The 61,876-nt window shown below is 34.4% G+C and overlaps 2 protein-coding genes and 1 long non-coding RNA gene across 3 annotated transcripts; 1 reads left to right on the forward strand and 2 right to left on the reverse strand.

Moving 5' to 3' along the window:
* Positions 1 to 490: 490 nt before the first annotated feature.
* On the reverse strand, positions 491 to 2,415 carry LOC117123516 (CCAAT/enhancer-binding protein beta-like). Its single transcript, XM_033269468.1, has one exon. The coding sequence runs from the start codon at positions 2,184 to 2,186 to the stop codon at positions 1,419 to 1,421; it is 768 nt and encodes a 255-aa protein (XP_033125359.1). The 5' UTR covers positions 2,187 to 2,415; the 3' UTR covers positions 491 to 1,418.
* A 7,977-nt stretch (positions 2,416 to 10,392) lies between these two features.
* On the forward strand, positions 10,393 to 57,107 carry LOC117123513 (neural-cadherin-like). The gene is made up of 33 exons (XM_033269464.1): positions 10,393 to 11,662; positions 22,578 to 22,766; positions 24,736 to 24,970; positions 25,064 to 25,271; positions 27,916 to 28,027; positions 28,440 to 28,832; positions 29,659 to 29,897; positions 30,725 to 30,992; positions 32,198 to 32,379; positions 32,616 to 32,932; positions 33,161 to 33,371; positions 34,397 to 34,592; positions 36,228 to 36,371; positions 36,997 to 37,301; positions 38,137 to 38,443; positions 39,274 to 39,525; positions 39,952 to 40,205; positions 41,135 to 41,370; positions 42,149 to 42,285; positions 42,593 to 42,859; positions 43,676 to 43,867; positions 45,127 to 45,257; positions 46,086 to 46,484; positions 46,924 to 47,192; positions 47,731 to 48,076; positions 48,695 to 48,816; positions 49,025 to 49,344; positions 49,873 to 50,051; positions 50,391 to 50,658; positions 51,740 to 51,914; positions 52,999 to 53,204; positions 54,313 to 54,555; positions 55,348 to 57,107. Exons 1-33 carry the CDS (start codon positions 10,879 to 10,881, stop codon positions 55,587 to 55,589), a joined length of 8,328 nt encoding a protein of 2,775 aa, XP_033125355.1. The 5' UTR covers positions 10,393 to 10,878; the 3' UTR covers positions 55,590 to 57,107.
* Positions 57,108 to 58,119: 1,012 nt separating this feature from the next.
* On the reverse strand, positions 58,120 to 59,283 carry LOC117123520. Its single transcript, XR_004447860.1, has 2 exons — positions 59,063 to 59,283; positions 58,120 to 58,536 (listed from the first exon to the last, which is right to left on the reverse strand). It is a non-coding gene; the product is annotated as an uncharacterized LOC117123520 (long non-coding RNA).
* Positions 59,284 to 61,876: the final 2,593 nt, after the last annotated feature.

Below are 61,876 nucleotides of genomic sequence, written 5' to 3' on the forward strand. Positions count from 1 at the left end.
CTGTAATAATGTGATACACTTTTTATGTTTTAATATATAATGTTTTTAATGAAGTTGGCCTTCAGTGTTTTAATATGGTGTTTTTTACATTGTACTTTATATTTTCTCTTTGTATTTCATATGTATGCTATGAAATGTACACTCAAAATATTTTCTGCAAGGTTAATAAAGTTGTTATATATATATATATATATATATAAATTATATACACCATGTAATAAACTGAAATGAAAGCCTGAAAACTGAATGATTTAATGTGTTTCTTATGGACATGTGTGTGTGTAATTTTTGTTTCTGTAGCTTTTCTTAAATAACAGTTGATCATATCGTGTCCATGCGTCATCCATTTAATTCATGTAGGCTTCTCATTGCAAAGTACCAGCGATGACTACATGCGTCAAACTCGTTAATACTAATCACACACACCCACACCTGCTGACACCACTACTGCAGAACTACAAATCACAAAGCCGACATAAAACAGCACAAGTGTGTATCATAAAATATTCAGTTTTATTTCATATAACTTGTAATAAACTGATCTAATATGGTAAATGTACAAACATTCCCTTTAATAATATAATCACCACAAATTTTAATTCTTCAAAACTACACAGCCCATTTATTAAGTCCTACATGTACATCTACATTATATATCGAGTACTCATTAACCGCTTAGAGCAAATGTACGCAGTTTCGTCTCTACTATAAATAACGTGGGCCCACTGCTTTAAAAACATATGTGAACAGTGTCTTGGATAAGAACGTAAATCTTGGTCACTCACTACAAAAATACTTGTTACATGCTTAGCATGCTTGCCCCAAAAAAAAGGCCTTTAAAAAATATCCACAACGCAAATTGCATTTCTAAAATTTTCTCATTGACGGATATCGTTCATATATTGCAATCAAAAAGTGTTTTACATCTATATCCACACAACCACAAGGCAAATATTTCTTTTTTTCTTAATACAAATGCGTCTTTTTATGACACTTAACATGTTACACAATAAAAAAAGTGGTGTATTACGTTTAGAATACAAGTTACTAATTAACATCTTTAAATATAATCAATGGTTTTTGTAATTAATAATTTTGTACTATATTCAATATATCTATAATTTTTAGTATTTTTAGCCAAGTATATGCCTATATTAATATATACATGACACACAATGAACATAATACTTTTAACAAAAAGTTTACAGGTCTAGTAGACATGTATCTGGTCAGGTTACAGTATGCAGACTCATATGAAGCTAATAATATAAAAAGAAAACTGCAAAAATACATCATCTCTATGTCCCATACTGAGTACAGTACAAGCAAGTAATTGTTCCATTTAGTTTAGGCCTAGGCCTATATAACAATATGTACACAATGACACTGGAATGGTGGCAAGTCACATAACCCCTTTCTCAACAGCTTTTGAGTTCGTGGGGGACTTGTTTACCAACGTTCGTAAAAAGCTGTTTTAATACGGACAGCTCTTTGGTAAGAAGTTCAACCTTTTTGTTTAAGCGATCATTTTCGTCAGTAAGTTGTTTCACCTTATCTTGAAGTTGCACAGCCTTCTTCTTGCTTTTTTCTCGACTTTTCCGTACAGCAACGTTGTTCTTCTCCCGTTTTTGTAAATACTCATGTGTTCCTTTCTCAGGCACTTGCCTTTGTCGTTTCGCTGATTTACTTAGGGTCTTGCTTGCTGGTGTGGCTTTGCAAGACGAAGTTGTACTCGTCGGCGATGATGCTTGTGAGACGTAAGGTGACTGGATGTTGTCGTTTCCAGTCAGCCCCATCGACGGCTGATGTAAATTGTTGTAAAAGTTTTGCTGGGGCATTGTCTCAGATTGATTATTCGGACTTGAAACAGAAGATTCACACGAGTAACTCACGTCAACAGGTTCTTGTTTAACAGTACTTGGCAATATGGTTGAATATGTGCTTTGCATCTGCTGGCCTACGAATAGGTTGTCCAAATTACCTAACGTTGGAAAGCTCTCAACTTGTCTACCAACAACAGTAGTGGGAAGAACACTCGGCTCGTTTTGACTTGAATTCAAAAATGCAGAAAAATCAATTGAGTCTTCGTCACCTTCTAGTCCACCAAAATTGTCCGGAAAAAAGGCTGATTCAGAAAAATCTAACTTGTCACCAAAGTCACTCTCATAGAAGCCCATTGATTCCATGGCCACTCCGACCCCTGAACATATTTAGGTGACAAGATATATGTAGAAATTCGTTGATCGTACTCAATGTACAAACACAAAATGCGAGGATATCAACAAATGCTTAACAAAGTTCAATCTATTAATGTACGTTTGTCTTACGACACGAACGAAATATTCATTTAACAGGCTCTTCTTTGGCGTATCTCGTTTGATAGAGTGAAGAGATTCCCAATCGCAAAGGGCTTTTCTGTCTTCCAGTGAGTTCAATCTTATGACCTACGGCCTTCTCACGATATTAGTAAAATAATTATCCTTCCGCAGAGAATGAATATTGGATTTCAATATTTAAACCTTCAACAATATTAAACTATTAAGGGAGTAAAAGTTACAATAAAATATCTTATTTATTTTTATCAAATAATATTTTAAATATTTTTGTGATTTATTTAATAAAATTCAGAACAATTCTGAGCATGGCGTAGGAGACGTACAAGTGTGTGTTATTCGACAGGTACAAATAACTGTGATGTCATTGAAACCAGTTCTAATTGGCTTAGCAACAACGTGTATTTATTCGCGGCAAAGGGGGTTTTCCAATGGGTTTCACTTGTGGTATTGCGCAATCCATCTCCAACGTAATTCCCGTGTTGAAAATGCACTGGCTAAAACTGGTTCATCATTTTACACGGTAGACTGCCCAGGTTTCTATCGATGGTCTGCACTATTTTCTCCTTCAATTTTATTTGTTTTTCATTTAATTTAAAATTTCGATTTTGCTTTATAAATCAAGATAGCCGTATTGTTAAATTTTATATAAATCATCGAAGATTAAATACAGTGTTCGAATAAAGGACTTGGACTAATAAAAGGTATTAAAAAAATCAGATTTAATTGGCGCTGAAAGATCATTGGTGTTGGAATAGGCCTAACACTAATAAAGCCTAATGGTATGTAGCCCTAGACCTATGTTTTAAAGCTTAAAAAATCTTTAAAATGAACACTTATTTGCTTCTGGAGTGGCCAGCATGGAGGGGGAACGTCAGGGAGTAAAACCACAATTCGTCAGGGAGAAAACAAAATAATATATGCCTTTTATACATTAGTAGACTTTTAAATCGATTAAATAAAGCCAAAATTGTCGTAGTTGTCGCTTCCAAAAAGGATACCTGGCGTGTAAACACCAAGGAGAGCCCACGAAAGTCTAGAAGAAGACTTATTTCCAGTGGGGTCATTCTGGTGGTGATTGGGCAGTACACCGGGAGACAATCCCCTACTATTTTCCGAAGAGTGTAGGCCTACTGCGTTCTTTAACGGCACATGGGCCATATGCACAGGGACCAACGGATTAAACGTCTCATCCGAATTAAGACGGTGCGCTATTGTAACTTGTATTTCAGCTCTCCAGCTGAAACATACTTTTTTTTCTTGTGTTCTAATGCGTCTTTGGCTATACATGCGTAAACGGGTAAAATAGCTTAATATGAGGATTTTCGTCCCTATTGTATCATAGTAAGTGATGGCACAAAGACATTTTACCACCCGACGATGGGATGGATGTGTGGGGGGAGGGGGTGAATAGGGAAGGAAACTAGAGCAAGCCAGTGTCATTCAATAAAGCGGGGATGAAGTAGACGATCGGGAGAGGGAAACCCCGGGTCCAAGGGTAAGCACCAATAGAGGCTTAAAATGCCGTAAAATATATGATGATTTAATATTTTTAGTAGGCCTAACTTTGTGTAAAAAAAAAAAACCTTTATACTGTATTGATGCACTCATTGTAGATTGAAACAAAACTGAATTCCGTGCATTTTTTAAAACAAATTTCAGAATAGGAGCCTCGCTAGCTTCTTCACTTTCGTTTTTGAAACTCAATAGGTACTGTATATAGAAATAATTATGCAGGTCATTGACTGCTGTTGTCTTTGACATTGACAACGCAGCAATCTTCTCACATCGAAACAAAAATGAAACGAAACTACCATAGTGGAAATTGGCCTCACATTTTCAAAAAATTAAAATAAAATAATAGGCCTACTTTACGGTAGCGGTAGGCCTAGATATATATCTTTTCGAATAAACGCCCCGGAAAGGGCAGCGCCAGGAATTCTCCGACGAGGGTCTAGGTCCCTTACAAGGCCACCCCCCCCCCATCTTCCACCCCCGGTTGGGGAAAATTGTGTTGTTGGTATTCCTTAAGCGTGTTTTAAAAATTTATTTTGTTTCTTTGAAATTCATGTACCAGTACAGTGTTTGTACTGTACATGTAAGAAAATAAAAACCTATATGTTATATTGAAAAGAAGCTCATGGACTTCTTTTCGAGGCAAATTAAAGGGGGGGGGGGGATTTAATTCGAGATGGCCTTTAATTCGAGATGGCTTCTTCTCGAGACGCCCTGAGTTCTATTCGATGTTTTACGGAATATAAATACACTACTGTATATAGGCCTATAAATAAGAATTCAAACAGTAGGCCCTATCTGCCTCAAAACTAATGTTATCGTACGAGAACTTTCTACTATCCGGGACAGCATTTAGTAATAATTGCAATATGATACGCATTATGTTATTGCAACTTGCTGATAAATTGAACATTTGTAAATTACAATCAAAGATATGTAATGTTTACAATGATGTAGAGCATACACATTACATTTCTGATAATGATTATAGAGGGCAGACTTATAGGAACTCTAAACTCGAGACAATTTCGTCATCGAACACGGAGAATCGGCGAGATACTGTAGGACTATTTATGACAAAATATCATCATCTTCACCACCGTCGTCGTCCTCATCATTCATGTTATTGTTATCAATGATTTTGTTTCCTCTTATTTGTTACATTTTTCTCTCATTTTTTATCGTCTTTGAAAATAGCTTTTATATTATTTGATTGGTGGAGGATTCAATTTGCGGTAAAAGTTAAATCAAATAGATCGAAACGTTGAATCTCAAATGTTTCTGTCTCTTTTCGGAGTTACTGTCTTTTTGTTTTATTTTAAAGTTAGTGTTGTTTTTATTTTAGGGAGCTACGGTACTACTTATAGTAGGCACTGCGCTTCTTCTGTTCATTAATTTCAATTAGGCTACGTCAGAACCTTGAATGGTTCTTAGCACAAGAGCAATACGCTATCCGGCTTAGTATATCTATGAAGGTCACCGTCTCTTTATTTCAACCTAAGAATAAAATGTAAAGTCATGGTTTGGATTCATTTCATTGGAACGAATTTAGAATTGAGAGAATTACTACAAGGGACATATTTTGTTCAATTTACAACCAGAAGTGTGTTATATAGAATTGTCCGAGACATATTTAGGCCTGTTTAGGGCCTCTGTAAGTCTTTCCAGTGTTAAACACCATATTTATTTAGCCACATGCTCAAATGGGCAATAATCGCCAATAGCCAATGTCCCACAAGACAAACAAAATATACACAAAAAGATGCTTTTGAACAAGTTGGGGCATCGACACCGGTAGTTCTTATTATAAGCAGGGACGTGTTTTAACTCATATTGTTTTTACTTCGATTTCTGTTCAGATGAATGTAAGCTATTTGAGGTCCACACAAAAGTCGGAAGATTGCATTTTATTCTAATAATTACATTTTAAAGAATATTTGTGCCAGAACGTAAAAGATGATGTGCATTAGCCGCCTACTCTGACAACCCCGCCCGGGTAGTCGTTCTAACATGGAGGTTCATGTTCACCGCCCGGTTGCCCAGGGACGTATCAGGAAAGAAAGTCGGGCGAACAGATGCATGCTCAGTGTACACAGGCCTATACACATGATCCCCGGCCTAATGCCTAATTTGTTATAATTTTTAACTAACAAATTTTTCCTGTTTCGATTAATATTGTCCTTCATTTTGATTAGGCCTATTAAGAATATTTACTGTAAGTAATATTATGTGAATAATATATTAGTGGTGTTTACATTTGCACCCGTCCGTCACCATTACACTGTAAAAACATCGTGAAGGATTTAAACACAAATCTCCACGCAATGTTTGTCCCGTCTTTGGTAACACGTTTAAAATCTAAACGTGTTTTGTCATTATTAATGTATTTAGGTTTCTGACGTGTTTAGCATTAAATGTGCATCATGATGTCAAATACCTAAGCACATTTAATGCTAAACACGTTAGAAACCTAAACACATTAGGCAGTGCCCTAAACACGTTTAGCTTTTAAACGTGTCACCAAAAACGGTACAATATTGCGTGGAGCAGCTTTGTGTTTAAATGCTTTCACACTGTTTCAACAGTGTATACAGGATAGATCAACGTCACGTCAAGTGGGATATGGGGTCGTAGTGTTTTCATCGCTGCCCTGTTCCTATCAATTGTTTCACCACTGTACTCGAGAATCTTAATGTCGAGTTTTTAGGCCAAAATCGAAATGGCTCTATTCCATAGCTATTACAGTAATAGTTTACTATTATATAGTTTACTATAATGCCTCCTGGCTCTACAGAGTATGAAGAGGGGTCGATGGAGCACCACAATTGATCATGAAGTGTAAGTCAATCATAACACTCAGGCTGGATGCATCTCGGAACACAAGGACGTCGCCCACAGAAACTGGATTCCCAGGAAAAAATGTTTATAGATTTTTATAGGCGGAGGGGAGGGGCAGGGGGTACCCCCCTTGGGAAAAAAACCTTTTCAGGACCCATGATTTGTTACAATGGGAAAATTAAAAGTCGGGAAAGCTCATTTCCCGCCATCTAGAAAACATTTTCCTACCAGGGGAGCACCCCCAACACAGTGCCGTATTAACCATTAGGCAAATAAGGCACAAGCCTTGTGGGCCAGGCAAAAATGATGGGCCATCAAAAGTTGGACTGCAATATTATTTACACTCTATTTTCCGGTATTAGGCCAGAAAACTCGGAGACATTCTACTGTTAGAGTTGTGGCATAGTAACGCTTCTCTCCGACACGAAAGATTTTGTAATCACGGTAGCTGGGGTTTTTACATTTCGTAATTATTACCATGGGGTCCATTCAATTAACATTTTTGGGCCATTTCCAAAATGTGCATTGAGGCCAGACGATGCTTAATCCGGCACTGCCCCAACACCCCTTTCTTTTTGGGGTTAATCGATTCACGGAAAAAAAAGAATACGTATGCAACTACTCAATTGTTTTCTGTATGTATACTGGTACACATAATAGGCCTAGGCCTATTTACTGTAATAAGAATGATAAAGTTTACCTGGCCGTTTTCAAGTGGGGAAACCTTAAGAATGTTGAAGAACTTAATCATTAAAAGACACCTCAGAAGTCGGGAAAGCTCATTTCCCGTCATCTAGGAATCAAAATCAAAATCACTTTTTGGGGTTTCTTTGGAAACATTTTGATCCCCACCCCTCTAAGTGCAGTCCTTATTTCGCATACTACGGTAGTATTCCGAGCGCCTCTGAACTGGATTATGTAGCAAACGCATACTGAGCCCTCTATAGTTAAACCACTTACCAAGCGAAACAAGAGGACTCGATATAGATACTGTAGTAGGCATTTCTCTACATGTACATAAAGACATTCCAAATTCACGTAAAATAATTATTTGTAGGTTCTGCAAATGCGCTGATATTATCATACGTACATGTCCCATTGAATCTCTAATTTATGATTAGGCCCTATCGCTGCTTTGTGTGTTTGCGGATTTATGACGTTCTATATTTTCTCACTATACTTTTGAGAAATGATTTTGTGCAAATATTGACAAGCTGTTAACGAACCAACACCTTCAATTAATGATATAAGATAGAGAAAATTCGATATTGTGGTCACGTGACTAAACGTCGATTCTGTTGTCCGTAACTCTAGACGCAGAAACCTATTATAAGTATAGACATGGTTTAATACCCCTCACCAATGGTTTAAGCCACGCAAACAATCCGATTCGTCATTGCATAATGGTGATGATGGTAATGATGATGATGATGATGATGATGATGATGATGATAATGATGATGATGATGATGATGATGATGATGATGATGATGACTATGGTGGTGGTGATGATGATGATGATGATGATGATGATGATGAAGATGACGACGAATGATGATGGTGATGATGATGTAGCTGCTGTTGCTGACGATGATGCTGCTGCTGCTGGTGATGATAATGATTATGATAGGGATGACGATGATAATAATGATGGTGGGTGATGACGATGATGTCTGATTTCAATTTCAATTTTATTTGATCTCAACTGGCGACACCATCCCTGAATTTTACATGTTGAATGGTCATTATTTAAAAACACAGAAATACAAAAACTTTGAAACATCATAGGATTGTAGAAATTGATAAAATTATGTATTAGGTCAACATTTTAATTCGACGATGATGATGATGGTGATGACGACTACAACGATGATGATAATTATGATGATGATAATGATGGATGATGATAATGATGCATGATTGCGTGCATATTGACGGCGACAATGTTTGTCCTCCTCTAATGTAGGCCTATATCAAATCATTGAACATAAAGAAATTATAAAAATACGATCAATCTTAATAATTCGTTAATTAAATAATAGTTAGTCGAAAATCGTAGTTAGACACACAACCAAGGTCTGATTATGATATAATTAAATCAACATATTGTAATAGACATTCAGATGCATTATACATAGGCCTAATGAGTTTTGCGTTTCGCGATGTTATTGTTTTATTTACGCAAAAGCCAGTAATTAGCCCTCCACTGCCCGTCCCGTTAGCGATTTTTTTCTCGTAAACAATTGCATGAAACTCCACTCGGGCCGTTTCGGATTGACTCGACTCGAGTTCAAATCTTGCCGATTTATGGGATGTACGTCTGTAACAAATGTGAGCTTATTGTATGTTTAAATGTATAATACAACAACAACAACAACAACAGCCAGTACGCCCTTATATAAAGTGTATTACCAGTAGTGGATAGATCATCAAAGGCTAGAAAAAAGGCTGGGCCTAACTACAGGCTAAGTTTGGTCCTAATAGCCCCTCCCTAGACTAAGAGGCCCCTAGCTAGGGTCCTAGACCTCACACCAACAGTCACACTTTACATGACATTGATTATAATTTTGAAAAAAAATTAGAAAACAAATTTGGAACATGAAATTAAAAATGGGACAGAAAAATATTATTAAATAATAATAAATTAAATATATTCTGGCATTAATTAATTAATGAACTTGGCCTAAGCCTTGTAATGTAATTATATTAAATAATAATAAAAATAACAATGCAATAATAATGATAATAATAATGATGATGATAATAATGATAATGATAATAATAATAATAATAATAATAATAAATAATAATAATTATAATAATAATAATAATAATAACAATAACAATAATAATAATAATAATAATAATAATAATAATAATAATAATAATAATAATAATAATAATAATAATAATAATAATAATAATAATAATAAATCATTTCGACATTAATTAACTTGGCCTTGTAATCAAGAACCTACAATACAATACAATACTATTTACTAGGCCTATACAAAATAATAACTAGGCCTCATTCATTCATGGTGCTAAAGGTTGAACTGTATAATTATTTCTCATATAATTTTTGTTGTAATTCTTTGTTTAAATGGTACCCGTTTTTGTTTCACCGGAACAGGAACAATATTCATTGGCATTGATGACGCGTAATCTAGGCATTTCTACGTCATATTCCATATACGGGGTTGCCCCTCCTTAAAATTTTAATATTCCGCTGACAGTCTGCGAACATTTTTTTGTAAAAACCTTATCTACAGTTTACAAATTGGTTTGTTGTATCGATTGATGCCGGTTGTCTGTTATGGAAACCTATCTGAATTTTTATCTAGATCAGAATGATTCAGATATTTTTAATGCTTTGATGACAAAAGCGTTATTGTTACGCAAAGCACCACCCCTAACGATAAGTCATCGGGCCTTGCATGATTGGCAGAACACACGCCTAAGACACGCTATTCCATTTATAATGGTTCCTCCCCATTAATTATATATTTTTTTCTCAATATTTATATCAAAATAAGGTATCTATGATAAAACTATAATTTGGGAGAAAATTAAAATAATTTTATTTTTCTAATTCCTGTAATATATTGCTCAATATTAATATATTTGTTATATTAGATATCAATAACATACAGTATATGTCAGAGGGTAGTAGCAGAAGGTATACTGTGTCATCCACGGTTAAAAAGCTCACAGACGGTTTATTTGAAGTTTGGGGATAAAGGTAGAACAATTCATAGCTGTTCATTTTGGAAAATATTTGCGATGGATGGTTTGTGATTTTCATCTATAATCACTTTGGATCGTAAGATTAATTAATATTTTTGTCTTTATATAATTTTGAACGAGATTGGAGCTCCTCCCACAGAATCGACGAGGGTGTAATTTTTTATCTGATAAAACCGAAGTGTTATTAGGCTGCACTGTTTACATTAGGCTACTCGCCTCGTCAAATAGACAGGAAGACCCTCATCACCTACCTGAGTGAGGAGAACAATCAGGAAGTAAATTCAACTTGAATACACCACAATTCAATAGACATTAACAGAAATATGGTGGAGTAAAATATTGTACGGATAAACTGTTTGATCGCTGTTACTTAACATACATCTTCATTCGGTAAGAAGAGAACAGCGAATTGAGAAGTGGAAGTTGCTGAGAACGAGGAAAAAAGATGGCGGCTTATATTTTGAATGGAAGAGCGTATCGTGTACTGTCGTTGTGTCTTTTAAATGGATTTATATCTTTAGCACTGGGCCTACCAACACAAAATCTGTTTGTTGATAGGAACTTTAAGGATAATACAAACAATTTAGAATATATGAGTACAGAACTCTACTCGTCAAAATTTAATTTTTCTAAAGAAGCCTACAGTGGGTATATCCTAGAAAATTCAAAAGTAGGGAGTAGTGTATTGGGTTTGGAGGACTTGATATTACCATTTACCTGGGAGGCAAGAGATGCTGGCGATCTTACCCTTTCTGGTGATGGACACCAACATTTCATTTTATCGAATACACTCAGTGAAACTGGTATGAAAATAAATTTCCTCACAACAGCAATTTTAGACAGTGAATCAAAAAGTAGTTATCAATTTACCCTGAGAGCACCAAAACTGGGAGCATCAACCGTGGTTCACATTGTCAGAGTAACAAAGTCTGATGATTCATTAATATTTAGGCCGTACCTTGATGATATGATTGTACCGGAATCTAAATCACGTAGACGCAGGGATATATTACCTGGTGTTACTGCGACTGTAAATGAGGATGCGCCTATTGGTTATGTGGTTTATAAATTCAATGAATCCTCATCGCATCGATTTATGATGACCGATAACAACCCAAGATTTGAAGTTGATTATAACGATGGTGAAGTCCGCGTCAGTAGTGCCCTCGATTACGAAATGGTGAACACCGAGACTATTACTATAGTTACATGGGATAGTCAGCAATCAAGTAAGTTGCATTTATTAATACAGTTTATTTAAAACTTTATTTTTTTATGAATTTTATTCTAGGCAATGGCTATTCCACCAATTTTAAATACATTTTTCATTCTGATTGACTGTTTTCATTTAATTTTTTTTTTGTCTTTTCATTGTTTTATCAATTTCAATTTCTCCTATTGTCTTACATTTCTGTATCAATTCAATCGATGCTTACTTTGATTGCAAATAAAGATACTTTGAATTTTAAAATTAGTTTTTGTCCTAACTCATCCATATAACATTCATGCGCGGTATTATTAATAATTATTGCCTATATTCTATTTTTTTTAAAGTTAAATAATTCATATTTTTTATGTAAACAATCTTCCAATGAATCTTAAATTTTCTGCAATGAATTTTATAATGTGTTAGTTAAAAAGGATGTAATAAAATCTAAATAAATAATATACCCTGTCAATGGTTGTGAGTTGTTTGATGTTTAATGATTTACAACCCATGTAGGCAAAGTGCGGCCCTCTGGCTGCATGTGGCCTGACAGATAATTTTTGTGGCCTGCAAGAATGAATTCAAAACCCTATTGAAACCAAACCATGTTTGGCTAAACACTTGTTTTTTTACAGCCCGAAAGTGACCATCTGTAAAAACTAACATTAAAACTGATAATAAAGTGGTATAAAAGCGGTACAGGTTTTGGAAGCACACTAGAAACATCATTTAGGTGGGGCCCTACAGTAGGTGTTTAATCAAAAATTTACTTCAGGCCCTCCAACACCTTTTCATGCCCACCTCTAATTTAAAAAGATTTATTTATTTATTCAGAGCTTCACTTTTATATCAGTAGCACTCTTCCAAAAGGAAGGTGCGTCCAAGAAAAATAAAACCAAATTATACAAAATAGCAAAACTTAAGAAAATGAAATTTGCAAAATAGCAATTTAACACAAATTAAACAGAAACATTCAGATATAAAATTAAACCCCACCCACTCCTCACCCCGCCACATACAAGATAAGGAATTGACCCAAGACCCATTGACGTAACAATTTGTTCCCTTTCAAAACCTATAGAAAGTCTATTAAAATAACAATGACCTTCGTAGTGGTTCGTAGCTACGTTCCAAACGGTACCTACGAGCAGGCTACGAGTGGTTACGCGCAGATACGAAGCGATATTTCACGACTGTACTGTACATTCAATCCATGTGAATGTCAAAATGTTTATTGTAGAATGCTGGGAACCTACTTTACACAACTACTTTGTATTAAGTAAGTATTTTATTATTTGTAACATGACTAACTGGAACCTTATATTAAGCCTTTCAAATATTTTATACATTTCATATAACATTTTAGATCAGAAGTCTACTATAGGCCTATGTAACTGAAAGCTGTGTGACAAATTCAGTTAATACTGTATCTGATAGGGGAGGAAAGCAGAAACTGTTCTTCCTCCCTTACTATAATTATAAACTAACATGATATGATATTATAGCCTTATAGGCATCTAATGTGTCAAACAAAGATAACATTTTTACTAAGAAGGAAATATATAATTTTATATATTCTAAGAAGTCTGTGTCATGGATCTGGATTAGGCTGACTTCCAATAAGGAAACTTGAAAGAGAGCGATCAAACTTTACTGTTGGATGTCCTTGTTGAAAAATTGTTTACGTGAGCTTTGTTTTTTTTAAAGGCTTATTCTCAATCTCTTTAAATCTATTTAAATCTATATATTTAAATCTGAACATTGTGGATTCAGTTAAAATGCTTGGAGATGAGCTGTAACTTGGCTATTAAGATGCTTGCCTTCTAATACCAGATACATTACAACCAAAAAGCAAGTCTACCAGTAGCTATACCAAAATAATAATATTTTTTTACCTTAATTATTCTAATTACAGACCAAAGCTGCTAAAGACCATGGAAACCCTGGCCCCAAAATTGGTCTTTAATTGGAGGGAGACCTGTATTTTGAAATAAAGAAACCCAAATTGTAATTTAGTGGTTGATACTTTTTTTTAAATTTTTGATAAATCTTACCTGCATGATCTAATAAACCTAGATGATATGATATGAAGTCCTACTTACTTAAAGGCCATTTATAATTATTATTAGATTGCGGAAGTTGAAAAGTGTTTTAAAATAGAGTAAATGGGGTTGACTTTCTCAAATCCATCCATTTTAAAATTGTTATCAAGCATTTAATTAAAATCACAATTTTCAGGGATTGGAAAACCCAGAATAGGTTTAAACAGAATGTTCTCCTCCTCACCTGTGTGAAACCCATTCATGTTAAGTAAAGGGTGAAATTATGAAGGCTTTGCAATACAGCTGGCAGCCATATGCTAATAAGAAACCGAAACACAAACAAAGGAAACGGTTGGGTTTTACTAGCTAATGCTTTGTGTGGGTTTTTGGCCTAGCAGCAGAGGCAAATGTTTCCTAACAAGACATACATTCATTATTCCTACCCGGATCATGTTTATTGTTATACCCACAGGTACTGTGTATTATTACAAACGAAATTCTAAACGACTTGGAATTGGCAAGTCAAATTTTGGGTTTGTTCGTCAGACATGTTGGTGCACATTATATCCGAGTATCAAGAAAATCTGAGATGGTACCCAGCCATGATTTTCTGAAAATTTGTTGAGTTGGCACGGAATGACCCTATTATTAGGCTTTATTATACACAGGCTGATCAGATGTTGCACCTAGTGGTATGGTACTTTTTAAACTGCTCAGAGGTCTCTGCTTCCTACCCATAGCATGTATGCTCCACACACAGAATTGCATATTGCAATATTTTCATTTTCAGTTGTACTTTCACTTCTTGTTGTACCATGGAGCAAAACCAATTTCTACGTCTGTGATAAACGTTAAAGTTTATCTAGATTAATGTCTCCTCTTATTGTTAAAACCTTACCTCCTATGTCTGGCAATAAACCAATTGATAATATGATAAACTATCAATAAACAAACAAGTTATACAAGTTATTAAGTTCTACTTTATAATGTCTTTCATAAACAGTTGACAGATAATGAGTTTATAGAACGTAACCAGTAGTAACATATATGTTGAAGCTTGCGGTACACCACGTAGGTAGTTCTGAAAAGAACTGTAGTTCTTTTCAGAACTACTTAAGCGGTGTACCGCAAGCTTCAACATATGTTATTACTTCGCCATGCAGACCTTCAAACAGTAACTAGTAGTGTCATAAACATTGCAATTTAGTTGTGTTTCTATGAATAAAAGTGAACAGAAGTGTTTATTATTTTATTATTATTACTACTATTTTATTATTATTATTTTGATTATTTTATTACTTTATTGTTTTTCGCTCTTTATTTTGTAATTCATTGTAAAGCGCTAGTGACAACTTTGGTTTAACCGGCACTATATAAATTTTAAAACCTATTCATCTATCTAAGTGTTATATTGACAGTGACATGAAGATCTGAAATTTCACTCCGACCGACCTTTTGGTTCTACACCTAGAATTTATGTGCCAGTCCATTGTTTACATCCCAACACCAAAGTTAGGTCACGTGACGACCCATCTTCGAATCCCTCTATTTATCAACACTATAATCATAACAAATTACTACTTTTCTGTAATTTTTTTTTACTGAATGCCTACATAATTTTATTCTTTTTTTGCAAGATATTAAGAAATATTGAATATCATCATAATTACATTATTTTTTTTTTAAATTTTTGCCAAGAAAACAAATATATCACATTAATCAACATATTTTTGCTATACTGTAAAGTTGATACTGTAGCAAGTACTATCCTACTAAACTACAGGTAGTATTGCATTGTCTGCTGATGATAGTACAGTTGTAAGAATAAAGAGAAGATTATGGATTAATGCCCGAGGACATGAATTAATATGCATGAACTGTAAAACAAATTAACATTATGATAAGTTATGTGCACAGATAAACTATACAAATAGATATTACTAAATACTAGATTATGTTAAGCTAAACAAATAAATAAAATGTATTGCGTGTACATAATAATACTGGTACATTTTATTGCTATACCAACTGTGTTCAGTTTATTGCACTTTTATCATTTTGTTACTATTATTTTATTGTGCAGTAAATCCACTCTTTATTATTTACTTTTGTATTTGTTCACAACCCCTAGAGAAGTGCCTTTTGAAAATATATGTTTTCCCATGTTGATTACAAGGTTGTTTATTATCAAGAAAATCCTGATAGTGCACACACAAATTAAAATTGTGTTACTGTACATTTATAATAAAAGTGAATACTGTTTGATTAAACATTGTTCAATGTTGCAGTATTTGCATTGCTTTAACTGCATTTTTTTTTTCAAACCATATTCTCCTGATTACAGGAAAACATTTTTTCATTACCTGTAAATGGCTGCTTTATAGCAGTTTTGTAGTATTCAAGCATTCTATTAAATGTTCATAGATTTTTACTGCTTTTGCATCACAAAACTGCTTTGTAATTTATGTAGCATTTAATATCCTAATTTTGATACGTTTTTTTTTGTATCTACTAATTTGTAGCTCATTCATATTTAAATCCTAATTTTCATAGATTACCAATTTTTTCTGATGGTTGCTTCATCATAGCACATTCATGTACATGGTATTCAAATGCTCTAATTTAATGTCCTATTCTATCATTGAATGATCTACCTGTTCCAGTTGCTTCCAAGCACATTTTTATGTACTGTACATATTCATGTTTGTTCATTTGGGCCACCAGCCTATTGAGAATACAGTATAATGACCTAAATATACATAAACATTATGTCCTAGTTTACATATTAAACTACAGTACTTCATTGCCCATTCCCGTAATATGCTCCAATTGAATTGAACCAACTACAGCATTATTGATTGGAATAAGCCATGTCAATGTGCACTGTATACTTTGTATAAGGTAATTCTACTGTACATGTAGTGAGATAACACTTCATATTGGTTTCCTATAGGTGTTTAACATATTTTAATTGCCAGGGAAGCAGTAAATATACAACAATTGTCATTCATCATTGTGAGCTTGATAAATAATATTTTTTAGTGTACATAGTCATATAATTTTCCTTCTACAACTAAATGGTGGTACTAAAGGTTATATTTCATAAAAAGAAATCAAAAAATAATTTTGAACTGACAAAAAAATATTATTTTGGGATTTTTTTTTCCATATTTCTTTTTAGCCCCCGATGAGGAGCTCTATGTGTACCCTGCTGATTGATTAATAGGTCTTCTTTATATAGGCTGCTGTTGGGGCCAATATACACTACTGCCTCTGTTTTTGTTTTACTAGTCTGTTAAAGCAACAATTTTTAACCTGTTGACTTGCCATCATGTACAGTAGTGACTTAGTAATTTTTATTTTGTTTTCTATTTTGGTCATCTTCATTCTTGAAAGTGATATTAGTTAGTAAAACACTACTTTTTTTTTTTCATGTTTATTGAACGCTTTCTCTTGAGCAATTCTTTGCTTCAATCTACATAGCAAATTACTGGCAGTAACCTGTGGTGGACCAGCGTCCCACCCAGGGGATCATCACACTCATCCGCTTCACCCTACATAAACTGGGGTTTTACTTTACTTTTACTTTTGTGTACTACAATCTGCTGATAGGCTTGTCTCCGATAATTTGCCCTAAACCCTTTTCAAAGCAGGAGGGCATTTATTTTGTAATTTACAGTACTTTGAGCTAAAATTTAATGTGGATTCATTACTGTGCTTGAACTACTGTTCTTTACACCCTTATTCTAAACCAATACTTGTTTAGGTAATTGTGTTTCAATTGTATTAGTAGTTTCCATATTTTGGTCATTGAAAGTGCACAGAAAACAATTTCAGTAATTATGTAAACTAATGTAATTTGTGAAAATCGTAGTTAAACAAACAGCGCAAAGTTTGTCGTCAGTCCCAACCTTGGTCTGAGTATGCTTTGCGTGTGTTCGCAACAAGCACGATCATGGCAGAAGGATTGGAAATTAAGTCTGGTAAAACTTCCAAACTGTCTTTTGAAATTCAAAATACAAAATAAAAATTTTAATATAATCATATAAGCCTAAATATAGGAGAATAAATTGTAAATTCACATGACAATTTTGAAAGATTTAATATTAAAAAGAAACAAAAGATTTAAATCCTTCATCCATTTTTATTGAATATACAGTAATTTATCAATAGTGAGAGAAAACATTACTAGGAGGTAGAAGGTTACATTTTAATCCTTTGAATCCAGTATTTTAATTTAACACATAACCTACAAAATCTGTTTTTAAATTTGATTTTGATGTTATTAGCAAATGGATTAGTACTGTATAGTATGTTTTTATAATCCAAAAGGAAAGTGTAATGTTTCTTTACAGAGGATTTACTTTTAATTCCCGAAAATCCTTGTTTATCATATATTGTGCAATTGTTATAATCTGAGAAAAAATATATCAATTTATTTTAGTAATTTCTCTTAAATGAAATGTTATTTATGTACACTACATTTGTTGTGTGAATGTTCTGCGGGTGAAACTTGTTCATTGTGCAATTCCTTTCGCAGTTTTGAATTTTTAAGTTTCGTTTTGTTTCGTTTCAATGTATTTTTCCATTCCCATTACATAGATTGACTACAAAACAGTATAATTACAATAAATGGAAGGAGACATATTGGTCATCGGCGCTTAAGCTTGGACCACCATTGAAAAAAGTGAAAGCTATGAAAATTGATAATTTACAAATTAAAAATTTGGAAGAGGAAATAAAAAGTAAAAGGAGAAATGGTTGGGAGATATATTCAAAATTAGATGTCCAGAATTTACATTAAGAAGTTAGAATAAATTGAGTTGGTCTCATATATAACTTAAAGTATTATAGAGATATTGTTGTGTCATATAAATATATTTAAGTAATAAAAAGTACAGAGGTATAAAAAAAAAACTTGTTACCACCCCACCAAAAAAAAGTGAAATCCAGAGGTTACTTGCCGTACATCGAGACTAGTGTTATTTTGAGATTACGTTTAAAGCTGGAAATTAGGATTTTAATCGTCATCATATCATAAAATATAATTTATAATGATCATAATAGAAAACTCAAAAATATCAGTAAGTTAAGTTCCAATGGAGACTTAATATTAAATAGGTTCCTGATTTATAGAACCTTTTTACTAGAAATCCTTAAATTTATCACCAGCCAATTTAATTGTGTATGAAATTCAGTTCTAAATGGTACAGTATTTATTATGTTAATTGCTGAGGAAAATGTTTTATTTCAAATTTTGGTGTACTAACATCATGTTTAAATATCAACGTAACTCATTTGCTAGTTATGGATTTAATTGCACTATGTTAGACCATCTACTGTATATCTCATATTTTGATTGATGACAATAGATTTGTCGTTGCTAAAAAAACAGTGCTAGAAAATATTTTCAAACAAAGATGATTTTATATTCTGTGATTTTCTAATCAAGTGTTCGTGATTCATTGTACTTGAGAATCTTATCCGTGCCATATGCATGGAATGGTACTTCGCTGAATAATTTAAAAACAATTGATTTGTCCTGTGAACCGTTGCTTAATTGAATTCAGTATGGAATGAGCCATTCTATTACTACACCTAGAAGAACTCTGTTACATAAATTCACCAACGAAGCTTCTGAACCAGTCGAATTGCTGTTTGAAAAACTGACTCGTTTCATCACCAAAGCAATTATAGAAAATTAACATACTGTGTAACCAATGCATACATAATCAAGACTAGTCTTGTGTGACTGTCTACAAAAATATCACTAATAGTAATTTTGATTTTATATATAAATTATATGAGTTTTTGTATAATAATTGTCTACTTGTTTAATATAAAGGGATACCAGTATTTTCAAAATTTTAGTAACTGTCAGCATTTTTATAGTCACTTACTAAATTAAAATCAATAGCACTTTAAAAAAAATAGAGGTGGAGGAACAAACATTACAGTAAATAAATATACAGGGCCCAGAAAAGTATCAATTTTTGTTAATATTTTAATAGTTAAAGTAGACAATATAGAATGAAGTTAGTGTTTTCACCTATGGTACATAAAAATTATAATTTTGTTACTGTATTTTTATGTGTTTGCTAAAATAATTATCTAACATATGAAGTAGGAGAATTAAATTTAAAATCATACCTTATGTAGAACCACTGTAGTTTATAGTTAATTGGTTATTTATTATTTTTCTGAGTTGTGAGTGATACTGTATGGCATGCCTCATGGCAACAGTGGTCCTACAACCTTTATTGCCACTCCATGGGGCACAAAAACTATTGTTTTCTACTGTATATTTTGCCAAAATAAATAAAGTACTATATTGTGCAATTCTTAACAGTTGGTTAGTACATTGACTAATCTTTAATCGTGGTGTATTCATGCTTGCTTAATGCAATAAATGTTCAGAAACATGCATGGTTATAATTTATATTCTTACTAAGATAGTTGGAATTTGTAATTGTCCATTTATCTACTAAGTTCTTATACAGGCTTAGTTTGTTTGTTTGTTTTTTGTGTTCCTGAAGAATTGTAAATTGCATTACCAGAGCTCAGAATGCTTGTTCTCGCCAGAAGTGGAAACCATTTCCTCTTCCGTGGCGGTCTTCATAAAAGTAAAACCTCGAAACTGGTCAAAAGATTAAACTTAGGAAATGATTTTCCTCTTCGCTGGTTTCATTTTTAATATACAGTATGTTGTTCAATTGAAAGCAAATATAATGAAATACAAAGCAATTCAAATGTATTAACGTTTATTTTTAGTTTATAAGATACTTTTCTTTTTGTTATTTAGCTGTCAGTCTTTTATAAGATATTTGTTTACCTACAGTTTAAGTGATATACAGTCAAAATGAATATTTTAAGATACAGTAGAATAGATCCCTAACATTTTGTTGGTTTTGACTGTGTTGGGTTTCAAATCAAAATTAGGAATGATTTTCCTCTTCACTGGCTTTATTTACAATCTATGTTGTTCAATTGAAAGCAAATATAATGAAATACAAAGCAATTCAAAGTAAGGTTTAATTTGAGTTCATCAAATACTTTCCTTTTTGTTATTTAGTTGTCAATCTTTTACAAGATATTTTTTTTACCTACAGTTCAACGTACAGTAAAGCAAATACAGTTAAAATGAATACTTTAAGATACAGCAGATCCCTAACATTTTGTTTGTTTTTGACTATTTTATGCTTTGGCCTTGTTTTTGTCAGTAGTTATTGGGCTACTGTACATCTTTTTTAATTTAATTGTATATCTTTAGCGGTATGCTGTAAACTTCAATTTCTATGAAAGCCTGGTTACAGTAGTTTTGTCCTTGTCTTTCAGTTGTAATTGGCCTTCAGTTTATTAGCTTATTGTGTGTCTCTCTCTAGTGCTAATGTGGTTAGTTGTTTAATTCTAGACTGTAACCTTTTGTTCATCAGCTAAGCATTCCATTTGCATGACTATTTCTACCTCAAGTACACACCAAGACATTTTTAGCTTAATCTTTAAGAATAGGAGTATTATATGTCTCAACCAGTGGCAGTTAACTGGTGTTGTATTGCGACAAGTTTTTTTTGTAAAGAATGAGGTGTGAGTAAGAAAATACTCCATGGTTTGCTTTTTATCGCTCATTTAACTACATTGAAATGATAAAATTAAATGATGGTGATACAGTACATTACTCAGTGGAATGGTAAACATGTTTAAGACTTGAATATAGAGTTTCTTAAACAGGCATAGCCACTAGATGGCTCTTAGAAATTGTATACATGACCATTCATTCTAAAAATGTAAATAAAATTTTGACTAGTTATATTAGTGATAAATTTATTAATACATTGACTTAACCACTGATATAAATACTTAGCCTGGCTTGAAATGTTACAGTGTACCATTTTAATTACAGGACCAATGATAGTACATTATGTCATCGTTTGTGCATTTTGGCCTTTTAACCCATATGAATATTTGGATAATTATAAAACATTATAGCATGCTTCATATAAGGCCAAGTAAAAAAAATTACTAGTTTCTCGTCTTCTCGCGCATTCATTTTTTTCTGCCTCACCTGATGTGTTAATTGTATTTTTCTTTTATTTTATGAAATGTACGATAATCTGGCTAACAGACATCAGTAAAATTCCTCTCTTGATCGTTCGTGGTTGGGGATACATGGTATGATTCATGTCTAATACTTCTTTTATTCGCTAGGGAGAAAGTAGTAGCTGTTTCCTATCGACCATCTTGGATTTGCCATCTCAGAGTTAAAAGAAAAAGGGGAAAAAAGTGCCCTCATTCTCCTTTTTTCAAAATATTTAGACAAGAAACTAATTTTCTTTTTACTTGGCCTAACAAGGAGTGAAAAATTTACGAATTTATAACTTAAAACTAAAAATAAATTGTACCATAACTGATTATACATGTATATGTGACAAATCATCACTAAAATAAATTAGAATTATGATAGTGTCCATATATTACCGATTTAATCATTTATTAATAGCAAGTAATATTGAAACAGTTATCTCTTGTGATCTGTTCCTGTGTACTGTACAGTACATTTACTGAAGTGATGCTAATTTATTTATTATTAATGATAAGTATTACACTGTATCTAGTTACATTTTAATAATATTTTATGTTTTACTGCTACAAATTTTGATGATAAAAACAGAATGAATGAATGAAATGTCTTTAAACATGGATCAATGTACCTACTTCATTTTTCTCAGAATCCTATTTAAAATATGTTGAGTAACCATTTGTGAATAAAGAGATTTGAAATCTTAGCTTAATTTTGCTGATGACTACTTAATTGTAGGTTATCACTCATTCTTTTTCCATTAGTTATTGATGCCAGTAATTATTATAAATTATCTCTATTTTCTTCTTTAATCTTAGTGACATCCAATACAACATCACTGACTATAACTATATTAGATGTGGATGAACCACCAGTTTGGATGATGGAATATATTCCGTACATTGCTGTTGTCAAGCCAAATGTAGCCAATGGTGTTTTTGTTTACCAACTCTACGCCGAAGACCCAGATGATGCCAATATTGAAATCTCCTACGAATTCTTCATTGGTGAGTTTGCAAATTGTCTTAACATGTTGTCATGAATATTCATGATTAAATGATAGTTTCAATTAAACTGACACTTTAGGGGACATGTGCATGCCCCACAAATATGTTGCACTGTCATTTTGTGGGATTTTAGTAAAAGTTAAAGGTTATTCATTTATATTGCGCAAAACAATATCCAAGGGTTGGAACTTAGTGAAAACACATGATTCTAATATTTAATCTTACGATCGAACTTAGTAAAGTTTGCTTGGTTTCTGTTTTGTATTTCTATTGTTTTAGCAACAACAAGTACTTTATGGTAAAAATAGTAATTATACAGATTTTATGTCGTAGCAAAATACATGTTTTCCTTCCTTGTTATCTTTGATGTATAACAGTATGCCATTTACTTTCTTTCATTTGTGTTTCTGTAACTTAACACATATTTATTACTCATTTCTTTCATTTAAAAAAAAATACTCACAAGGTAAGAAACCCACAATCTCATACGACAGAAATCTAAATGTCCTCATGCTATTAGTTATGTGCCTGGGCCTGGTATAGGTCTTAATAGATGACTGGTCTTCTGTAGCCATCTTCGGACATGGAAAAGCTTAAATATCCTAATCCTAGCTTAAATGAGATACAAAAGTATCAAGTAACTGTACCTATGATGCAACAATTTGTGATACAGTTGTTTAATAAATTATCATATGTTTTCATATTCGTAGCTGGAACTTTTATTATAGTATTTCCTTTTATTGTGGTCCTAAAATTTTGTAAATTTAAATGGCTAATGCATGTCAAACTGTTCCATGTCCGTGACTTTTATTCTGTTTAAATGTAGTTGGGATCTGTTGTAATTTAACCAGTAAGGTTAACGATATGAATACTGATGGCTCACAAAAAATGCACCATTAATTACATACTGTGGACTGAAGCACATAGAAATTGTAGACTGAAGCGCATGAAAATTGTACATGATATAGAGGCACTCCCATGAGATCACAGGCAGGCGCCATTTATTGACAGTAAAATAGATCTCTTAAGGAATAGAGAATATGAACGAGATATTTAAGCTGATGTTAAATATAAAAATATGCAAATACATCTAAAATAATGTAACCAATTTGGGACACTTTTTCAGCTTGATTGTACTACATGTGATTAAAAAATTCAGAAATATAATAATTTAAAAGAATGGAATGTGTAATGTTTTCTTAATGACATTGCCGATAAGTTCATTGAAAAATAATCCCATAGCCCAGATTGTATTCTCATAATTTTTTTTTATGTGTTTAAGATTTGGTTTATATTAGAATTATCACATCTGTGATATATCATATTCTACAAGGTGTGTCTTACTCCGGAAATGATGAGGATGTGGTATCCTAATGGTATGAGTCATGATATTTTGGAGTGGTAAAGGATTGAACCTACAACCCTGAGTCTTGGCATTATGGTTCACCTTAATTAATTAACCCTTTTAATTGCAGGGCCCTTGGTCAATTCCTGTCAAAACTCCACTCACAATATAAGACTTAGCTCCTCCTGTAGTACATTACTGATCTAAAGCATCTTGTATATATTTATAATTTAATTATTTGTGTTTGTATTCATATCCTGATTATAATAACAATTGATCTCAAATAAGATGTTAGTCCAGGCTAAACAAGTAATTAAACTAATAATATTTATTTGTCATATCTTGCCTTGTTTTGTCCAAGGTCTGGAACACTCCCCAGATAGAATAAAAATTTCTTGAGATATTAATATTCCTTTTAACAGTGATGGACAGAGCGGCATTGAATGTCAGTAATGAAATTCTTTTGAGTCTTGGTAAACTTATGATTCCTTTAGGCAGTCTGGAAAAATTGCTGGTATGGTGTATCATCATTTTAGTGTGATAAGGAGGTTGGATTCACTGTATTTCCATTTTTCTTACCTTACAGTATGTATAGTAATTGTTTAATGTCTCTTCTATTGATAGATACTGCAGGAGACATCTTTCGAGTAGATGAAACAACTGGAGAGGTGTTTACCAACTTTGGACCAGGGCAGAGTCTTGTTGGCATCACTGAGGTGATGTTGACTGTATCGGCCAATGAGAAAGACACAAACATGAGTTCTTATACCGATATTGTGATCAAGGTCGGAACTTATCCGCCACAGTTTACTCGAGAAATCTATTATGTTGATGTCACTGAAGGATCAAGTCCAAGAACGTAAGTTGAAATGTTTTGATTTAATTTTCAAGCTTTTTCTTTTTTTATCCAGATTATTCCACCTACTTACTTTTGCCTTGTTACTCTCTGTAGATTACTAGTTGTCAAAGCAAAGTCATTTGAACGCATGGGAATTGTAGCCTACTCAATTGCTGAAGACACATCGGGCATTAGCCATTCAATTAACAGTGAGGGAGTGATCACAATGAATTCTGTAGTAGACAGGGAGGTTCGCGATGGTTACGTACTCACAATCCGTGCTGATGATATTGGCAGTGAAATTGGCAGCGGGTATTGCAAGGTATTTCCTTTTGTATTATATACCATTCATAAAACATAAACAATTTCCTGGAGCTGAAGCTTCACAAGTTTCCTAAAACAGTCCCAGCATTTTAAGTGTGGGAAGCCTAAGGGGTCATCCATTATTTTCATCATTTTCACGAGAGTACAAAACATACTCTTTTTGCTAACCCCTCTCCCCCCCCCCTCCCTATGAAAGAGTACATGATAAATGATGATTTTCTTCCACTGTTTTAAAGCTGTCTCTTATACACATCTAGATGTGTATAAGAGACAGATATAGAGGCACTCCCATGAGATCACAGGCCTTAATAAATTTTTCATTCTGTTGTGTGTGCTTTTTTTTCCCCTCCTTTTGATCTTTTTGTTTAAATTAAAAATATCTTTGATATTTTGTCCTAAAGTACAATACTCCCTGCTGACTGGAACAACACTATCCTTAATTGAAAAATCTCAAACAATCTGCTACCAAAACTTGTAAAATACCACGTATGCAGCTGATTGCTTAGTTTGGTTACCATGACAATAGACTGACAACACTTGATGCCACAATCAGTCTACTGATATAAGAACATGAGCCCAATCCTTGCCCAATACATTGCCAAAATAGTGGTAGGCATAGGTTCCATTTTTAACACAGCAAACTTGTGTATATTAATAATAATTTATTAAAAAAATATAAACAACAATTAATAAACTTTCATTTTGTTTAAATTTATTATTTCCACATAGACAAAATAATTGAATATTTAGACAAAGTTGAAAGCAAATTCATGAAAAAATGACGCAGAAGAAAGAAATAACATGGCTAACCTTTCACCTAGATTGGTGGTGCGTGATTTGTTGAGGTTTTTTTTGGATGAGGGCCAATTCACTGCCTATGCTCAAGATCTTAGGATTGTTTGTGATTGATGATTGTGGAGTGATGGTGTGGTATTTTAGAACAAGAGAACACGTAAAACTTACGTTATCGTTAGTGTCTGTGGAACACAAAAAAAATAAATTGTGTTTTAAAATGAAAAAAAATTAAAATAGAGTGAGTGGATGTAGGCTCATTGAATTTAAAAGGTAAGAATTAGGCCTAGTGAAGTAGGAGAAAGGAGAAAAAAAAGGTAGACTTTGCCTAGCACAGCACAGTGAAACACATGGTCCCATTGCTCAGTGCTGTCAAGCTGTGGTTTAGGCTGCTGGCCTAGGCCTACAGTTTATTCAAATTTGCGGAGCTAGAGTGCATTTCCCATATATTTCGAAATTGTTTATAAGTACACAATGCTTATCAACACATCGTTAATCAGGGATGCAAGATGACGCTGTGTATAAACAATTGATAAACTTAACATTTAATCATGAATTGCTAGGTACAAAAAAGTAGGCTAACATTTCCAAATCGTCATTTTTGTACTTTTTGAAAAGCGTACGCACTTCAACCTCCTCCCCCCGCGTACGTTTTGTACGCTCGTGAAAATGATAATAATGGATGACCCCTAAAATAGTTGGGATAAACTACATTTCTGTTAAGCTTTGATATAGACAGTGGCTTATCCAAATGACATGGGAAGGAGAACTGGTGGGGTGCAAAGGTTAAGTGAGGAGATTTAGCTCTCTAAATAAGTTTAACTACTTGAGTGTAATTTTTTTTGTGAAGCATATTTCTTGTGCTCCGGTATTCAAACGTCGTCCACTGTGGCCTACCAAGATTTTGATCAGACCCACGAAACATTGATAAAAATAAATAATTTTCCAGCCGATTTTCATTTTTTGCAGAAAAAAGTTTTCTGTTAACAGACACAACCAACTGGCTTTTTTTCTGAGTGTAGCTTGCTTTATTTAGTGGGGTAAAGGATTAATTGGTTGGGAGGGGGGGCACAGATATGATGCGATGTCTAACAATTTGCAGCATCATCAGCGGATCTGGGGAGCAGGGTTGCGGCATGCCCTTCTGTTAAAGACACTGCTTTGAAGGCTTATTTTTTCAGTCTGGAGGTGCCATATTTTGAATTGCTCATTTAAGCCACAAACCATGGTAGGACTTAAGTGAATGTGGGTTGTTTTTTGGGAGTATCGGACTCCTCGTCTGGACATTTTTTTGGCACTGGCATTGTTTTTATCTAGTTAGTACTAGAGTGGATTTTTTTTGTGCTCGGAAAATTTCTATTGGTAGGATAGGAGAACTGGAATGAAAGTTTTTTTTATCACCTACTCTTCCACAACTACATGCATTCCCTCATTTTTCCAAAACAAGGACTAATATAGTTGACGTTAAAAATACATGGCCAATATTAGACCTATTAGGAAGACTTGTAGACCTATAAAAGAGAATGTGTCAGGCTGAAATTGAAAACGATTGGAAGTACACAATTTTTGTCAGCCCACCGCTGGTCTCTCTATAGATTGGAACTGGCCACCAGCATGTACTGTAAAGGTTGAATACCAGGGTTCTAGTGTGTATGCTGCTGGATATACAAATGGACCTTACCAAAGGGTCTAAGTAACTGACCAAGCAGAACTGGGCAGGAATATGCGCGTGTCCTGCAAACCCGCATGTTGTCCCACACTATTGATTTGTGTGACTTTGCCAACAATATTTTGGGTCTTAGCGGAAAGGTTCATTGAATCAAACTTAAAGAAATTTTACTGCTTTTCAGGTGTATGTTACAGTGCAGGATGTTAATGACCACGTTCCAGAGTTCAGTCAAGTGATCTATGCATTCCGTGGCATAAGCGAGGACATTCCTATCTACCGAAGTGTTGGAAAAGGTGAGATGAAGATAAAATAAGATTAGACACAATCTTGACTGTCACCATGATCTGAGATGTCAGATGATTAACTACAGTTTGTATGATCAGCAGCACTTAGAATATTTAACCATATATTTTTGTATTTTCTTCTAACATTTTATAATTAAAAGGATCCCTCTGGAATGGTGTTATGACTTATATACTTGGTTTAATTTTTCATATCGTAATTTTTATTTCATCAAATTTATGTTTCTCTGTTAAACTAGACTTTTAATTAGTCTTAACATTTTTTTATTCTTGTATCATTTATGATTGTTTTTACTATGTTAGTACCAAATTTGAATCAAATAAAAAGAATAGTATTTTTACAAATTACCAAAACCATATACAATGCACAGCGTTTCATTGTTTTTCATTGTTAATTTTTCAGTTGTCGTGAAGGATGATGATGGGGATGTCTTTGGTAAAATACTGTTCACCACCCCAAGTAACGTACCTTTCTGGGTAAACGAGGGAGGCAACGTCTATCCCAGTGGCCCTCTTGACTATGAGATTGATTCGCATCGTTATTCCTTTATTGTAACAGCCACGGACCTTGGCGGTTCCTCCAGTACGGCCACAGTCCGTGTTTATATGACTAACATAAATGATGCTCCTCCTGTATTTTCACAACCAACGTATTCGTTCCAAGTAGATGAGAATGCGCCTACAAATTACAAGATTAACAACGTGTATGCCACCGATCCTGATGGTGACGGTCTTACCTTCAGTATAAAGCGAGAAGGTCAAGGCTATGATTTGTTTGAAGTTGATCCCTCCACAGGTAGGTAAAAATCTTGAAAAATGTGCCATAATTTAAATGTAACTTATATTTCAGCCCTCCAGCTGAAAATCAAGAACAGTGATAGGAATTATACCACGGTTCAGCGCACACATAGTGGCTACCTCCAGTTAGCCGCCTGAGCTAAGCTGCTTTCTCCATCATGATAATAATCAAGATGATTATCATACAAAAAGTCATTAGCAAATAAACACTAAAAGTAATTCCACAATAATAATTTCTGCATAAATTACTTTCTTATATATTTCATTTTACTGAAATCAAAAATAGCAGTGACACGACTGAATTTCTTGTGACGTACGATATTTAAAATTCATAAAACATTTTAAAAATTTCATAAAAAATACAAAGCAATTAAAGGATGTTGTTTATAGTTTACAGTAATGAAAAAAAATTAATCTACAAAAATTATTCATTTGTTTGGACTGCCAGCAAACTTAAATGTGCTGGTACTGCCTACCACAACATTTTGAATTACTGTAAAGCTCTTTATTTTTGTGGCCCTTTATTTTCAGGATTTTACAATTTGAAATTTTTCGCGGCCTTTTATTTTCGCGATTTTACAATTTCCTGTCATTTTTTTAACATGATGCAGAAACCTACAATTATGTTGTTTGTTCTGTATATTAGCTAGAGCTCCTGATTTTGGTGGGTTTTTCCTGATTTGCTTTTGAAGACATCACTTAGAATTTTGCACGCCCTTAGTTTTCACGATTGTCAGCGTGCAAAAAAAAGGGCTTTGCAGTATGTAAAGTATTGTGTTCTATATTGTGGGAGTAAAATTATCTAAGTTTTGGTTTACTTGCAGGTGTTGTAAGTAGGTCAGGAGTCACTGGGATGTTAACCGATGCATCCTACACAATCACCATAGTGGCTACCGACGACGGTGCGTGTTGTGACCAAACTCCTCGGGTTAATAACATAGCTGAGGCCACTGTTGTCATAGTCGTCAACGATATCAATGACAACACACCAATCTTTCCTAATTGCAATTCGTATGATCCCGTCATCTTTGAGAATGCAACACTAAAATCAGAAGTCATCACTGTAAGTATAAAAGATAAGATTTGTTTAATGTAATGTGGTTGGATTTATATAGCACTTTATACTGAAGTCTCAAAGCGCTTGCGTTGTGGACTAGCTCGCACATTAATTTTCTTCTCCCCTAAGAGTCTCTTCGTGTCTGAGCTACCTGGTAAACCGGTACCAGCTATCTCTTGTCTGGCCACAACAGGGGCTGTATGAACCAGTAAACCGGGGTCACCCCCTACTCATTTCAAAAGATGAACTGGGTTCTCTATAGTGCACATGAGTCATTGTGGACACTGGGCCTATGCTATGGTTTGTAGTCCTTATTCAAGAAGACTTGTTTTACCACCAGATCCATAGGCGAAGGTGCTGTTCGAATCAGCGTTAATATTATGGCTGTAGTTTGCGGCACCCCTGCCTTAACCACGCGGCCATCCAACTTGTTTAGTTGAAGTTTTAAATCTGTTAAAAATTTATTCAAACATTTGAAACACATTAAATATAAAAGGAGTTACTTAAGTGACTATTTTCTCTGGATGCAAATTTTTATAATGTAAACATTCTATGCTCTCCATCTCGTGACTGGTTATAACAGAAATACTGAATATAAATAACGGAAAAGGTGATGATAATTGGTCTAAATTTAGATATTAACTAAATATATTCTTGTGAATTGTTGCTTATTATTAGTTTTTAGGCCAATTTAATCAGATACTGATGCGTGCAGTTTGCGAGATATTATTAACCATGTATTTGAAAATTAAAATAATTATTAAAATGTTTTACCAGTACCGAAAAAAAGCACTTTTTAAATAACTTTTTAAATAACTTTGATATTACTTAAGGTACTTGCCACTGATGCAGATAAAGGCTCTAATGGCGAAGTGACTTACAGACTAGAAGAGGAAAAGACGAAAAGCAATTACTTCTACATCGATCCCGAAACTGGAGTTCTCACAACAAATAAGTTTCTGGATAGAGAAGAGATTGATACTTTCTCTTTGTCCGTTCTTGCTGAGGATGGTGGCAAGAACAAACTTACTGGAATCTGCCAATTTACAGTTACTGTGTTAGATGTGAACGATGTCTACCCATTGCCTGTACGCTTCACCAGTAAGTTCAAATTCAAAAGCCAGATACACACTGCATCGGCCGAATGGTCAGCCAACTCATTTCCATGGAGACCAGAAAAAGATAATGAATTTGTGAGGCAATCGTTTGGTTGTAGCAGTGTGTAGTTGGTTTTATTCTCCCTCGTTCTTCTCACAAGGCGAGACTTATTTATACCTTGTTTAGCAAACCCGCAGTTTGCCAATAATGATGGATTTCGAATAAAAATAAAATTGTATTTTTTGACAATTAGCATACTCGGCGCCACGAAAAAATGGAATTTCAGAAAAAAAAGAAAAGGTTTTCTTAATTTTTATTATGCCCTTCGCTGCCTTATTTCCTCCAAAAGTAAGATATGTATATTTAAGTTTGTAAAACAAGGTATAAAAACAGTCTCGCCTATTAAATCTACAATCACTTAATTCATAAAATCATATAACCAATTAAATGGGATAATGTATACATTATCAAGTCTGCTGGGTATTACGGCTAATTAAAAAAAGTATTGTAATTGGGCGTAGTTCCACTTTCCCCTGAAACACTGTACTATATTTCATATATTTATCTTTACTTCATGTTATTCAAAGTTTTTAATAATATATTTTGATGACTTAGAATTTAGAATTATTAGAGTACAGGTATTACTGTATGTACTCGCGTATAAGGTGATTTCTGAGTTTTATTAGAGTACAGGTATTACTGTATGTACTCGCATATAAGGTGATTTCTGAGTTTGATTTTTGGTATGTTGTGTGTATAAAATGACACCCGCATTCAGATCAACACAAAAAAAAACTTTACTCCGGCGGCTAGGCCTATGTTGACTAACCTCAGTCAAACAGTGCCTGTAGAATTTGTTGTGATTATCGGGAGTAATAAAGATAGCACCCAATCGCAATGGGTAACAATTGCGATATCGATTACTTATTGACTACTATTGGTGAACTTTCACACACGATTTTACTTTGCGATTGGGTGTCGCAATTGCTACAACCGATCGCAGTGCGATGGTAGTGTGAATGGGGTATTACTATACTTACTAGCTTTTCTTGCTATCTCAGCATCATCTTCATTGAGACTGATGTAATTACAGCTATCAATGCTGGATCAGTGATACACTGGGTTTTCTATAATCTGTATTTGTTGTTGAGATTTATATACAGATTTATGTAATGTCTTTCATGAATGTCATAATATACTCTATTTAGCAACTCTTGCAAGAGACACAGCAGTGGGTGAAGTTGTTGCGAGAATGGAAGCTTTTGACCCAGACTTAGAAGATCAGGACGGATTGGTATTTTCACTAACCGACCCTGATAATCAGTACTTTGAGATGGAATCCGATGGTACACTGAAAGTTAAATCTAGTCTTGAAAGCTACCCAGATAACGTAAGTGTAACTGTACTTTTGTAGATCTGCTGCAAGTCTTTTGGTACAGCACACCAACTGGTGAAGCAAAGATACAGATCAGAGAAAGAGACTTGTTTGTACAGTAGTTAGTGAAATTTAATTGCCAGTTTTGAGACATAAACAAGCATCATAATGCAAATTTTGCCAAATATGTGTATTTCAGATTTAAACAACAAATGTTTTCTTAAAAATTCATTATGTTACATTTGTTGTAGGAGGTATCCCTCAGAGTTGATGTGAGAGATAAGAAAAATCAGAAAGCACAGACCTCTGTGACCATAGTTTTCACCGATGCAAGGGTCAATCCACCACAATTTATTCAAGACCCCCACCCTGATGAGTCGGTATCGGAAGATATTGGTGTTCTTACCGTAGTCTTCAGTGCTCGTGCAGTAGCAGCGGATGGGTCTCCTGTGATTTATGAATTGTTATCTGGTGAGACAAAAGAGACCAATAACCCAGTCAAGTTTAAAATCGACCTTGAAGGGAATGTGTTTGTTTCAGACAGCTTGGACTATGAGGACACAACAAGGTAGAGTCCCATTGACTTGCTAGTATAACTAGATTGTATAAAAATAAGTAATATTGAATATATATACTACAATTATATAACAAGCATTATTGTACAACTATATTGCATTTGCTTCTTCTCTAGGGTAATCAAATTGTGTACCAATTTTAAGTGATATTGAATGTATACAAGAATTGTATTATATAATAAGGATTATTGTACAAGTACATTGCATTGCTTCTTCTCTAGGTACGAGCTTCGAATCAAGGCTCAGGATGGTAATCAGGAGAGCTTCATAGTTGTAAATGTTAATGTAATTGATGTGAATGACAAACAACCAGAATTCATTCTATCGAGGGGATATGCTGCAAACATCGCTGAAGGAGACTACCAAGATGCAGAACGCACGGTTATTGAAGTTTTAGCAGTGGATGCAGATACAGAACAAAACTTCAGAACGGTATGTACAGGGGCGGATTTAGAGGGAGCTCCACCCCCCTCCCCATTTTGGAAAGTCAAAAAAAAAAATGTCCCCGGACCCCTAGGGTAGTGTAACCTCAATCGGCCCCACTTTCGGGGGGCCCCCTTTTAGACATTTCTGGATCCGCCCTGATGTAACCAAGACTATTTTTGTTTAGCATCAAGTAGGCCTGATGTTAGCACCTTAAGGATGAAAAGCAGCCTCAGTGTCTGTCACACACAGGCATAAGAAGTAAATAGGTAAATTTAAAAAAATGGAAGTGTGAATATATATTATTGTAGATTTAATGTTTTTAATGTTTCTATTATATCGTTGGATGAAAAAAATGTCCACAGCAATTAAGTTTGCTTTTTGTTTATTGTTCTACCAACTAGGGCATTATCTTGTCCTTTTTGTATTTATGTTCTTTGTATTTTAAAGTTTTGGCGAAATAAATGAAATGAAATTAAAATGATAAAGAGCTCTAATGGAAGATATTTGTGGCAAAGACAAGCCAAACCAGTCACTTGTCACAAAAATCAATTTTTGGTTATTAATACAGAGTTAAACAGTAAAATGAGAGCTATAATGAGAGCTATAATATAAAATAACAGCATAGCATGTGATGTATAGATATATAAAGGTTAGTTTAGTACAATAAAATAGATTTCCAAAATGTTCCAGCATGTTTTGGCCATTATCTCCAAAACAAGATTTACGAGTGACAGGTTTGGCTTGTGTTTTCCACATTTGTTAAATGATCTTCTTGAAAATTCATATCGGGAGTTGGTGAAAAACAAGGATGAAATTAGTTCCAAAGACAGGATTTTAGGCTTGGCTGGGCTATGCTATGCTAGGCTAGGCTAGGCTGTTCTGTGCTAAGCTAAGCTATGCCAAACATATTTAAGCGGATGGGGAAATGTTGGTCTTACTTTTAAAGTCAATAATTCAACAATTAATTTGATTTTTTTTGAGGGATAGGATTTCTTGTTATTTTGTAATGAGTATTGCTTTGTTGATTTTAGATTTCATACAGTCAGACACCCGGTCCAAATAGTGATGTAATCAATCATGACTTTAATGTGGATCCTGTAACAGGAACAATCACAACCAATGCTAATTTTGATCGAGAGGAAACCTCCAACTACATCATATACATCACCGCTGAGGATTCGGCCCCTTCTGCCATTCCAAGTGTTCCGGCAGGAGAAAGTAATACAGGTAAGACTTACTTGTTACTTGGTATTTATATAACTGCATTTTCCTTTATCTTATGAACCCCTTTGTTTTTCCTGGTCATAAGTGTTGCTGCCATATTGGCGTAGTAGCAGCCAACCCTACCAGGTACCAACCTATATTCCTGGCTGTGCCATTTTTTTTTTTTATCCAATTTGCTAAAGTCAACAAATTTTTTTTTTAGCCAATTGAGTTTGTCTTTAGCCAAAATTTTACGAAAATTGTTAAAAAATCATTTAAAATCATCTAAGCTGACTAGAGCCTCAGTCAGGATACCGGGAAAAATCCATAGTAAGTTCACAGGAAAAGAGGTTTATGGCCCAAAATTGTGATTTTGACCACATTAGGAATTGGCATCAGAGTAACATTATTTGATAGTCAGATTAATATTGTTTAAAAGTTTGCATGGCAAAGTAATAACATATATATGTAGAAGCTTGCGGTACACCAAGTAGGTAGTTCTGAAAAGAACTGTTGTAGTTGAGAAAGTCTCGATGTTTCGATAGAGTTGCTTAAATCGTCTTCAGGAGAATATTAATATTTTTAGCACACCAACGAGGTGCTTTAAAAGTTTGCTAAATATATAACACAAAAATTATGAAGGCCCAGGCCTATCCAGTATTCTCATTTTAGTTTGGAACGATACTAGGAGGTGGGTTGTGTTAAACAAATATGTGTCATGGAGCAAGTAAAATAGCCTACTTTTGGGAGTTACTGTCACTAGAAAAGCTATATTTTATGCATTTTCAGCATAATTATGCATCAGGACAAAAAGTCCCATCAAAGATGATTCAAAATTGGGTTGAGTTTGATCGTCTGCAAATGGGCCCAATCGTCTCGCGACCTGATCGTCTGTCACCCAAATTTTTCACCACAATGATCGAGGACTTAGATCTGGACCTAGCATTAAGAGATTTAACCACTACCATCACACTGCTCTACAGAACATACACCGTGTAACAAAGCGACCCACATGGAGCTCTCTTAAAATATTTAGTTTAGTTCTGCTTGATATGAAGTGGAGTTGAATAGCTTTAAGATGCTTTTCCTCTAATCCCAGGGTCCTAGGTTCAATTCATGTGACAGCAGGACTGTTTCTCACAACTAAAAATAACTCCACTCCCTAAGCCTCAAAAAGAGCCTTTACTGATAAAAGCATCACATTATTTCATTTACTTAAGACGGCCCCTGGATATCGGCCAATGTTCTAGGATACGCTGGAAGGCTCACCCTCTATAAATATGATTTATTTTTTAAAAAAATATCTAAATATTTCTAAAATTCAGAATGGAATACTTAAGATGTCTAAGGCTGGTGGCAATAAAATTTCTAAGTTTGTTAGTACTGTCCGCTCTGCAAGTGCTGCCTACTATGTCCAATATTCCATTTAGTTCAGTTTGAAGGGTTAAAGAACCCTGTCGACCTTGCCTTATTGGGTATGCCTGGAAATTTCCCTGGCTATGCCCTGTTAGTTTATATAATAAAATGAAATTCTTGACATTTTATTATTTAAAAATATGTACTGTATTGAACCTGTTGCTTTTGCTATATTTTATTTAAAAAAATTTAAAATTCATTCATTCATTCAATATTTTAATGTTTCTGATTTAACTTGTTCAGCTACGGTTGCTGTGAGGATTAACATCATTGATGAAAACGACAATAAACCTGTTTTCGACAAAGGTGTGTATGAAGCCACTGTGATGGAAGATGTTGCGATTGGTACCAGTATTGCTCAAATTACTGGCACGGATGCAGATGAAGGTAATGCCATTGAGTTTCCATTCAATATAAACCACCTTTGTCACTGATAAATTTAGTATATTTATATATTTTATGACAAGTCAAGCGCATTAGTTCCCCATTCTTGTAGTTTATACCTCAAACTCGATAAGCGTAACTCAGTGCCTGAACATAGCCATAGTGCATTTTGGCTACGTTCAGACCTAAGACATTGTTAATCCAAAGTGCTATAACTTTCAGTATTTACGCTTGGCAAATCCAGTTCATATGGGCGCTTTTGCTATTTAATCCTGGATTAATGATACGCCCACCGTTAGATGAGTCTGGCCTTTACTTTTACAATGATCATTTGCCAAAGCATCACCATTAGTCGTATCGTTGTCATCCGGAACTTTCCTTATCACAGTATTGATATTTATTTTTTTCAGAAATATTTTAGGAAAATTGCTTTCCTTGGAAAGACATACATTGTTAACACTATATTATCATTACATTATTATAAAACTTCAAGACAAAAAAGACATAAAAATGATTAAAACAGTTGCAACCTCTGTCTGCAGATTTTGCCTTTTTGTGTCTGTGTACTTCCTATTTTAACAAATCGTTTATGAAGTGTAAACAATGCATGCATTACCATTTTGTACAGGTGGAAGTGCTGGTCTAAATTACCTGATCGCAGGTGGCATCACACAACCAGATAGCATACCATACCAAAACGCTGTTTTTGAAGTGGAGGCGCACACAGGGCGGATTAAAGTGGCTTCCTCCTTGGATTATGAGAATATCCAGAGTTACAGACTTGAGTATGTTGCTACCGACGGAAAGCACGAGACTGTGGCCACAGTGATTATCACAGTTGAAAACGTAAACGACATTGAACCGGAGTTCGACCAGTCGCAATACATAGCAGAGATAGTGGAGGAGAATAGTGGTGAAAGTTTTGTACTAGAAGTGAGTAACGTAGAAGTGGAGTGTAGTGACTTTGTTTTAACTTCTACAGTAACAACTCTCAGTGGACCTTTCGTAGAACAAATGCTAGGAATATGCATGTTTAACAAACATATACATGTGTTTGTATATGTTTTAATACCTTCGTTTTGCGGGACCTTAGCTACTATATTTCCAGGGGCAGGGCTTAGCGGAAAAACTCCTCCATGTCACAAACGTTACTTCTAACAGTGATGTCATTATGAATGATCTTTTTCTGACTATCAAACAAAAATATTCTCAAAAATAATATAAAATGTTAAATCATTTAAGAATGAAAACGTTTAAACCATTAAAGCAACATAAATGTCATTAAAATAAAAAAATATTAAACTTTTTTAGCTGAGATGTATTCCAAGCAGAGAAATCAGATATGTACAGCCCTGTTCACACTATCAAATTTTGTTTGAGAAAAAAATGTTGTATGTCCATATATAGTCATGATGTGCCCATATATAGTCATGATGTGGCTATATATGGTCATGATGTGATGTCATCATGACTATATTTAGGCATGTCACATGTTTTTGTCAAATAAGATTTGATAGTCTGGACAGGGCTTAAAAGTCTGTCCAAACTCTCAAATTTTGTTTGACGAAAACATGTGACGTTTGACAAAAGCATGTGACATGCCTAAATATGGTCATGATGACATCACATCATACACATATTAGGAACATCATGAGGCAGGTGTGGGAAATGAAATCAATATTTTAAAAATGAAAATATAAATATAAAATCTAAATAGCAAAAATAATAGTAAATTTTATTGAATAAAATTCATTTTTATTTGTGATAGGTAACTGCAGTAGATCGGGACGAAGGTAGTGCAGGTGCTCCGAGTGCCATAAAGTACTCACTTGAAGGCGAAGATCCCGACTACTTCACCATCAGGGAAGACAGTGGTCAGATCTTTGTCCTTAAGTCACTGGATCATGAACAGAAGAATGAATGGAGGTTCTTAGCTCGTGCCACAGATGAAAATGGTTTTGGTAGAAGCGGATACACAGATGTGAAAATTGTAGTGAATGATATCAATGATAATGGACCGGTATTTAATGCAGCACGTTATGAAGGAACAATTAAGGAAGGGGATCCTCCAACAGGTATGTAAAGAAAATTGTTTTGAACATTTTCTTTTTTAAGTAAATGAGATCAGCTAACAAAATATTAATCATTGATAGATTTAATTAAAATTTATATATAGCTCCTAATATGGAATATAATAGGTGACTTGGCTGGACAAATTTCGCCCACAATTTAATTTTGTAATGTTAAAATTGTAATGATTGTAGAGTCCTGAATCATGACTGGAGACTCATGGTATACGTAGCCCATTGTTAAACCATAGATGTAAACACAAGTAATACGTCTATTGAGTTTTATCGTCAATAACATTCTTATTTGGTAATAAAAAGTTAGTGAACCAAAGAACAGTGCTCATAAAAATACATTTGATTATTCTACAAATAATTTAAGTCATACAGAAATCTGTGCCACCAGATTCAGTCTCCGTGTTTTGTTCAGATCACTATGTTCTGTCAATAGCCACCATACAGTATTAGCATTACACCAACTTTCATGCGTCTCTATTTTGTTCTGTTCACTGTTTGTCAATAATATTCTTTACTTCACAGGGATAATAAAAAAGTTGATGTACCAAAAGATGTGGAAAACATTTTGTATTTTTCAAAAAATATGTCTAGACTGTAAGCCTACTAGGCTTTTGTATTGCGATTAATTACATTGGAAAAGCAACCCACCAAAGTTGACTAACAACTGTTAAACTGATGACCCAGTGTAGTACAATTAAAAGTATAATTTGAAATTGCCAAAAAAATACTTTCAAATAGACCTATCTTAGTGGAAAGAGTTTCACCCAGATGTATAACAATTAACTATTTAATTATTGTAAGAATAAACGTTTTGTTTATAGATCGTTATGTGATGACCATGACGGCATCGGATGCAGACTCGCCTTTATATTCTGCAAATACGTACAGTATCGAGCAGATCCCTCCCTCAGAGCTTCCCCCGGGTGTTCTTGATGGCAGCGCCCTCTTTGAAATTGGCAGAACCAGTGGCAGAATTGAGGCAAAGTCAACTGCTAATCTTGACCGGGAGGCCAATGACATATACTATCTGCAGGTGAAAGCCGAGGACATGGATCCCACTGAGAGTAGATCGGGTATGTAGCATTATTGTTATTGTTGTTGATATGGTTACTGTTGCTGTTGTTTATTATATTGTTTGCATACATAATTTTTAATAATTTTTATTATATCATTGTTATATGATAATCTATTGAATTGATAATCAGGCATAACATTTTATTGATTTTAATCAAATTGATGTTTAAAAAAATATCATTTTTAGAAGCCAAATAGACAGAACAAATTCTTTGTAATAATAATGTTATACTCATAAGCATTTCTAATTCTGTAGCCATGATTTTATTTTTTAAGTTGCATACCATAACTAAATTATTTTATGTTTTAAGTATAAGTAGTGAAAAACAATTCTTTTGATGTAATTATGTAAAGCATAACAACAAATGAAATGAATAACTTTTTATGCAAACATATTTCTAATTTTTCAATTAATTCCCAAATAGCCACTGCAACAGCAACCATTAGAGTTGAGGACATCAACGATAACGCACCCATATTTGACCCAACTAATTACGCAACGACTATTCCGGAGACCCTGGCAAGAGGTAGCAGAGTGCTGGATATACTGGCTAGCGATCGAGACATTGGTGTTAATGCTGAACTTACCTTCACAATTGAATCTGGCAACAATGATGGTAAATTCATGATTAAACCAAATCCTGTCAACATGCAGAATGCAATATTGGTCCTAAACAAGGTAAAGGCCTAATCCAGACTTAAAATATTATTTAAATTTGAAGAAAACATGTGACGTGATGGTACCATATCATGACCATATATGTGAGGTCTCACTACAAAATGAGTCTCATCGTTAGAAAATCAAAAAATTAGTTAATATTACATTTTGGTAGATCACTTTATAAGCTTTAATTTGGTCTTTGAATGGCTTTACTTGGATAAATAGATCCAGAGGTTTTTAAAGTTTAGGTGTATGAGAACCAGGTTTTGAGAAAATCGGCCTCAAAAATAAACTAACCTTTACAAATAATAGGACTAGAATTACAAAATATGCGAAGAGAACACTGTTTTAGTAAGAAAATTCACTTAAAAAGTACATAATCATAAAATATAAGTATCAAGTTAATCAAAAACATTAAAATCAAAATTTTGTAAAAATATTGCCTTTGACCTATTTTGGTGAATATCTCAATATGATTTCACCAACGATGCGTCTCATTTCATGGTGAGACCTCACATATATTGGCACTTCATGACTATATATGGGCAGAAAACAGTTTCTTTTTGTTAAGTTCTATGATTATATACATTTACTTTACCATTCCTCAACAGTGTAATTTCATCCCTAGTTATATTTTAGGCTTTGGTTATTGTTACACCAGTCTCAAACCACTTCCTCAATGAGAATTGGTCTAAGACTGGTATAACAATAATAACTTTTTATTATTATAATTTACTTTTCAGGTCAATAAATGTTCTTTTGTTAAAAATGTATATTTAGCCAGTAGAACTCCTATTTGATTACACAGCATTTTTGTGATGATGAATGAGGGCACACTTCAACCCTAAAATTGAGAATAGGATAGTTTTTGTGTTACTGCCATTAAAATATACTATAATATTCAATTAAAATATACTATTCAAACGAGTGTCAACTTTTTAATACAGGATCTTGATTATGAGAGTGGAGACCAGACATTCAGTTTAAGAATACAAGCTACCGATAGCCTATCGTCGGCGACGGCGGAAGTTGTTATCACAGTGACCGACGAGAATGATGAGGCACCAAGGTTCACTAATTTACCCGAAGAATTTAGTTTCCCTGAAGGATTCATTCCACAAGATGCCATCATTACCGTTTCTGCAACGGATGATGAAAATGGAGAAAATGGCAGAATCGACAGGTAAACTTTGCCGCTTTGATTTAGTTAGCATTTACGGAGATTTTGACCAACGACCTCAAATCAACATCAAAGCTCCGACAGTAAACACCTTAGTGGCCCACTTATCATCCTTCGCGTTTGACTTCATGTTTAAGTGTTGCGGAGCAATCTATTGAAGTCAAAGTTGAATAATTCATTTACTGAATTATTTAAAGACAATTACAAAAATGTATATCATCATTTAAGAGTAGAATTTTTCAGTATACACTATTTTGAAAAGGCTCCACCAATGTCCCGCAAATTTTCACGGGAAATCCAGCCAGAACTACTCAGCTTGTTGTTTGTAAATTTCTGTAAAAAATGTTTTTTCCAGACATACCTTCTTTTGACTACTTTTACAACAAAAACACTGGGTTTTATGTGCCCCTATGTATTTATTTTGCTTTTAAAGACTAGCCTTGGCCTACACTCACTACAACAAGAAGATTTTGCACCAGTCACAGCACAGATAAACAGTAGTAACTACGGAGAACGAAATGCCTAGTCATCTGGATGTCCCCTGTGGTAGTACCCAGGTTATTGGGAATTTCCATTTCAAATTTAGCGAAAATGGTGTAAACTGAAACTCTTATCAACTTATTATCTCTAACAAAGAACAATAATTGGAAAGTGTCTGTACTAAATTTTTTTTTAAATGTTTACAAAATGATACTTAATTCTATATACTGCCATATCAAAATATATATTATAAATAATAAATATACCATCCATATTAATCTAATGCTTAATATTTCAACAGATATGAAATTGATCCTTCTACCAATGAGGGCGGTTTATTTGAAATTGATCCAGCAACGGGAGTGCTGAGGCTGATAAAAATGCTTGACCGAGAGACTGTGCCAGTACATAACCTAAGAATATTGGCGATCGATGCAGGTACTTAGCAACTAACTTGACATGTACACCTGAAAAAAAAAAATAGAACTATTTGATTGAAATCTAATATTAGCATTAAAGTGGAAAGTAGTGGCATATGCAAGGGGTGCACGCCCCCCCCAAAGTTTCCCCTCCCCCTCCAAAAAAAAAATCTATCATATTTTTTGTACATGAAATTGATGACACAATGGATGATCCCATAGTATATATAAATATAATTTTATGTTTTTTTTGTTAAAATGTTTTAATTATGCATATTACTTAGTAAACCAATTATATTATTGATGCATTTCAATTGAACTTTAAGGTACCCCACCCATGACCGGTGAAGGAGTCTTGACAATCATTGTTATTGACATAAATGATGAGTGTCCAAGTTTCCGTGAAGATGCTTACAATCCAGTTGTAATGGAGAATCAGGATAGTCCCATTGAAGTTGTCCAGGTAGTACCGGTAGATCCCGATATCATTGGAACCCAAAAACCATTTGTTTTTGAAGTTGCCAATGGTGATTATAAACCAGAGGGCGGACAATTTACTATAAACCAAGCATTTAAATTGACACAAGATGGTGGTAAGTGTTCACTTGTTTCGTTCCTTAAACATGGAAGATATATTCTTGTGGAAAATATTGGCCGCAATGTAAATTTAACTTTCATATATTTGAATATTTCATGCCAAATTTGATTAAATACATGCTTCCCTACATTAATGACAGGCCAGCCAGTTCATGTAGCAGTTTAAATGCTCAGTGCACTTTAACAATTCAAACAATCTATATATTGTATCAGCTGAACGAAAAATAACACATTAGATGTTTTATCATTGCCTGTAAGTTTAATTTTTTAAAGTATTACTTATTACATAACCTATAGGCCGAAATTCTTAAAAAATATAAAAATAAAACTCGTTACTGAATAACACTGAATAATCATGACAAACATTTATATTTATTTATGTCATTCATCACCCTAATACTGGTAAACTTAAGGGACTGTGCTCATCTCCAGTTTTGTTAAATTGCCTATCCTTAGTCAAGACATTAGCAATGCCTGTGGCGGCACTAGAGATTCCCTGACACAATGTTTAAGGTCCCTGACACTGGGTCCTAGGTCCCGACAAGAAGTACAATGCTCGGTGAAAATGTCTGCACCCAACTTCGCCCCACAATTATTGGAGAAAATTTTATTTTAATTGAAAAATGGCACTCTTGTTTTATTAATACTTTTTTTTAAAGCAGTAATGATTTTTTAAAGCAGTAGTTCCCTGACAAAGTTATCCTCTCTGATTATGGGGCTTTAGGATCACTTGAAGGGAATGCCATGCTATCCGGACTTTTCCGCTGACGATGCCATTAAGCACAAATTAATTTTTTTTCATTTTCTTCCAGACACTGCCATTGTGTCCACCCTAAAAGAGTTTGACCGAGAATTGCAGGAACTCTATCAAATGGAAATTCGGATTTCAGATGCTCACACACCTCCTAACTCGTGTATCAATATTTTAAATATCCGAATTGGAGATGAAAATGACAACCCCCATCAAGATGGCTCCAAGTCCATGTCTGTCTACACATACGAAGGTAAGATTTTTTTTATCCAAGATAAGGCAGGAGTTGTTCACTTCTTTAAGTCCTATCCAAACTATCAGATTTTACATGTGACATGCCTAAATATAGCCATGATGACATCACATCATGACTATATATAGGTACATCATGACTATTTATTTGGCAAAGACAAGCCAAACCATTCACTGGTCGCAAAAATCAATTTTTAGTTATTAATACAGGGTTAAAATGTAAAATAAAAGCTATAAAATGGTAAAAAATCATTTAAATGTGACATTTTGTTATGAAGTTAAATGAGTTCAAACATACAACTGTTGAAAAAACAATATCTGAGAAATCAGCTTTCAAAGTTTATGATTTTTGGCATTTCTCAGGTAAAAACCATCACCAAATCATTAAAATAACAGCATAGCATGACTTATAGATATATAAAGGTTAGTTTAGTCCAATAAAATAGATTTGAAAAATTTTGACATTCCATCATGTTTTGGCCATTCTCTCTGAAACAGGATTTGCGACGAGTGAATGGTTTAGCTTGTCCTCGCCACATATAGTTCCTACAACAGTTTTTGTCAAAAGAAAATTTGATTATCTTGACAGAGCTTCATTCTTGTGACGTTCATAAAAAAAGCATGTTTGCTGCCCTCTATAATTTAGTTTTCTAAAGCTTAATATTGTAGCTGTTGTCTCAGGACTGCCAACACTTTCTCCATATTACTGGCCGTCAGTACATCCATAGGCCTCACTTTTGTATTTGTTTCACAGTCTTGATGCTTTCTCCGTGGACTTAGTACACCACAAGTGTTTCTGAGGCCCTTGATACTCAGTGACCCTCTCTACATTTAGTCTCACACTCACCCTTATCTTTTTGAGCATCTTAATGCTGTCACAAAGTCCCAAAAATGTGTAAATGTGCCTGTGTCTTTTGCGTGTGTTCCAACCATGACCCTCAATGCTTTCTTAATACAACCATAGGTTTAATTATTACAGCTCTATCCAAGCTATCCAATTTTGTGGCAAATTGACCATACATGGGATTGATGATGTCATATCACATCCATATATAGGCATGATAATGTCAATTACCCATATTTAGGCATATCACAGGTGTTTGTCACATAGAATGTTGATAGTGCGGATACGGCTTTAGGTGTACCCCAGGCCCTGTATCAGGCTTTCGGTAGCCCTCGGTATACCTGTAAGCCTATGATTAGCTGCTGAATGTGTTGTGTATGCTGCGTTACTCAATATTATTTTTGATTGGCTTTCAGGAGGATCAGGGACAGGTATTGGTACAACACCTGTTGGCCCAGTTAATGCTCCAGACAAAGATAGTGATGATATAGACGAGAAGACATTCACGAAGATCGATGCAAGTGATGATGTATGGGACCACTTTGATGTAAGTAAACCAAATAGTAAATTAAATGTGGTGTGCCCATATTTCGATGTATTATGACTTCATATGTGGCAAAGACAAGCCAAACCAGTCACTCGTCGCAAAAATCCATTTTGTGTTATTAATACAGTGTTAGAGAGTAAAATAATAGCTATAAAATTGTAAAAAAAATCATTCAAATCGGACATTTCCTTATGAAGTTACAAGCGTTTAACCACAACAGCTGTTTAAAGAACAAAATATGAGAAATCAGCCTTTAAAGTTTGATTTCAGGCATTTCTCATGCAGAAACTGTCTTTAAATCCTTAAAAAGTGTTTTTTAACATTAAAAATGGGGAAAATAACAGCATAGGATGGTGTGTAGATATATAAAGGTTAGTTTAGTGCAATAAAATAGATTTTTTAAAATTTGACATTTTAGCACGTTTTGTCCATTTTCTCTGAAACACGATTTGCGACGAGTGACTGGTTTGGCTTGTCTTTGCCACATATCTTATTTTGTTTAAATTTTTGTCCAGGTAAACATAGGAATAAAACTTCTCCGTATGCTTTTCCAGGAAATTTCATTGTTCAAACATAATTATGGAAGATCCAACTGCTTTTATTTAATCTAATTTTATTTGAGGATAATTGATGTACATATACAAACTAAGCAATTCAAATATTCAGTTTTCATTGTTCAGGTGTATTAGTTCATTACAAACCTCTTTTGGTAATATATTTTACCATTGAATAGAATGTATTGCAAATGTCACTATGAATAGTATGCTAGAGGATACTACCTTAAAAACCTCTTTTATATTTGAGCTATATAAACATGTTTTATCACAGGTTGACCGAGAGAGTGGCAACATTTTGATCAAGGCTGGGACTCCATCTGGTACTTACACTATGAAGGTGCTAGTCTCTGATGGTAAATGGGAAGACAGCACCGCAACTGTAACCGTCAAAGTTACCGATCTACCTGAAGAGGCCGTATACAACTCGGGATCCCTGCGTTTTACGGGGACAACTGCTGGTGACTTCATCCAAGAACCAAACAGTAAATACAGTAAATTACGTAAAAGCTTGGCAGCCATAATCGGTGCAAAAGAGGATAATATCGACATTTTTAGCGTGATGGACGTGGTTGGTGAAGCAAATACTATTGACGTCAGGTACTCCGCTCATGGATCGCCATACTACAAAGCAGAGAGGATGAATAGTGCTGTTCGTAAGAGTAAATCTCAGGTAATTAAATTCAAATTTTATTGCTACATAAGCCATCAAGCCAAGACTGTTATCTGCTCATAACAATACAGTACAAAATACAAAGGCCAATATAACATAAGCCTAATAGAAAGAACTATGTATTTTTCAATCTTTTTTCGCTCTCTAATTAAAGATCCCTTCAATTATTATTATTGACTGTGGTCCTATATTTACAAATGTCTTTATCTTTATTATTCTAATTAGAGACCAATGCTGCTGAAGACAAAGGGATTCCCAATAGTGGTCTTTATTTGGAGGGAGCCCTGTAATTAAGAATACAGTGGGCTGTGTTACAATTTCATTGCTTATATTTAAATCAAATAAGTATTGTGGCTGTTTCTCATCTTTAATGATGGTAACATCAGGCTAGATGCAAGTTATGACTGACAAATAGTGATATGATGTGGTTTATTTTCAGGTTGAATCCGAAACAGGTCTTGTCATCACAATGGTCAAGATCGATGCCTGCTTCATGGATGAGGGCGTTTGCGAAGGTTCCTGCTACAACAACTACACTGTGACCAAAGAACCATACATCATTGATTTGCAATCACAGTCCTTCACTGGAATAACCACCTACACTACCGCTGCTTGCGGATGCGCTGGAAGAGAAATCTTTCCGGATGGGTGTTCATTTGATGCGTGTATGAACGGAGGGACGTGTACCTCTACCCCTGAAGGATTCAGGTAAGTTATACAAAAATATACATAAACTAAATCCCTGTACAAATTTTATTTGACAAAAAACTGCTGTATGCCCATATATAGTCATGATGTGCCTATATATGGTCATGATGTGATGTCATCATGGCCATATTTAGGCATGTCGCATTTTTTTGTCAAATAAATTTGATAGTCTGGACAGGCCTTTATACAACTAACTTACCTGTACCTGTAGGTGTCATCTTGTCTATGCCCTGGGGTGGATGCATGGGGGTGCAGATGGTGCTATCTCACCCCCTCTAAATTATATTAAGAAAAATAGTTGTTTTATTGTTAACATTTTATTTTTATCATTTTGAACAAAGTACCGTAAAGATTTTTAAAGTAGTGAAATTTCTGGGCAGCTTGAGGTTCATATTCTCAAAATTACTCTCTACTGCCAAATCCTGCATCGCCCCAGATGCCACCCCATTTTTTGATGTTTCCTATCCAGACAAACTCTTGGTAGTAAATGGCCATCTTAAATAATTCAGGTGATAACAAATGTTTGCATTTTCGTTAGTTGTGAATGTCCATCTGGTTATGAAGGCGGACGCTGCGAAGAGATTAAGAGAAGTTTTAGTGGCAGTGGGAGCTACGCATGGGTTGAAACACTTGAGCAGTGTGAGGAGACGGTAACTTCGATTGAGTTCATCACCAATAAAGATGGAACCTTGTTTTACAACGGTCCAATGACAGGGGAATCCGGACAGCCTTCGGATTTCATACTGCTGGAACTTGTCAATAAACGTCCCCAGCTGCAACTGAACCTGGGAAGTGTCACCAGCACTTTTGAGTTCGGAGCTAGTGATCTTGGAGAGTTGACTGACAACGAGTGGCATCACCTGGAAATCCGAAGAAATGGAAAGGTATTTTTGAATTTTGAACTCCTATTTTTTATACCAATCCCATCATACAGCAAGTTGCTGTTTTATTAACTGTGGTTTGTCCATATACGATACTGGATCATAGGACTGTAAAGGCAACACCTTAAATTGCCAAGTTCCACAAAGTCCTTACCTATTGGCTTAAAATACCTTCATTGCGTCAATGGACTTAGTTGATATTGGTTCCCTTAGAATAGCTACACTGTCGTTACAGTGTTTTCAGCGTAATTGTTGTACTGCTTAACAGTCCCTGATGCATTCAGGAAGGCTCCTCGATTCTCGACCGAACAATCAGCATCACTGAAAGCTGTCAGCTATAACGTGAGCGATTGTATGGAAACAAAGCTTTATTCTTCTAGAAAGCGCAATTGCCATTCCATAAAATAATTATTTTGTCAATGTGTTCTTTAAATTAAATATAATACATGAATGTATAGTAATACCAAAGTAGTCTTTAAATTATTATAAAATTCTATATAATATAGAAATAATTGATGTTATTATCAAGGAATTTATTGTACACATCATAACTATTTGATATTTTTGTTTAAGTTATGTATTATATTTGATGGTATTGTACAACTTTTATTTGTCTTTCAGGAGGTAGAGATGGTTGTTGATCACTGTCTGTCTGCAAAGTCTACAATCTCAGAAGCTGGTAGCTCAAGCATTATTGATGATTCCAGCTGTCGCATCGCTGGCACAGTGGCAGGAACATCCAGGTATGTCAGTCATAATCAATCAATCAGGCAATCAATCAATAGCATGTCAATCAAACTTAGCTTGAATGTAGTGCTAATTTTGATATTATGCCAGGCTTATATAGTGCATTATACCAAGGCCTCTATATGGTTCACATTAGAAGTATTTGATTGCACGACGACATTAAGGTCTAGAACATAAAGAATATTGTTATGTTTTTCTTGGCAGATTGTTGAATGTGAACACACCTCTACAACTAGGAGGTCGTGCCACATCGGGATGGGACTACGGTTCAATATCATTCGCCAACAATGGGTTCGACGGCTGTATACGTAACCTGATTCAAGACGGTAAACTGTACGACTTGAGCGATAACAATGTCGGCGTATCATTTAAAAATTCTCAAGAAGGATGTCCACGAACCGATCAGAACTGTATTGACAATTCTGATGGATCTAACAAGTGTGTCAACGGTGTCTGTGATGCGAACATTGATACTGCTGTCTGCATTTGTTATCCGGGATTCACAGGAGTTCGGTGTAATGAAGGTACTTTATCGTCAGCCTAATTATCACCAGATTTAGATTGATAACTTCAATATTTCAGCTATGTATTTTGTATTTTTTAGTTCCAATTTTCTTGTCAATTATCAGGTGCATATGTAATGCCATTCATATATTCTTTGCATAAAACCCTCAAATTGGCTGGTTAAATTTAAGGATGGTAAAAAATATATAGATTAGCAAAAACTCTGTTTTTTTTATGTTCTTGATAGTTATTCCATTAAAGATACTTTCTTGGTTAATACTAATAGGTAAAATAATCGAAAAATACTAATATTAAAATAATAATAAATAAGCATTTTTTTAAAGTGCTCTATACAATTGTGTCTCAGAGTGCTAGCTAACTTTGCATAGCTCAATTCTCTTAAAATAAATGGCATTACTAATACTACTATTAGTTTTGTATACCGCTCCTTTCTACTAAACAAGTATTTCGTAGTTTTATTACCCTTCCTATTTATAATAGGCTTGTATTCATTATAATTCATGTGGTATATTTTCCCACATAACCAGAAACCCCAGCACATGATTTTGAAGTGAACAGTTTTGTTGACTACACTGTAAAAGCTGCAGCAGGTCTTGACACCATCGGGTATGAGGAACATTACCACTCAATGGTACGAACGTGGGAGGAAAGCGGACTTGTGTGGTACATCGCTAACTTGGATACAGGGGAACACACCACTATTGAAGTAAGGAACTTTCATGGTTGTACAAAACCCTGTCCAGACTATTACATTTTATTTGACAAAAACATGTGACATGCCTAAATATGGTCATGATGACATCACATCATGACCATATATAGGCACATCATGACTAAATATGGGTATACAACAGTTGTTTGTCGAAGAAAATTTGATTATCTGGAAAGAGCTTTATAAAAGTGTGATTATTGATCAAGAGTTTTTGCTATATTTCAATCCTTTTTCTTGTTTTGAGTGTTTTTTTATAATATTTATTATAGTTTGAATACTAAAAAAAATCAAGTTTGTTTCAATTGATTGTAATAATTGAATATTTGATTTTAGATTATTGATGGGACAATGAGGCTTCGCTATAACCATGGAGAAGGTGAATTTAAAATGAGCCTTCCCAACTACAGAATCAATAATGGAGCATGGCACAGTGTTGAGTATGATCGCTATGGCAACTATGTTACATTGAAAGTTGACAGAGGTGGTGGAACTAGACAGGTGGAAGGATCTCCTGGAACGTTCCAGCAGTTTATAGCGAGTCCAGAATCTCTAAGAGTTGGAGATTCACTCGGGAATGAAGTTATACCATTGGACTTTATAGGCAAGTTATGGCAGCCATTGTGTACTGTTATTAATATTTTACTTTTTATTTACACCATATTTGCGAAACATCACTACAAAATAAATCTCATGGTTTAAAAGTCAAAAATTGAATTTATATTATGTTTGGGTCGATCACATTATAAGCTTTAATTTGATCTTTGAATGGCTTCACTAGGATATATAGATCCACTAGGATATATAGATCCAGAGATGTGAGCATTTAAATGTGGGTGTATGAGAACCATGTTTTGTGAAAATCAGCCCCAAAGATAAACTAACCTGTACAAAAAATAATAGGACTAGAACTACAGAATATGCGCAGAGAACACTGAAGATTTACTTAAAAAGTATACATTATAAAATATAAGTATCAAGTTATTCAGAAACATTAAAATTAACAATTTGTAAAAATTTTGACTTTGACCTATTTTGGTGAATATCTACATATGATTTTATCAACGATGTCTCTCATTTTGTGGTGAGACCTCACATTTAGCATTAGTACTCCATTCACAAACTGATCATTTGCAACCCTCCATTAGTGATCTATCATCAATTTATGAGGCTTGGATATTGTTGATAAAGTCCGACATTGTATTTATGGAACAACATATGAATCTATGGAACAAACACATATTCTAAGTCTTGTTCTGATTGGTCGGTTGTTTAATGGACACTCTTGAAGGGTCATTGTTGTGTTTTTTGTTGTGAGAAGTAGGGATGTAGCTTGGGGGTTAAGTTGCTTGCCTACCCATCTCAGAGCCTTGGGTTATTCTACGACACCATGAGTTTTTCTTGCAGCTAAAACAATGAATAAAATCCACACAATGATTGATTGAGTAAGTGAATAAACCCAGGACATTTGAATCAGAAAGTGGGCACCCTAACGGCTAGCCACAATGTTTCAAATTGGGTGTCTTTGTATTTATTAATGCCAGCACCTGTGTAGGTATATTCTTCAGAATGTGAAAGGCGCCATATAAATTTGGATTCTACATATTAATACAGTAATATTGTTCTCCTCATTCTTTTCTTAATTATTACATAATGATAACATTTTTTACAATTTTTATTTACAGGTTGTATGAATGATTTAAGGATCAATAATAACTATCTGGGATTCTCATCTAGCAAGTTTGCTGAAGTCACAGACATAGAAAATGTGAAGGAAGGTTGTGTGAGCAATGCCTGTGTTGATATTTACTGCCCCGTAACCTTTATCTGCAATGACATTTGGAGGCGACATGAATGCATGTAAGCACGTTATATGATTAAATGATGCTTGCCATCCCATAATAAAATCAGTGACCTAAAAATGAAAATTTATTTTAATATATTCTTATTTTCCATATTATAACTTAATAAGCTTTAAAATGAGGGGTCATTTGTGGCAAAGACAAGTCAAACGAGTCACTCGTCGCAAAAATCTATTTTAAGTTATTAATACAGTGTTAGGGAGTAAAATAATAGCTATAAAATGGTAAAAAAATCATTCAAATCGAACATTTCCTTATGAAGTCACAAGCGTTTAACCACACAGCAGGCATTTCTCATGCAGAAACTATCGTTAAATCCTTAAAAAGTGTTGTTTTAACATTGAAAATGGGGAAAATAACAGCATAGAATGATGTGTAGATATATAAAGGTTAGTTTAGTGTAATAAAATAGATTTTTAAAAATTTGACATTCCAGCATGTTTTAGCCATTTTTTCTGAAACACGATTTGCGACGAGTGACTGGTTTGGCTAGTCTTTGCCACATTTACTAGAATCGACTTACTATTGCCAATTATGAGTAAAAATATTATGGCATCTTTGTACTAAAGTATATTATTCTTATAAAACAATTAAAGACAGTATGCTGGTTTTGGAATGCCAAGCCTCAAATGAGTAGTATGTAATCCATTGTTATAAAGAATATTAGCTTAGCAGGAATGGTCAAATTCTATAAATGTAATAAAATCGTTAAATTCTAATGTAATCAAATGCGATTAGTTGGAGGTGTTAGGGGGGTCCTTCTGGTGGTGATTTGGCAGTACACCAGAGACAATCCCCTACTCTTCTGAAAAGTGTACGGCATTCTTTATCGTGCACATGGGCCATTTTCCACACAGGACCAACGGTTTAAACGTTTCATCTAAAAAAAATTTGCACTTATGAAACTTGTATTTCAGCCCTCCAGCTGAAACACAAGGAGAGCAGTGATGGGAATTTAACCGGGGACCAAGATCTCCATGGTTCAGCACACACACAGTGGCTACCACCAGTTTACCCGAATAAGCTCGCTGCTCTCGATAATCTTATCCTATGTTTTAACATTAATGTTTTTCTTTGTGCAGATGTCCGGTGGGCACTCTATTAGAAGGTACAACTTGCGTAGCCGTGAATGCCTGTTTTGGTGTAATCTGTGATGGTGGCTACAGATGTGAAGTGAACGAAGCTGGTAAAGGCGTTTGCGTTCCAAATAAAGACACATTAGTTAAAGAGGCCACATTAAGTACCGGAGCAATCATAGCCCTGCTAATATGTATACTGATCATACTGAGTAAGTAGTTTTTAGTTATTTGGCGTGATTGTTAGGATCTTTAAGTTTAAATCCCACATTCCTGGTGCGGATTACTTTACACACAGTTTACGGATGGTCTAAATACCCTCGTCAAATATGATAGAAATAATGCATGAAAAAAATAATGGTCTGTAGTCATAGACCATTGCTATACTGCAGTCTAATGTGTTAGCTATCTGTAATTTTTAACCCACTTGGGATAGGCTATAAATTAGTCTATTAGTAAATGGATCTTCATTTGCTTGACTTTCTTCTAAAAGCACCTTATATATATATATGACTATATTATTCAAAACTTTGCTTTATAAAAATGGCTATAAAAGCTTTATTTTCAGTAGTTTCGCAAATGACCTTTAATGCTTAAATTTATTTCTTTTAATAATAATAATAATAATAATAATAATATTTATAAAGCGCACAAATGCACTGCAGTAGTGCTCAAGGTGTTATATGTACTGATATATTTCATATTTTTTCACTACAAAAACTCTTTAAAATTGTAATCTTCAAAAATGATATAAAATGTTCAGCTGCCAAGAAAGAACAGGCTTGAACCAATAAATTGTCATAGAACTTCCTGTAAAGCATGAAATATCAAACATTTTCAGTCAAGATATATTCCAATTATAGCCGTGCATGCTTGTTCAGGCAGCTTCTTTACGCTAGGAGTTGAGTCTCCACCGTTTGTTAATTGGTGGCGCTATTGCAAAGGATAAAACTAGCGTGGTAAACTAATTCATGATTGTTATGATGGGAATAATTGCGCTCGTGTTTACTATTAGTGTATTTATTTGGAAATCATTTAAAATGAATATATCACAGTGAGTACATATAATTTTGGCTTCTGTACAGTATCTTGTTACAGAAAACAGTAAAATCTAAGTCCTATTTTATGACATAAATTTGCTTCCATGGCAAGATTTAGGACTACCTAGCCCTGTGTACTATGAAGCACTAGGTCTAGGTACTATGTAGTAGTAGGTCTAGCTAGGCCTACCGTCAGCACTGAGATGCTACAAAAATTTTAACTGTTTGGACAGAGGGGTACTCTAATAGTAAATTATTCTCCACACTGTTTTTCCCCCAGTTTTGGTATTGATGTTCATTCTGTATCAACGTAAAATGCGTCAGAGGAAAGAACCGTTGTTTGTTGACCCTGGCGACGATCTGATCGAAAATCTAGTCCACTATGACGAAGAGGGAGGTGGAGAAGAGGACCGTGATGGTTACGACATTAACACCCTTAGCAAACCCATTGGAGTTATTGACCATACAATAGAAAAGAAAAGGCGGCTACCAGAATCTGCTGTGCCAGCATTTACTGGCCCAGGTATGTAGCACGTCAAATGTCAGTTAATTCATTTGGAAACTAGAAAGTGACTTTTTCATGTGCATTAAATTTTTTTTTTAACTTGGATTCATCCTATGCCGGTTGAAAATGTAAACGGTCTTGAGGTTTCAGTTATTGGCTAAAATACAGTGGAAAACGTACCCACCAGTGTAAAGGTCTGTCTTCACTGTCAATTTTTATGTGACAAATACAAGTGATCTGACACAAATTTGTCACCAAACTTAATAGTGCGGACAGACCTTTAAGCCCTGTCCAGACTATCAAATTATATTTAACAGAAAACATGTGACATGCCTAAATATGGTCATGATGACATCACATCATGACCATATATAGGCTCATTATGACTATATATAGGCACATCATGACCATATATAGGCACATCATGACCATATATAGGCACATCATGACTATATATGGGCATACGACAGTTTTTTGTCAAAGAAAATTTGATAGTGTGGACAGAGCCTTAGAATATATAGTTTTGATTATTGCATATTATCTAGATAGCAAATTATAGATCATTATTATTGTGATTACTATTTAAATAAATTTGTTAAAAAAAAATGCATTATGTTGACAAAACATATAAAAGATGATTATTTTATATAGCATATCTAAAAATGTAATAATAACATAGTAAACTAGCACAACATATTATCTATTTGTTACAGTGAGCGACTTGAGTACAATATGTATTTTCTGTTTTTCAAATATATTCAGGGTACATATAATAAGAACTACAATTTTATTTTTTAATTTCCCTCATAGATAATGTTGGTGATTTCATCAATGGCCGTTTGTCCAATGCTGATGATGATCCAAATGCTCCACCATACGACACTCTCCACACGTTCGATTACGAGGGTGATGGTTCCACGGCAGGATCGCTTAGTTCGCTGCATAGTGGAAGCTCGGACGACTCACAGAATTACGACTACCTGAACGACTGGGGTCCACGCTTCAAGAAATTAGCTGATATGTACGGTGGTGCAGAGGGAGGTGAATACTGAGAGATTCTGTGTTTAATTTAAGGTTCAAAAACAAAATAAATCTAATATACATTTCAATAATAATGTAGATAGTGCTTAATGATTGCAAAAGCTGTTTACCATTCCAGTGTAGTTTGAATATACTGAACTGTAGCTCAACAGGCAAGTACAAAATCAATTGATTTATGATTATTGATTATTGAAAATTCATGAAAGAAAATTGGTTGAAATATTACAACAGATATTGGGTTTACAGTTGATAACTACTTGCTTTTACTATCATCACTTTTTGAGATTTTGTGAAATTTGTGAGTGGTCTCCCAATTCTTGTCTATTTTTTGTAGATATAATATCTCCCTTGATGATGTTGGAATTAGGTGCTGTTATTTATAATAGATACAAAAAACACTGTAGACAGGGTTGTAAAGGTTATTGATGATCACTGGTTTAAGTGCACATAGAAGAAAATCTTGATAAAATATTACCATTCCTTGCCAGTTAGTTGCTAGGACGATTTCCAATAATGTTATAATTCATATACTTGTTAATGTTTGTATGTTGTAGTTACCATCAATTGGAGATATTGAATATTTCTAATATTTCAATTAATATATTTAAAGTTCTAAATTCAGCATCTAGTTAAGTAGCACATGGACACGGAATAAAGAATAACAAGTACTGTTTTTCGAGGCTGATATGTCTGTAGTGCATTCAATTTTGTTTACCTTTGAATGTTGTTAAAGTAAATATTTCTAATATCACTTTCTGATTAATAGGTTTCTTTAAATGAACTAATTTATTTTTAGATGTAGCTTAATATTTATGCAAAAATCCAAAACATTTAAAGTTTGAAGTGGCGAGTTTCTATTTGGCATTATTTTTTTGGCACAAACAGTCAGTAAAAACTGTAGTGTTAGTCGGTTACTTCAGTAAATTGAGTTGGTGCACAATATCTTGGAGCAAGGTTTAAACCTCTACCACTTGCTTTTATTTTAATGGTTATTTTTATTATGAATAATCAAAGTATGCAATATGTGGTGATTGTATATTGTGAAAGTTATGGTGTTTTCTTTCCAAAGTGTACCATACCTTCCTTGTTTTGGAAGTTTTTTTGTAAATTAATTTTTATAGTTTCAAGTTATTTATACAAAAAAAAGAACAACACTTAAAGATGTAGATGTAGGAATAAGCTGTACAAATTGAGAGCTTGCGTGTTGTGTGTGGTTAACATCAAATGTTAAGTCAATATTTGCTTTTTTTTCCATTTCTTTTCTCATTTTTCGTTATCATTTCATGTAAGTGTCATTAGCAGATTTCCACTGCCAAAATTGTTACTAAGCTAATATGGTAGTATTCAATTAAGAATTTACTTTTTTCTTTTTATCTTTTACTTTTTGCATTGTCTTTTCACATTTATACAATAATGGATATTAATACTAGAACTCGCTTACTCGCTGTCGTATCGTAGTGCACTAAAATAGTAGTACCATACATATTGTTAATTGTACAGTTGCTAATAAAATGCATAGCTGCAAAACATTTTCTATTTTGGTTAAATTTTTGTTCATAGTTTATGGTTAGAATTTTGTGAGATGATGAAAATAATGATATAGAGGCTATGTTCCCACACGGCTGCTAACGGTTAGCAGGATCCGGATCCTGTTAACCGTTAGCTGCCCTGCGTCCATAAGAGAAAATCCCGATCCAGATACCAAAAATATGATGATCGAATCAATGGCCAATAAGAAACTGGAAATTGTAAACGTGTACGTGCGATTGGTTGATGATAAAATGCGCTAACGGTTAGCAGGATCCGGATCCTGTTAACCGTTAGCTGCCCTGCGTCCATAAGAGAAAATCCCGATCCAGATACCAAAAATATGATGATCGAATCAATGGCCAATAAGAAACTGGAAATTGTAAACGTGTATGTGCGATTGGTTGATGATAAAATGCGCTCAACTTGCTAACCCATAGCGCTTGCTAACTGTTAGTGGTATCCGGATACTGCTAACGGTTAGCACTAACCAATCGGGCCAAACGGTTATCTCCCGATCCGGATACTAGGGCTCTCGTGAGAACCAGGCATTAAATAAGGTCTGTAGCCATATCGACCTGTCAAATTGGAGCAAGTGGGACGTCAAGATGTACACATCGAGTCCACAGCAATTTGTTAAATTGAAAATATATACTGTATAGCCTCTGATAAATGTAATCAATCAGTTCCGACTCCTTTGGCGATGCTGATTGGTCAGTTGAATCAAGGAGCGTTTCTGATTGCGTCAGGGACAGCTATGCAGTGCAAGAATTGCAGTGGAAACACTGTAGTGACTGTGTAGTGATTCTATGGAAACCAGCCTTAATATAACCAATACAGTAATGTAATCGAAAGTATTATTTCTGCTGTTGCTACTGCTACCGTACTATATCATCATTCAAAATTAAAAGCTGTACAGCTCGATACACAAGCTTGGTGGCCATAAAATTTAAATAAAATCTGAAAAAAAAAAATAGGTAGAGCTTGTAAAGTTTAAAGAATGCCACTTTTTGATTGGATTTTTCCTCAGTTTTGTTTTATTTATAACCAGAGACAGTACATCTTCAAATTTGGCACATCATTGCATTAATACAGTAGTAAATTAAAGTACATTGATTTATCTTCATAAACCAAGGCACAAAGCTCGTACAATACAGTTTACTTTGTATTTTACTCTCCCTTTCTATTTTCTTATTCTTTCGAAACTACTACTACTAACTCCTGTTTTGACGGTGAGGTCAATCAGGCTGACTTCGTTCTGATCCTTCTTGGTTCATTGATTTCTAACACTGCTGGCTGTTGCATAACATTCTGTCATTAAGCATTTACTTGACAACGATTTCCATTAAACGGTTAAAATGCTATAGCTTTTGCTTTCCCTTCACTGGTTCAATCGACCACATTTTTGTTAAAGATTCGTTGTTACAGTATCTAAAAAACAAAGGAAACATTTTATTATTAAGTCAATTTTGAAAAAAATGTTATATCATGTGGTATACTGAAAGTGTATTATACTAGATTCAATTCAAATCTACTTTTATTTAAAATCAATGACATGCGGGATCAACTGTGTTGCACCAAATTTTTACAATAAGGATCTTGAAGAACATCACCAATCAAGATCCATATGATAGACTGGCCTTTACTATACATACAAATTAACAATTTGACACTAAAAATGTTTGTAAACGTAGGACTTCGTTTACAAAAACAACAAAAAAAAGTAAAAACAGCTGCTTTAAATGCATCTACAAATTATAATATGAGAAATTCAACAGTATCCCTCAATTATTTATAATTGGCTTGCGCTAATTCAGGTATTCTTCCTTGGACTGCTGGCACGAGTCCTGATATAATAATATAGGCCTACAGTATAGGACCTACGCAACTAAAAGACAGCCAAAGAATATTGTAGCTTATAATAAAAAGATTAATTCAATACGCTAAATTATATTACCATCCTTATTTTTTTAGTGTAGTTCAGTGCAGGTAAATGTTTCTTGCTCTATGGACTAGTGGCATGGAGTATATGCAAATCTCAAAATCCACTGGTAGTCCTAGATCCTGGGATGTTAGTGAAAATCTGCAGCTGGTGTAGATATAACTTGCTGTCCTTGGCATGACATTCTGGAATTGAAAGATCAAACCGTTTTTTAAGGATTTTTATTTTCAATAGCATGCAAGATAGCATGTAGACCACCTCAGCCCTTCCACGGTTGGGGTTGAGGTAAGGATGATTGTGGTACCCCTAGACGGTACCGCCACTGATTAATGAATTAATGTATCATCTCTCTAGTTCTGCTAATTATCACTACCACGTTCACGTGGTATAAGATACAGAAGAAGGCTGATGTGAACCCCAAGGGTCCCAACGTAACTACTGTGAGAAACTCCGTTTACGGAACTGGTGAAAGCATGGAGATATCTAGTCGAAACCATCAGCTAGCTATGCAAGGTGGTAGTGCTAATACAGGTAAATCGAGCATGGTGTGCTCCAATGTTACTGTATCTCTAATTTGAACAAACAGTATAATGCGTTGGTAGCGTATTCATTTTAGCGGGGCAGTTAAACACAGTTTATATAGTTTCGGAAATATTTCAATTATGGAGATTTTAGACCGACTAGAAAATAGATTACTGAAAATAGATTACTGAGTGTATTTTAAGCTCAGTTGGATGAAAAAGTGAATTTACTGTATTCGAATAGGGGGATTGGTTAATGTTTAAATTTGGGGAAGGGTTTTGCTCTATTGATCAATATAACTGTCTAACACAGGATTACAAACAGCAGTTTATGTGACTTACGTTTAGTTGGCTTGCAACTTATGAACTATTATATTTGTTGAATATGATTTGTATTCTTTATCCATTTATTACAGTGGCTGACCTGCCTACTGATTATATTGAAATTAATGTCAACCGCGACTCCAACGACCACTCAGATGACCATCTTTACCAGCATGTAATCTACAGCAGTACCCTTAACTCTCGGCCCACTTAATTCACTTGCAGCTGGTCACCAAAACTCTCGTTTAATTTTTTGCCAGTAATTAATGTTGCTAGAGAAGTTCTATTTAGAGTGTCTAGGATGTCACTATCTCATTCATTCAAACCATAAAATATTTCCAAGCATAGAGAAATAGCTAAAATATTATGAGAAATAATATCAGCATCAATTATACTAATACAGTAGAAATTTTATTCACTTTTTTTCGGCTGTGAATTTCATATTTATGCACAAATTTAAAACATGCTATAACTATAGTCCAGTATATGTATATTATTATCAACATATTTCTACCAAAGAAATTTTAAAGTTTTAATATATAATTCTATACAAAGACATTTTAAAGTTTTAATATATAATTCTATCTTACTGCTACGCAGGGGCGGCGCCAGGAAGATAATACAATTTTGTGCTAATAATATGGGGTTCTTTATTTTAAAAGGATGTCGGGGGTACTAGTCCCCCTGTCGGGAGTACTAACCCCCTGTCGGAGGTTCCAGCCCCCTGTCGAGGAACAGCTGGCGCAGCATTGCAACCCATATGATCGCAATAGTATACAAGACCTCGCACGGTTTCTCGCACTCGCAGTTTTAATCCCTAACTTTTGACAGCTTAGAAAGGCATGTTTGAATTGTACCTCCGGCGCTCGAGATTTCATTTTTCCCCCGACGACCTTGCTGGAAATTCCTCGACCGGGGAGGAGGATCAAGGGTGGGGGGTGGGAGGAGAAGTTCCCGACGGGAGGTCTTTTTCCCTGGACCCCGCTAGCGCTGCCCCTACTGCAACGGCTCACTAATCTGGCATATGCGGGATCGCTATTCAGTGGTTCAGGTAATTTGTCCAGCAGTTACCAGTTCGCTTCACTCCAGCAATGCAAATCTACCCCAAAATTTAACTGCAATGCTGTGGCGTTCCCAAAGGTTCAATTCTTTGGCTGCTCTTTTCTCTTTACAGCGCGCCTCTAGGCAAGCTTATAGATCACAGCATATGCCTACTTTTCCATCAATATAGTGACTCGCATGTTTAACTTTCTTTCGACAAGAACAATTATCCATGGCATCTACAGTCCAATCATTAGAAGAATGTGCGGTGAATACCATGATGCAAAATTTACATTGGAGATTTTTTAGTTTTTCTATTGTCTTTATTTATATTTATATAATAATGGACATGAATACTCGGACCTCGCTTACTTGCTGTCGTCGCATCATAGTACATTAATTTGTAGTATGATGGTACGGTGACAGTACAGTTGCTAATAAAAATGCAAAATCGAATAATGATTTTTAAGTGTTGTGTTCAAATTATTATGAGATTATGAAATGTCAAAATTGTGTATAAATTTAAAAATAATATGACAAAGTACAAGAAGATTTATTCAGCAGAGGAATTTTATGTTTTCTCCTTAGCTGCATACTCCACTCACGTGTTGTCGCAAAAGCATCTTGGAAGATTTTTAAATCAGATCTTTGATTTCAAATCATGGATCCGTCTTCCTATATCAATGGTTATGTCATTACGTCGGCGTCACACGTCAACCACTTCCCTCAAAAAACAAATATCTTATTTATTCAAATAAACGCCCTACTTTGAATAAATTCGTATTTCCTTCTCGAAAAAACTCCCCCACCAGAGTCTGATTTGGAATCGAATAAACGCTGCACATTTTTTTTGACAACCAAATTTACGCCTAAAAAGTAGAAAATACACAAACGATACAACAATTTTGGATTCGCATCGCGTACCATCCAGCAAAATAGGCTA

The sequence above is a fragment of the Anneissia japonica genome, unplaced genomic scaffold, assembly GCF_011630105.1.
Source record: "Anneissia japonica isolate Jap-2015-1 unplaced genomic scaffold, ASM1163010v1 scaffold287717_len1600092_cov198, whole genome shotgun sequence".
Taxonomy (NCBI): Eukaryota; Metazoa; Echinodermata; class Crinoidea; order Comatulida; family Comatulidae; genus Anneissia; species Anneissia japonica.

What these genes read in the sequence shown, in the direction of transcription:
- LOC117123516 (XM_033269468.1), bottom strand. Translation starts at nt 2,186, where the DNA reads ATGGAATCAATGGGCTTCTATGAGAGTGACTTTGGTGACAAGTTAGAT.
- LOC117123513 (XM_033269464.1), top strand. Translation starts at nt 10,879, where the DNA reads ATGGCGGCTTATATTTTGAATGGAAGAGCGTATCGTGTACTGTCGTTG. An exon ending in AGGAGTTCGGTGTAATGAAG is followed by an intron (nt 49,345 to 49,872) that starts GTACTTTATCGT and finishes CCACATAACCAG; the next exon opens with AAACCCCAGCACATGATTTT. An exon ending in GCCAGCATTTACTGGCCCAG is followed by an intron (nt 54,556 to 55,347) that starts GTATGTAGCACG and finishes TTTCCCTCATAG; the next exon opens with ATAATGTTGGTGATTTCATC.